Below are 60,948 nucleotides of genomic sequence, written 5' to 3'. Positions count from 1 at the left end.
TTACAAAAACGCAATTGTTATACTGTTTGATGAGGTAAAAATACGATACTAACAATAACCAGCCGGAAACAGGGTCATGATTTGTTCCCTGTATTAAATAATGCATTCGTAGCTTATGTTGTCTATAAAATTATTTGTTTCCATTCAAATTGTTTTGACGTAAATCTGTTACAAGGGCTGCCCTTTGGTTCAGTATTGACAGAAGTATGATATATATCTGGCCACCCAGTAAATATAAACAACCATATACGGCATTGGTTATGCATTTCCTAACTTGTTCTTGGTTTAATATTTGATGATGTAGGGTTGAAATATAAAACAGGTACTGTAAAGGTGATGCAGATAAACATAAACTAGGATAACAAATTAAAGACCGAGGGCAGATCAGATTTTGTGAAAACTCGCTAAATGTTTTGGTATGAAACAAATATTGCCAGCCAAAGTCATGGATACGTGTGAGGGTTGACAGAAGAATTGCTTGCTCCCGATCAGGAAATCTTCATTCAAACATGTTATGTTAGGGGATAAAGTAATGCGCACAAGTTTTATATTCCACACAATATATTAACCGTCGTAAGCAGATCATAAAGCACTGTACGAAGTTTTTTTTCTTCCATTTTGATTGTTCGACCTCCTCAGATAGCCATAGTATTATCGTTTTAATGAAATATGAACATAAACGTTTCATATAACCCAATTCTACAACATCTTTCAATAAGACTTTAAGTAATCCATAACACAGTATTTGATTATGGAAGAGGGAACAAATAAGTTGCTTCTCTGCAACTGCAAATGATATACGCCATTCTATATTCTTGGTCGGAGATCCTTTATATCCTATAGGTACAAACTGAACACCGTCATTTACTAAAGATTTAACTAAATTGATAGGAGGCCATATTGTGCGTGATCTGCTTATCCATGGCTGAGCACATGAGATCCATTTATCGCATTTTAAACATGTAGCACAATCAAATAATCCACTTGGATCAGAATGACATGGCCCATTAATTATGAAATTGGGAACCGATCCATGTTCCCTAAACATTTTACTAGTCTCTACATTCTTTTCCCCTTGATTTGTCCATTAATTTCATTTTCGTATAGCCAGGTTTTGTGTCATCCGTCTTCAATATCAATGGAATTAATTTCCTTTTAGTATTTATATCAGCATCATGTTCATAAATATGATATAAAGTACCGGTATTTGATATTAAACAAATGTCATAATCACTTCTCCTGAGGCCTAAACCTTCCGCAGTGCTGCCACCAATACGAATGATAAATCTTTTATCCAAGTTTACTACACGATCCATTGCATTACAAATTTATCTCTTTGTCTTCACAACTTTCTTTTCAACAATGACCCTACAGCAATACTGATAGAACTGAATAGAAAGTTCGTTGCCTGCTTGAGAACCTTTACGTGAAACCATGCTAAAAAGAATAAAGAGATATTTGTTAAAATTTTCATGACCACATGATGCATTTTAAAATGCTGTATGTGATATCTTCTTTTTCTTTTGTACGGACCAATATTTTTACGGCTTTTTTTTAATATAATCACCTATAGTTCATTAGAAATAAAAATAAATAAGAATAACGTGGGTGATGCATGGCGTTCGCACTTTTGTTTTAATAGTGTATCAATTTAAAAATCGTTCCAAATCCATAACGATAAAACATCTTCTAGAAAGTGTAACTTTTCCCGTTTTATTAAAACAAATTGCCTTTTGCAGAATAATAGAAAGAGATAATTAACTATCTCAATGTAAATTATATATAGTCGTCTCATTTCTATAGGTAATAACTGTCTCCGAATTGTTTATGTTTTCTTTTTTGTGTCAAGCAGAATTCATAATGAACCTTTTTAACGACAAACAGTAAAGGGTTTTTTTTCTTCACTTTCATATAATATATTGATTGTGTTAATAATTGTTAACATAAAAGAGTGTTGGAAAAGAAAGATTAGTGGACATTAATCAAAGATGTTTTTCATCTCAAAGTCACATCGGGGCTTTCGATGTTGGGTATAAACTCTCATATCCCTGCAAGTGCAAGACGGCTCCTAGCACTGGCTTTGTCAGAACTTCTTTACCACGCAATATTTGTTTATTAAAAAACAACACTGCAGGATGATTTTAATAATTGAACAATTATATCAGTCAAAAAAGAAATCTAAATAATAGAATTGAAGATAACCGAAAGTCCCACATAAAAATACAGAAGCTATGCACCAATTTTAGACAACAATGATCAAGCTATACGTTATATAGAGTTACTTATCTATATGAATAACACAAATGATTACTTAAGTATGCGCAATGATTTTGTTTTGACAGGAAAAGTCAGATCTATAGTCATAAATAAACAAAACAAATCCAACAAAGCATGATATTAAAACAGAAAACCAAATAAAATATTTGCAACATGCTTATGTACAAAGAGAAGTAACTGTATATAAATAATGCAACAGCGCTGTAAAAAATGTTCCCTTCGATTCCTTTTCAACAAGTCATCTGAACACTTGGTGATTTGGAGCTTGAAATTTAGCGAAAACACATATTCGATATTATTGCAGACTCGAAGTATATCTATTGATTATTTGGTAATTTTTATTCTATTACTATCACCAAACGTTCCAAATGCCTAATCTAAATTATCCTTTTTTTACTTCGAAGCTTATTTCATAAAATATCTATGATTAACTTACTTTACCATACAAGTTTCACTCCTGGATTATAACTAGTGAATATGACCTTAATTCAAATGAGACAAAGGGTTAGAGTTAATATGATACGAAGTCAATATTGTCATATCAATCGAATATTCGAATATAGGTCGTATGTAATGAAACGCAACATTAAACAACAATCCTATACCTTATGCAAGTGGCACCGATTTGACTAAAATTCTCATATTTGAATTATAACAATGTAAAACATTTATCCAAATTATAAAAAGTCAAAAATAAACAATATACCTGGAATTAGCTCGATAATATATAGCTTCGTTTTGCGTGTATTTTAGTGTAGACGCCATCTAGTTAACCGTCGAGTAAACCTCCGATAACCATATAAGCGATATAAACATTAATAGATATAAAAAGATATCAGACTCGTGCATTTGGATTTTTCTAGAGTCTGTTTGTCTCATATTATATTAAATTTATATGTAAATCGTCGTTTTTACCTGTATAAGAATGATATTTTGTGGATCTAATCAATTCAATCAAATGATTTATCTTTAAATTGTTCACTTTCAATGTAGACATTCTTTTCCTTTGAATAAGTGAACACACACAATGCATGCGGAATCCATCTGTAGCTAAAGGGTTAAATTGAAGTTCACATGTTGTTGGGTACTTTTTCTTTTCTTGCCTTATTCACGTTGTTCAGTCTGTAGTTTTTCATGTTGTGTATTAAATACTGTCGTTTGTCTTTATGTCGTTTTTTGTTATTTACCTGGTGTTGTCAGTTTGTTTTCAACTTACGAAATTTGGAATTTTGGCATCAGCTAGCAAAACAAAACAAAAAAACAAAAAAAAGCAAGTCTAACTTACAGCATTCATTACACATGTTACATCTCCCAAAGATTTTTTTATTTTATATTATACTTCTACAAACAACTATGAGGAACATAAACGCAAATATAAACATAGACACAACAACAAACATGCATATACACCAAAATATAACAATATTAAATCGCAATCAAATTAAAAACCTATCACCTCTCGTCGCTCTCATTTTCTGGTATGTTTATTTATTGATATAAACTTTAAAAAAAAAAACAACCTAGAAAACAAGAAAAAAAATTCATACATTGATTGTGACAAGCTACACGAAATATTGTGAGTTCGAAAGGTCAAACAAAAGTTATACTGTTAGACAGCAGTTTATACAAAAGTGAAAAAAACAGTGTTTGTGATTCAATATATTGTCTGCTATATTTTAACATAATTTCGGCTTTTCGAAAAAGAATTTTTGCGTTGTTTGTTTGCAAACAGTTTGGAAATTCTGTATGGTTTGCTAATACGACTGCTTTGAGTTCACAATAAGCTAGTGTTCGTCTACTAAGATCACCACGTTGATGTAAACAGAGAAAATACAGGAAATTAAGGAAGACAGGAGTTGGAAAAATTATTGCCGGATATTCATCGATCCAAGGTTTTAGCTCTGTAAGTAAAAAGCGCGATCTCTTCTGCAATATTGTAGGCCAAATGGTGCATTCCCGACACGCCGTGAGAAATCTATACCTTTTATTGCAATTCGTGTGATTCTGAAATATACTTTCCGAAATGATTTTGGGGAAAGATGGTACATGAATTTTATCAACTGTGCACTTGAGTAAACAAATTTTGATAACATTCATACAATTGTCGTACTGTTTGATGAAGTAAAAGTACGACGCAAGCAATGACCACCCAGACACAGCGTCGTGGTTGGTTCCCTGTAGTAAATAATGCATGCGTAGCTTATGTTGTCTATAAACCGATTTGTTGTTTTCTTCTAAATAGTCTTTAAGTAAATGGGTTTCCTGGGCCCTTCTTTGATTCATAATTGACAGAAGAACGATAAATATTTGCCTACCAGGTAGATGTAAAGTACCATTTACAGCATTGGTTATACATTTTATAACTTGTTCTGGGTTGAATTTATAGTAATGTAAAACTGAAATGTATGTCATGTATTGTAAAGGTGACACCGATAAACATGTTTTCGGATAAATCATTGAAGACCGAGAGCAGACCAGGTTATTTGAAAACTCACCAAATGTTTCCTTTTGAAAAAAATATTCCCAGCCAATGTTATAAATGTTTGTGAGGGTTGAAAATAACGTTTTCTTGTCACAATCACGAAATCTTCCTTCAAACATGTTATTGTCGGGGATAAAGTAATGCACACATGCTTCGTATTTAACACAATATATTAATCGTTGTAAACAGGCCATAAAGCACCGTATGAAGTTTTCTTTTTCCCATTTTGATTGTTCGACTTCTTCTGATAGCCAGAGTATAATAGTTTTCAGGAAATATGAACACAAACGGTCCATATAACCCAACTCCTTTACATCTTTTAAAAGGATTTTAAGTAATCCATAACACAGTATTTGATTATGCAAAAGAGAAAAGATAAGATGTTTTTCTGCAACCGCAAACGATAATCGCCATTCTATGTTACTCGTCGCAGACCCTTTACATCCAACTGGTGCAAGCTGAATACCATAATTTACTATTGAATTAACCAAATTGACAGGTGGCCATGATGTGCGTGATCTACGTATCCATGGTTGAGCACATGCTATCCATTTGTCGCACTTAAGACATATAGCACTATCAAATAATCCACCGGGATCCGACCGGCATGGCCCATGAGTAATATAATTGGGAGTCAAATAATGTTCCAGAAACTTTTTACTGGAGAAAAATTCCTCCTCTCCTATACTTATTAGATAGTGTCGACATTCTTTTGATCTGGATTGGTCCATTAATTTTATTCTTGTATAGCCAGTTTTAATTCCATCCGTCATCATTGTTAATGGTATTAATTTACTTTTAGTATTTATATCGGATTCATTTTCATAAACATGAAATAATGTATTTATTATCAGCATCGTGTCATAATCACTGCCCTTGAGACCTAAACCTTCTGCGGTGCTGCCACTAATACTTGTGATAAATCGTTTATCCAAATTCATTACGTGTTGTATTGCACTACAAATTTGTCTCTTGGTTCTCACTACTTTCCTATCACCGATGACTCTACAGCAATACTGATAGAACCAGAGTGAAAGTTCATTGCCTGCTTGAGAACCTTTACGTGAAACCATGCTAAAAAGAATAAAGAGACCTTTGTTAAAATTTTAATGACCCCATGGTGCATTTTAAAATGCTGTATGTGATTTCTTCTTTTTCTTTTGTACTGACCATTATTTGTTCACCTTTTTTTTTAAATTCACTTATAGTTCATTAGGAATCTAAAAAAAATCAATATAATGTGTGTAATACATGGCGTTTAAATTTTTTATGTTATTAAGGTATCAATTTAAATACAGAAAATAGATGCAATCAGATTTCATTCAAAATCCATAACTATAACATGTATAACAAATCTTCTAGAAAGTGTAACTATTCCCGTAATGTACATTAGATATAGACATTAGTCGTTTTAATAACTTCAAAGTTGATACCACTATGATATGACTACTTACGAGAATTGTGACAGCTCAACGAAAGTTTTAATATTTGAAATCAGAAGCTATGTACCAATTTTAGACAACCATGATCTATATCAACAATGATTAAGCTATATATTACTTATTTTTCACAAGTCACCTGAACAATTGGCGTTTTGGAGCTTGAAAATTTGCAAAACACTTACTTAAGCTTATTCTATATTATTGCCGACTCGATGTAGACATCTTGATTATTTTTTGTTCGATTACTATCACAAGTTATCACATATTTGTAACGTTCGGAGGACGTGTTTTTCAACAGACTGTCGGCATCCCAATGGGAACAAACTGTGCTCCTCTACTTGCCGACTTGTTTCTTTATTATTATGAGGCTGACTTCATACAGGAACTTCTGAGGAAGAAAGATAAGAAGTTAGCAATATCCTTTAACTCTACTTTCCGCTATATAGATGACGTTCTTTCACTAAACAATTCAAAATTTGGTGACTATGTGGAACGCATCTATCTCATCGAATTGGAGATAAAGGATACTACAGTTATGCCGGCTTCATATCTTGACTTACATCTAGAAATTGACAATGAGGGTCGGTTGAAAACAAAACTTTACGACAAAAGAGATGATTTCAGCTTTCCAATTGTGAACTTTCCATTTCTAAGTAGCAACATTCCAGCAGCACCTGCACACGGGGTATATATCTCCCAATTGATACGATATTCCCGTGCTTGCATTTCCTGTCATGATTTTCTTGATAGAGGGTTACTACTCACAAGGAAGCTATTAAAACAAGAGTTCCAAATGGTGAAGTTGAAATCATCCCTTCGTAAATTTTACGGACGCCATCACGAGTTGGTTGACCGTTATGATATAACCGTTTCACAAATGATATCGGATGTGTTCCTTGCGTCGTAACTACAACCCTCTTCCCTTTCGTGAATGTGACCTGCCGAATTGGACTATTTACCGGATTTGTAATCACATAGGCAACACGACGGGTGCCACATGTGGAGCGGGATCTGCTTACCCTTCCGGGGCACCTGAGATCACCCCTAGTTTTTGGTGGGGTTCGTGTTGTTTATTCTTTAGTTTTCTATGTTGTGTCGTGTGTGCTATTGTTTTTCTGTTTGTCTTTTTCATTTTTAGCCATGGCGTTGTCAGTTTGTTTTAGATTTATGAGTTTGACTGTCCCTTTGGTATCTTTCGTCCCTCTTTTATGTTCATAATCAAAACAGTGAATGTTTGTTTTTGTTTTTAATTGTTAAGGTTATTTCATTAGATATATATTTATGATTACTTACTTTACCACATGATGAATTTCACTCCTGGTTTATAATAAGTGAATATGACTGTAATTTAAAGAAACAAAGGATTGGACTTGATATGATACGAAGTCAATATTGTCATTTTAATCGAATGAACTAGTCGTATGTAATGAAACGCAACGTTGAACAACAATCAGATACCTTATTAAAGGGGCACTAGCTGTCAAATTTATGTATACCGATTTGACTAAAATTCTCATATTTGAATTATAACAATGTAAAATATTTATCCAAATTATAAAAAGTCAAAAATAAACAATATACCGGGAATGAGCTCGATACTGTGTAGCTTCGTTTCGTGTGTGGTTTAGTGTAGACGCCATCTAATGAACTTTTGATGTGACCTCCGATTACCATGTAAGCGATATAAACATTAATAGAAATGAATAGATATCAGACTCGTGCATTTTGGATGTTTCTATATAGGTCTGTTTGTTTCATGTCATAGATAAAAAGTATATGTTAATCATCGTTTTTACTAGTATAAGAATGATTTTTTTGTGTTGTGGATCGAATCAATTCTATCAAATGATTTGCCTTTGTTTCACTTCCAATGTTGACATTATTTTCCTTTGAATAAATGAACACGCACAATGCACGCGGAATCCATCTGTAGCTAAGGGATTAAATTGAAGTTCACATGTTGTTGTTTTGTTTTGTTTTTTCTTGCTTTATTCACGTTGTTCAGTCTGTAGTTTTTTATGTTGTGTTTTGTATACTGTCTATTGTCTTTTGGTAGTTTTTCGTTATTTACCTGGTGTTGTTGGTTTGTTTTCTACTAATGAGTCATCAAGAATAAACACTACGCAAAAAACATAGTCATCATACATTATTGTAATTATTCATTTCGATTCAAACACAGTCATGTTTATAAAAATAACTCCATTTTGAGGACCAAGCTCAACACTCTGGAAAAAAGTGTATGTATGGAAAGACCTTCAGATTTTTTTTAAAGTATGTGTCCAGCAAAAACAATGAAAACTATTATACTTATTTCTGAAATATATACATTTGTAAATTATAAAATGACTGAATAATACCCAACGATGAATTTTAATGGGCGATGGATCATATAATTATTATACAGTTCACTACAAAATATAATATATATAACAAGTCTAAAAGGGTACAACATCAACAACAACAAAAAACAACGAACAAACGTTAAATTTAAATTATGATATACCCAAATTATACGTATTTCAATGTAGAATGATCCGTAAATTTGGAAAAGAAGAGAAAACCAATCACAGAAATTTGGAATTTTGGCAACAGCAAATAACCAGGTGCTCCGCAGGGCGCAGCTTTATACGACCGCAGAGGTCGAACCCTGAACAGTTGGGGCAAGTATGGACAAAACATTCAAGCGTGATACATCTCTGAATTTGGATTGTGATTAAATTTTTGACATTACATGGTTTTTTTTTTACACAAAACAAATGTCAAGATTTTACAAATCAATTAAAGATTTCTTCTTCAAACTTTTTAAATCTAAAATTAAATAGTTGACACAGCATAGGTTTCTGACACAGAATGAATGTGGTCTAATGAACTTAAAAGGTTTGTTTTGCCTTTGAGCAATTCACTATGCTGTTGAATATTAATCCTCTCAAAAAAATGTTTGAAGAAATTTTCTTTTTATTTATGAAATCTGAAATGAGAAAAATTTAACCCCCCCCCCCTTTTTTTCACATCCCCGTTTCCCTTTTTCCAAAACTGATATCAATTCAAATTTCTAATGGAGTTTGCAACAATAACTACTCTTTTAAATACATCATAAAATATTAAAATGTAAATTAAAGTGCTTGTTATCACTGAATGGTAAAGATTGGTTGGTAGTAAAGGTGAATATACATTGTTTATTGTATAAAACAATAAATAAACTTCATCAGCAACATTTTATATTGGCAAATTTCCAATGAAGTTATTTACATAAAGTTATTGGCAAATAAAAATAGAAAATGACATCATAGTCATGTCTGGCAAATTTCCAACATATATTATCAACTACTATTCTATACAAAGAAAAATAACTCCAATTGAAAATTAATTGCTATTGCACAATATTGTGCAATTAGATATTTCTTGCTATTGTGCAATACTGTGCAATTGAAAATGTCTTGCTATTGCACAATACTTGATATGGAATCCTGATTTGGACCAACTTGAAAACTGGGCCCATAATCAAAAATCAAAGTACATATTTAGATAAAGCATATCAAATAAGCCAAAGAATTTAATTTTTGTTAAAATCAAACTTAGTTTAATTTTGGACCCTTTGGACCTTAATGTAGACCAATTTGAAAACTGGACCAAAAATTAAGAATCTACATACACAGTTAGATTTGGCATATCAAAGAACCCATTTATTCAATTTTTGATGAAATCAAACAAAGTTTAATTTTGGAACCCCATTTGGACCAACTTGAAAACTAGGCCAATAATTAAAAATCTAAGTACATTTTTAAATTCAGCATATCAAAGAACCCCAAGGATTCAATTTTTGTTCAAATCAAACTAAGTTTAATTTTGGACCCTTTGGACTTTAATGTAGACCAATTTGAAAACGGGACCAAAAATTAAGAATCTACATACATAGTTCGATTCGGCATATCAAAGAACCCCAATTATTCAATTTTTGATGAAATCACACAAAGTTCAATTTTGGACCCTTTGGGCCCCTTATTCCTAAACTGTTAGGATCAAAACTCCCAAAATCAATCCCAACCTTCCTTTTGTGGTCATAAACATTGTGTTAAAATTTTATTGATTTCTATTTACTTATACTAAAGTTATTGTTCGAAAACCAAGAATAATGCTTATTTGGGCCCTTTTTTGGCCCTTAATTCCTAAACTGTTGGGATCAAAACTCCCAAAATCAATCCCAACCTTCCTTTTGTGGTCATAAACCTTGTGTCAAAATTTCATAGATTTCTATTCACTTAAACTAAAGTTATAGTGCGAAAACCAAGAAAATGCTTATTTGGGCCCTTTTTGGCCCCTTATTCCTAAAATGTTGGGACCAAAATTCCCAAAATCAATCCCAACCTTCCTTTTGTGGTCATAAACCTTGTGTTAAAATTTCATTGATTTCTATTCACTTTTACTAGAGTTAGAGTGCGAAAACTAAAAGTATTCGGACGACGACGACGACGACGACGACGACGCCGACGACGACGACGACTACGCCAACGTGATAGCAATATACGACCAAAAAATTAAAATTTTTGCGGTCGTATAAAAACATACAAAAAACAAAAAACAAGTCTTACTTATAACAGCATTCGTTACATCTCACAAGGAATTTTTTCTTTATTTTATATATATTATACTTGTACAAACAACTATATGAGGAACATAAACTCGATTATAAACATAGATAAAACAACAAACATACATACATATAAACTAACATATAACAATATCAAATCACAATCTAATTAAAAAACTATCTCTTGTCGCTCCCCTTTTCTGGTATGTCGCATGGCTAGATGTATAAGGGAGAAGTTTAAGATCTAATAAAACAAGATTAACTCCACCTCATTTTAACGTCTGAAGAAAGTCCGTACCATCTAACCTTTTTTAGTCTTGTGTGGTATTTTTCTTTTATGGTTAATTCAATTGATTCAGCGTTCATTTTGTTTTACTATAGCAAAACATTATTGTTTTTTTTTGTGGCTAGCTAAAGACGGGATTTTCTCGCTGCATCAAAGGCCTATAGTTGGCTTTGGGCTGTTTTCTACTCTTTGGTCGGGTTGTCCCTTCTTTGACACATTCCCAAATATCCAGTCTCTTATTCTATTGATACATGTAGAAGAAACGTTGCATTTTCAACTTTGCCAGTGACATCTTTGGTATATTAAATTATTGATCTTGCCTAATTGAATTTTAAATGTGGAATATTTTAAATCTGGATAAAAATATCTGGAATTAACTAACATTACAATTTTGAAGTCAATATACATGCATTTATTGAATTTAAAATTTGACGTTTTCATGGTTATTGATTAAAGATCATCGTACGTTTCATGCAGTTGTATTTTCCGCCTCTTTTACCCAAAATTATTTAAGAAATAATTGATGCAAGCTATACTTTATTGTAGTTTTAACATGGGTAGGCATTATATATTCTTGATTATTTTTACCCGAGCGATAGTGAGGGCTAAAATAACACGAGTATAATGCCTACCCATGTTAAACTGACTACAATAAAGTATAGCTGGCATCAATTATTTCTTAAATAATTTTGGGTAAAAGAGGCGAAAAATACAACTGCATGAAACTAATTATTTCGAATCTGATTAGGACAATTAAGGTAATTTCTATGTTCGATTTGTATAAGTGTAGAGCGTTTGTGTAGGCTCTTCCATCAACCTCCCTAGTTTTTAAAGAAGCAAACGACTGGCACTGTGATTTTTCAGGGGGAGTTTTGAACAGCCAGCATAAACGGTTGTCGTATCTAGGTCAAATATGTGAATTTCGAAATGCAACACATTACTGTAACAGTCATAATAAATGAATAAGTAACAACATGTTCATCGTTTAAGAGTTTGGAAGAATTTTAAGTTAATGAAATATATTAAATACATGCCAATTAGATAAAATTCATTATTCTGCAGTAGCAAATATACGCATGTGCAAGCAAATTTTATTGGATTTAGAGCTTGGGTTATTCACAAAGCGAAAGAAGCACGTCATATTAGAATCTGATATACTTTTTTTGTTTCACAACGATAGTACGATATAATCAAGGATTTTTATAGTTAGAACTAACTATACAAATCCTTGCTATAACTTTCTTGTCTCTATTTTTCCTCTTCTTGCCGTGCATTTCTCTTTTTGTCGGTAATTGAGACCGACCGATAAAAATGCATTGGTCCGAATTTTACTTGGTCCGAGTTGTCCCAATTCTAGAAAAACGTAAACAAACAATAATTTCTCCCTTGCTCAATGTTGTTTCACGGTCGAGTGAACTTGGTGGCGCGAAAACAAAATGGAAGCTCCGTTGAAGCCCGGATTTTGATAACTTCTCAGCAAAAATGGTACTAAAAACTAAAAATCGACAATAGATAACTGGCATTACCAAGGATATAAACTACCAATACTTTTTCTTTATTTTCAACTTTCATGTCTGCTAGAATAAACAGATAATACAATTTGAAGACAGTTGAAGCAAACGGTTAAAAAAAGGGGGGGTTGGGTTATTATCATTTATATAGTCATTAAAGTTGTGCTAATATTACCATATAACGTAACACTACGAGCAATGACATAATAAAATCTATAATGACTCGGGGTTATGACATTTCCTGATCCTAAGGTAAAAATTAACACAACTGATTTTATTTTTCACATATTTATTAATTTTCAAATATTCAAGTTACAAAAAAAATTATTTAAACAAACTTCGTCCCCATTCACAGGTAATGCCTGCATCATATTATAAATTGCAATAACTTGTTTCCAAATCCACTATAGGCATTACCTGTGAATGGGGATGAAGTTTGTTTAATTAATTGTTTTTGTAACTTGAATATTTGAAACGGAAATACCATAACGTTTCCGATTTTGGTTCTGTTGTTAGGGATTTTACTTGTGACGTTATTTAAGTTATGATGTCATATTCAATGTATACAAAGAAACGCAATGGATCAGGTAACGTTTATTCATACCAAAGACAAAGAATGATTAAAAATAAAATATTGGTATTGTGTTCCTTGAGTTCCTATATTTTACTAGTCTCATCAAAGTCTCACGACAACAAGACTGGAAGAAGGAAGTAGAGTTATGTGTTCTGCACAGATCCTGAAATTAAAAAACGCAACAAAAAAAAATTGAACGATTTTGAGTTCATTAGTACAATGAAAAATTAGGAAAATTTTCCAGATTTTTTTTTTTTTTTTTTTTTTTTTATTGAATTTTCTACTGTAATAAGGGACTTCGTCCCCATATTAATCCATTTCTACCTTAGGGGTGTGAGTGCTGCCTCATATTTAAATTCTACAAGGGTGGTTTTTCCTAGCAGGTCCTTATGTTATTTTTTGACTATTAGCAGACCATAGAGTTACGCAAAATAAAAAAATAAAAATAAGGACCATAAGAGTTATGGTTCCGCAGCTAGTTTTTTACATGTAAGAAATATGGCTCTCTCTTGCATGTAACACGGGTGAGCAATTTATCGTCCCCTTCCAACTATCATCATTTCTCAAGACCATACTCGCAAATGGTGTCAATGGAGAGCCGAAAATTCAATTCATGAAAATTTCTCCCTGTATCAGGGATTTTTACAAATGTACCAGGAACCTTTGTGTTATTAGTCCGATGCGCTAACAACTTCACGATGGCTCTCACAGTCAAAATGATATGGCTAAACCTTTTACAAATAACATGTTACGTGGTCATATATATCAAAGTCAATAGAAAACTCAGCTTCCTAAAACAAAACCTGAATAACAGATTTCTTCTGTACAGGAAAATGCATTAAAGACTTGTAAGACCAAACAGAATACACTAGTATTATATAGTTAAAGTCATATGAAACTTCAAATTAAAAAAGAAATATGCATATTTTTTTGACGATCATAGAAATTTATGAGAAAAAAGGGATAAAATAGTGCACAGAACACTAAGTTTATGATATATGTATGCATTGGTTCAATAATTGAATTAACATTATTTTTCGATGGTCACTTGTTTCATATAACTATAGCACATGATCATGCTTTTTATTCAGACAAATTACAAAACATTTATCTTTTATAAATATCTAACGAAACATGCACACATGTTTTACGCAAAATTGATGTATGTTCTTTTCAGGATATTAGAAACTTCTTTGGAGCTCCAAAAGTAACAAAGAACAGCAAAGAAGTACAAAAAGATGAAACTTCTTCCAAACCTGTTAAAAATGACAAAGGGAGTGCATCCAAGTCACGCAGCAAATTAGAAAAACAAAATTCCAAGGATAGAGAAAAAAAAGTAACACCAAACAAACAGGAAAGCAAAAGCAAGAAAACACCTCAGGCATCCAAAAATGAAAGTAAGAAAATTGAATCTAATAAAAAGACAATTATTCAAATAGATGAAGATGAAGATGAAAACGGGAACTTTTCAACGAAGACAAAATCGAGAGACAAACGTCAGTCCAGAGATCTGTTTATTGACAGTGATGATGATAAAACTCCAAAGAAAGCTTCAAAAAGGAAGAAAAAACAAGTACGTAGAAATATAAAAATGTTATTTTAAGATAAAAAAAAAAAAGAGCAATGTGAATGATGTGAGAAGATAACTATGAAATATCACAAACAGAATTGAAGGACCAAACAATGACAATTGTAAATAGAAAATGGCTTGAAAAGACTAAAATTATTCTATTCTGCCTATGCCTGCCGCACAAGATAAATATTTATTGCATATAAAGAGTAATCATAATCCTAAAATCAACCCCTCAAAAAATACAAATTTATTCCCTTTTTCAGATTTCTTCTTTTATATATGTTTGTCTAATTCATTATAGTTTTTTGATGTTGAAAGTTTCCATTGCCATGATTGCCATGCACTTTATTTCAGATAAGCAGTGATGATGAAGAATCTGAAGAAGTTATCAAACCATCAAGTAAAAAGTCAATGTCGAAGAGGAAGTCACACAGGGTCTTAGATTCAGGTGTGTATACATTATATAAACAGGATAAAAATTAGAAAATAGGAAAATGATACAAAAACATGAAAGAAATAGTTAATCATGCTGTAATTCTCGTTATGTGTAAAAAAAATATAAGCAAATGTCAAATTATTCACTGTCCAAAATTTGTTAAGACAATTTGTACTTCTACTGTCTGTAAATATTGATAGTTCAATTGGTATTTCATTGGTTGAAAATATTCAATATTTAATGTGCGTATTGTTATGCGTTTACTTTTCTACATTGGTTAGAGGTATAGGGGGAGGGTTGAGATCTCAAAAACATGTTTAACCCTGCCGCAATTTTGCGCCTGTCCCAAGTCAGGAGCCTCCGGCCTTTGTTAGTCTTGTATTTTTTTAATTTTAGTTTCTTGTGTACAATTTAGAAATTAGTATGGCGTTCATTATCACTGGACTAGTATATATTTGTTTAGGGGCCAGCTGAAGGACGCCTTCGTGTGCGGGAATTTCTCGCTACATTGAAGACCTGTTGGTGACCCTCTGCTGTTGTTTTTTATTTGGTCGGGTTGTTGTCTCTTTGACACATTCCCCATTTCCATTCTCAATTTTAATATGACATTGAGCAAAAGATTTATTGTTTTCTGAAGCATGAATCATGAAGCATGAAACCAAGTTACTATAGGCATCTAAAACAGATTTTCGTATTATTTTTATTAAGATATCTTCATATCTTCCTAAGGCAACATATAATATTACATACTTATTTTAAAGATAACTTGATGTAACAACGACTGCTTTTATCTGAAACCTAGCTATATGTCAATAATGAATAAAAAACATCCAAAAATATTTATCAGACAGCTAGGTTTAAATATAATTGAATAAATGATTTCTTGACAGATGATGAAGAAGATCCAATTCCACAATCAGACAAGAAATCTAGAAAGAAAGGAGGTAAAAAGGCTGGTCCTATTTACCTTGATGAATCAGGTTGGTACATTCTGCCATGATTTTATTGATGTACATGTACTTTGACACTGATATGAAAATTGGTTGTACATTGATGATAAATGAACAATATCTTACTACTTAACACGTATAACTCACTTCTTTTAAAACTGGAAAGCATGTCATGTCAATCTTTAATCCTCTTACAGTGCTCCAATGCTCAACTTTGTGTATTTTAAAATAACACTTTGCACTACTTTGCACTTTTCTGTGGGGCACCATTTGTGTCTCCAAGAGACAATAATATCTCAAAGAAAGTCCTACATTGACTTTGTTATAAAAAAGTTATAGTGGAATGTAGTGGAATCACTTTGTCTAGTTTACAATACCTCTATTGTATCTGCACACCCTTACATACAATGTAATAAGTAAATCTTATTTTCTTTTCTGGGATAAGCAAAAATAAGGATGTTTTCTGGTTAATGTCTCACTGATTGCTGGCCACTGTCCATGAAACTACTTTGTAAAAACCAGATAAAGACAAAGAAGTTTACATCTATCTTAAATTTTAACCTATGTAAGACCTACAACTATCTTTTTTTACATAGAAAAAATATGCAGTGACTTGTAGACTGAAGATATAAAACAATCCTTGATATATATATTATTCTACGTTCATTTTATCATTGTAAATGTAGAGGAAATGAGTCCTTTGCTCCAAAAAAGTAAAATCCACTTTAAAGTTAAGAAATCATGCTAACATTCTTATTTATTTTCAAGATGAAGAAAAAAGAAAGAAGTCTACATTAAATGCCTACTTTAAAACACCTAGTCCACAAAAGTCTAAACCAAAAGAAGAGGTGAAGAAACAAGACAGTAATGTAAAAAGAACCCCTGTCAGTGTGTCAGATTTCTTTGGTGGTGGATCAGTAAAAAGAACAGAAAGACCAACTGTTGTCAGTAAAAGAAAATTGGTAGGAATATAATTGTTTTGGGGTTCGACATTGCATCAAATGCACCAAAATATTTATTGTACAAGCATAAGGTCATGTCACACAATTTATTGATGATATGTTAATTAGATATTTTTAAGTTACATTATGTTGTGTATTTGAAAGACCATATTTGTATAGAAAACTTTTTTTTAATTAAGAATTACACAAGTAGCAATTAACTTAAGGGGGTGTTCCATGTAAACTTACATGGTACCCAGGAAAAGCACTTTAAAAATGGGGTAACAACCTATAGAGGCAATTAAAATTTCACTTACATTTCCACAATATAAAAAAATAGATTACCCACCCATAGTTGTGATTTGGAAGTACCTTTGCTGGATCCCATGTATGTTTTTAGGGAACATCCCTGAAAATAGGTTCAACTATAAACGTACAAATCATGAACAAAAGGAGGTAACTCATATTCATATTTGTAATTTGCCAAACTCAATACAGTTCAGAGTTGCAAAATGAAAGCAATCTTTACCCTTCAGTGCTAAAAAAGAATTTGATTGTTTCATATGAATGACATTTGGGATTTTCTGGGATGTAAGCTTTTTATACGACCGCAAAATTTAGTTTTCGCACTCTAACTTTAGTAAAAGTGAATGGAAATCTATGAAATTTTAACACAAGGTTTATGACCACAAAAGGAAGGTTGGTATTGATTTTGGGAGTTTTGGTCCCAACATTTTAGGAATTAGGGGCCAAAAAGGGCCCAAATAAGCATTTTCTTGGTTTTCGCACTATAACTTTAGTTTAAGTTAATAGAAATCTATGAAATTTTGACACAAGGTTTATGACCACAAAAGAACGGTTGGGATTGATTTTGGGAGTTTTGGTTTCAACAGTTTAGGAATTAGGGGCCAAAAAAGGGCCCAAATAAGCATTATTCTTGGTTTTCGCACAATAACTTTAGTTTAAGTAAATAGAAATCAATGAAATTTAAACGCAATGTTAATGACTACAAAAGGAAGGTTGATATTCATTTTGGGAGTTTAGGTCCCAACAGTTTAGGAATTAGGGGCCAAAAAGGGACCCAAATAAGCATTTTTCTTGGTTTTCGCACCATAACGTTAGTATAAGTAAATAGAAATCTATGAAATTTAAACACAAGGTTTATGACCATAAAAGGAAGGTTGGTATTGATTTTCAGAGTTTTGGTCCCAACAGAATAAGGGGCCCAAAGGGTCCAAAATTAAACTTTGTTTGATTTCATCAAAATTGAATAATTGGGGTTCTTTGATATGCCGAATCTAACTGTCATGACTGTGTATGTAGATTCTTAACTTTTGGTCCCGTTTTCAAATTGGTCTACATTAAGGTCCAAAGGGTCCAAAATTAAACTTAGTTTGATTTTGACAAAAAATGAATCAGTTAAGTTCTTTGATATGCTGAATCTAAAAATGTACTTAGATTCTTGATTATTGGCCCAGTTTTCAAGTTGGTCCAAATCGGGGTCCAAAATTAAACTTTGTTTGATTTCATCAAAAATTGAATAAATGGGGTTCTTTGATATACCAAATCTAACTGTGTATGTAGATTCTTCATTTTTGGTCCTGTTTTCAAATTGGTCTACACTAAAGTCCAAAGGGTCCAAAATTAAACTTAGTCTGATTTTAACAAAAATTGAAATCTTGGGGTTCTTTGATATGCTGAATCCAAAAATGTACTTAGATTTTTTATTATGGGCCCAGTTTTCAAGTTGGTCCAAATCAGGATCTAAAATTATTATATTAAGTATTGTGCAATAGCAAGTCTTTTCAATTGCACAGTATTGTGCAATGGCAAGAAATATCTAATTGCACAATATTGTGAAATAGCAAATTTTTTTTTAATTAGAGTTATCTTTCTTTGTCCAGAATAGTAAGCAAGAAATATCTAATTGCAAAATATTGTGCAATAGCAAGATTTTTTTTTAATTGGAGTTATCTTTCTTTGTCCAGAATCAACTTAAATCTTTGTTATATACAATATACAATGTATATTCACTTTTTACTACCAACTGATAAATTAAAATAATCTTTACCATTCAGTGATAACAAGCAGTTTTTTTACATCTTAATATTTTATGATGTATTTAAATGAGTAGTTATTGTTGCAAACTCCATTAGAAATTTTAATTGAGATTAGTTTTGGAATAAGGGAAAGGGGGATGTGATTAAAAAAATTGGGTTCAATTTTTCTCATTTGAAATTTCATAAATAAAAAAGAAAATTTCTTCAAACATTTTTTTGAGAGGATTAATATTCAACTGTTCAACATAGTGAATTGCTCTAAGAGAAAACAAAAATTTTAAGTTCATAAGAACACATTCATTCTGTGTCAGAAACCTATGCTGTGTCAACTATTTAATTACAATCCAAATTTAGAGCTGAATCCAGCTTGAATGTTGTGTCCATACTTGCCCCAACCGTTCAGGGTTCAACCTCTGCGGTCGTATAAAGCTACGCTCTGCGGAGCATCTGGTTGGTCCTGTTTTCAAATTGGTCTACACTAAAGTCCAAAGGGTCCAAAATTAAACTTAGTCTGATTTTAACAAAAATTGAAATCTTGGGGTTCTTTGATATGCTGAATCCAAAAATGTACTTAGATTTTTTATTATGGGCCCAGTTTTCAAGTTGGTCCAAATCAGGATCTAAAATTATTATATTAAGTATTGTTGCAATAGCAAGTCTTTTCAATTGCACAGTATTGCGCAATGGCAAGAAATATCTAATTGCACAATATTGTGAAATAGCAAATTTTTTTTTAATTAGAGTTATCTTTCTTTGTCCAGAATAGTAAGCAAGAAATATCTAATTGCTAAGTATTGTGCAATAGCAAGATTTTTTTTTTAATTGGAGTTATCTTTCTTTGTCCAGAATCAACTTAAATCTTTGTTATATACAATATACAATGTATATTCACTTTTTACTACCAACTGATAAATTAAAATAATCTTTACCATTCAGTGATAACAAGCAGTTTTTTTACATCTTATTTCCTTATCTTATCTAAAATATTTTTAGATAATGTATGTTGGACATTTGCCAGACATGACTATGATGTCATTTTCTATTTTTATTTGCCAATAACTTTATGTAAATAACTTCATTGGAAATTTGCCAATATAAATTGTTGCTGATGAAGTTTTTTTTATTGGTTTATACAATAAACAATGTATATTCACTTTTACTACCAACCAATCTTTACCATTCAGTGATAACAAGCACTTTATTTTACATTTTAATATTTTATGATGTATTTAAAAGAGTAGTTATTGTTGCAAACTCCATTAGAAATTTGAATTGATATCAGTTTTGGAAAAAGGGAAACGGGGATGTGAAAAAAGGGGGGGGGGGTTAAATTTTTCTCATTTCAGATTTCATCAATAAAAAGAAAATTTCTTCAAACATTTTTTTGAGAGGATTAATATTCAACAGCATAGTGAATTGCTAAAAGGCAAAAACAAACTTTTAAGTTCATTAGACCACATTCATTCTGTGTCAGAAACCTATGCTGTGTCAACTATTTAATTTTAGATTTAAAAAGTTTGAAGAAGAAATCTTTAATTGTAAAATTTGTAAAATCTTGACATTTGTTTTGTGTAAAAAAAAAACATGTAATGTCAAAAATTTGATTACAATCCAAATTCAGAGCTGTATCACGCTAGAATGTTTTGTCCATACTTGCCCCAACTGTTCAGGGTTCGACCTCTGCGGTCGTATAAAGCTGCGCCCTGCAGAGCACCTGGTTATTAATCTTCCTATATATTAAAAGTTCTAGTATTTTAGTCTGGATCTTATTTTTTGGCCAATGAATGACATCTGGAAAAATGATTTAAACACATGTACTTGACATTTTATAACGCTGTCTGCAAAAGAAACAAATAAAGTTAAAAATTATGGAATGCCCTTTTACCCAAGATGTATTACAAAAGTATGTTGGCAGATTTAAGTTTTATATAGATGCAGGGATAGAATTTAGTTTAAAATGTTGTTTAGACCACAGGTCTAGAGTAAATTTGTTTAGTCTAGCCCTGATAAAAATAACCTGACCCAAACCTGCTAGGGGCGTTTGGGGGCATGCCCTCCTTGAACATTTTTCATAACTACATTAAATTCAATTTCCTGCTTTCTGAGACCATTCTGAATGCAAAATGAGGTCTCATAATAGCCAATTTATGGACTCTCAAAAAAGAAAGAAATGGAAAATAATTAAGATAATTACATTTTATTCATTTTTAGCTCACCTGGCCTAAAAGGCCATGTGAGCTTTTCTCATCACTTGGTGTCCGTCGACGTCGTCGTCGTCTGTCGTCGTTAACAATTTTTCAAACATCTTCTCCTCTGAAACTACTGAATGTATTTGAATGAAACTTAATATGATTGTTCCTTAGTATATCCTGCACAAAATGTGCGCTTCGATTTTTGATCTGTCAAAAAACATGGCCGCCGTTACTTAAAATTGAACATAGGGGTCAAATGCAGTTTTTGGCTTATATCTCAAAAAGGAAAGCATTTAGAGCAAATCTGACATGGGGTAAAAATGTTCATTAGGTCAAGATCTATCAGCCCTGAAATTTTCAGATGAATCAAACAAACCATTGTTGGGTTGCTGCCACTTAATTGTTAATTTTAAGGAAATTTTGCAGTTTTTGGTCATTATCTTGAATATTATTATAGATAAAGATAAACTGTAAACAGCAAAAAAGATCAGCAAAGTAAGATCTACAAATAAGTTAATATGACCAAAATTGTCAATTGACCCCTTAAGGGGTTATTGTCCTTTAATGACAATTTTTCACAATTTGTTCATCATATTTGCTAACTTTAAAAAATCTTCTCCTCTGAAACTACTGAATGGATTTGGTTAAAACTTAGCATGGTTGTTCCTTAGATTATCCTGCACAAAGTGTGTGCTTTGATTTTTGATCCGTCAAAAAACATGGCCGCCGTTACTTAAAATAGAACATAGGGGTCAAATGCAGTTTTTGGCTTATATCTCAAAAACGAAAGCATTAAGAGCAAATCTGACATGAAGTAAAAATGTTCATTAGGTCAATATCTATCAGCCCTGAAATTTTCAGATGAATCAAACATCCAATTGTTGGGTTGCTGCCACTTAATTGGTAATTTTAAGGAAATTTTGCAGTTTTTGGTCATTATCTTGAATATTATTATAGATAAAGATAAACTGTAAACAGCAAAAAAGATCAGCAAAGTAAGATCTACAAATAAGTTAATATGACCAAAATTGTCAATTGACCCCTTAAGGGGTTATTGTCCTTTAATGACAATTTTTCACAATTTGTTCATCATATTTGCTAACTTTAAAAAATCTTCTCCTCTGAAACTACTGAATGGATTTGGTTAAAACTTAGCATGGTTGTTCCTTAGATTATCCTGCACAAAGTGTGTGCTTTGATTTTTGATCTTTTAAAAAACATGGCCGCCATTACTTAAAATAGAACATAGGGGTCAAATGCAGTTTTTGGCTTATATCTCAAAAACGAAAGCATTAAGAGCAAATCTGACATGAAGTATAAATGTTCATTAGGTCAATATCTATCTGCCCTGAAATTTTCAGATGAATCAAACATCCAATTGTTGGGTTGCTGCCACTTAATTGGTAATTTTAAGGAAATTTTGCAGTTTTTGGTCATTATCTTGAATATTATTATAGATAAAGATAAACTGTAAACAGCAAATATGATCAGCAAAGTAAGATCTACAAATAAGTCAATTTGACCAAAATTGTCAATTGACCTCTTTAGGAGTTATTGCCCTTTAAAGACTTTTTTCACAATTTGTTCATCATGTTGACTTACTTTGAAAAATCTTCTCTTATGAAACTGCTGTATCAATTTCAGCCAAACTTAGGCTAAATGAGTTTCAGAGTTTCAGAGTATCTAGTATAAATTTTATATTTCATTTCCTTTTATGTCAAGAAACATAGCTCCTATGGCTAAAATAGAACATAGGAGAAAATGATTTTTTTTTGCTTTTGAAGAAAATAGGACGATTCAAAGAACATTTAAATAAATTGAAAAGCCAAAATAATCATTGATGAGAGATTAAACCAAAAAAATTCAGGTGAGCGATTCAGGCTCTTGAGAGCCTCTTGTTTTTATTTATCCTCTGGGTTGAGTTCAATGCCTGTTTTTTCTGATGAAATATCCTGATCATTTTGGATTTCCTCCTCCATGTTATTTTATTGGACAAAAGTCTTGATCTCTAAACATTTTTTGTCTGTTTCATTATGCTGAAACCTCATTCTGAACTTTCAGACAGTATTGATACAAATGAAATTGACCTCAGCTTGTATCATCACTGCCTGCAAGTTCAGCTATTGCAGAACAAGTTTTCAGTATAATGAAATTCCCTCTCCTGTCTATTTTTCTTTTGCCCTCTGGTTTTTTAGCTCCTGTTAAGGCCAAAAAAAATATATGTCTGTTTCCTGTTTCCCGACCGACCCTGACTCAAAGCCCCCGACCCTAGATCTTTTTATTCATTTCCGGAAAAAATTCGTTTCCGGTCCGGAAAAATTCGTTTCCGATCCAGATCCGTAATTTACTATACACAAACAATCGAAATGGCTGCTCCCTGCACAAATGTGCTACAATTAAGGTTTAAAAAATGTCGGCACTGGAGGATTATTCAATTAAAGCTTCTTTAAAGAGATTAAATGATTTTGGGGTACAGGACCCTAACCAAACATGACATTTAACCATCTGCAAATCTGACATGGAGTGCAAAAATAATAAAAAAAAAAAAAAAAAAAAAAAAAAAAAAAATCCTGACCTACCGACCCTGATTTTTTTGCCTTGGAAGCAGGAAACAGACATATCTTTTTTTTTGGCCTAAACACTTCCACATTGTTTACTTTAAATAATTTAGTGAGTTGTAACCTTGAACTTGATCATAGTCAAATACGCTCTTTAATATTTAAAAGAACAATCTTATTTAAAGCATCGATAGGACCACCATTTTTTTAATCAAACACCACATGGCACTGAATTTCTGGAAATTGAAAATCGTAAATTTTCTAGACACATATGATGAAACAACTTATCCTAGACTGACCGCAATTCTTCTAGCCTTGGGCTATCGGTCCTGCATTAATTTAGAACCCTGAGATGGTTTTGGATCATTTAGACAGACTGCTTGATATTTAACATCAACAACATATAGTAATGGCTGACAATTTGAATGTTTTAATACTTTATGTACAGGAGGAAGATGAAGAAGAGAAAGACAAGTTTGATGATATGGAAATGCATGATGATGATGACTTCTTGAAAACTTTAGAAGATTTAGATGAAGCAAGACCACCTAAAAAGGTACATTTTCTGTTTAAGATGATTGATAACGTAGTTGTATTTTGATCATGGATGTCAACATTTTAGTTTCTGGACAAAATCTTTTGAGCAATTTTATAATTAGAAATATCTTTACCAACCTTGAAGACCTTTTTATTTTGTGGCCAAAGGTCAGAGTCACAACAGCTATTGATAGACTGACTTTTGGTTTTTTAGGATATGTCTGTTGAACTATATATCCAGGCTGAAGACAAATTTACAAAATACTCTTCTCTACCGTACTACTTTAACCTATGTTGATCGTGTGTTTTTGTACAGATAGCAGAGCAATCTTTCTTGTTAAGGGGGCTCGCGGGTCTAAATCAATTTTTTTTATTTAATATAGGATTTCGCTATATTTTTCTATAAATGAACTTTATCTTATACTAAATATGAAAATGAAATAAAAAAATGGGGTCACCGTTCATTTACGCTCACAATCTGCCGTCGAAAGAAGCATACATTTTTGTTAATGTCCTTTTTTTCTGTTGAACTAATAGGAGAAAAAGCGGTAATATCGAAATAAAAAAGAACTAAATTACAGAAATCGCCTAAATTTTACAATTATTTAGTTTATGTACAGCTTATTCGAAAACAACAATAAAAAATATAGGTCACCGATGAGTTAAAAAAGATGTTTCAATTTTAATACCAAAAAATGGCATTTTTGCACCAAAGGGAGATAATTTGGAGCTTTTTCGATGATATATACATTTTAAAAGTCACCTGGGGCCAACACGAATTGATTTTTTTGAATGACTTTTGTTCCATATGATAAAGTAACAACTACTAAAGGTAATTAATAAATTTTGTAATGAAAAATAAATGTTTAATTTTTAGTGGAAGAAGACGTCAAGTCTTCTGAAGACTTAAGGGGCTGACCTTTGGCATTGAGCCTCCGTATGCCGCATTCGTTTCGTGTATTACAATTTCATAACAACTTAAGATTCCTGACACCGATTTTTACACATGATTAGGCATCTGAATCATTTAATTTGTAAATTAGGATTGAAAAACAATCACTATCGTAAATATGACCCTATTATTTATGTAAATTATCAGATTTCATCTCATCCACATGAACGTTATTTGTTTACTTGTCACAGGATGTTTTAACTGTAGATATTTGTATTACGCATGCGTGAATTTGGTATCGGGACAACTCGCCCTGTTTACAAGTTCGCCCTTGAAGTTACGAATTTGCAATCCTGCAGACAAAAAGATTTTGGTTTTTTTTTGTAAATAAAAAGGACATATTTCTTATTAAATTGTTGTCTTAATTCATTGTTTTCCTTTGTCATGTGAATTAGATGCCCTTCTACTCCAAATGGTTTGAATCTATTTATAAAATTATTCAAGACTCAGTTGACAAGAGCAATACGTTGCTGTTTGGAGAATGTGATTAAAATCTAAGCTCATAGAAAAAGAAATATAATTGAAACTCAATGTACCTCCTTCTGAAGAATGTATTGCAATATAAATATAAATTCCTTTTGACAAGAGAAATCTGACTTTTGTCAGAAATATTTTTTTCACATGTGCAAAGGTAATCACGTGTATCGGCCATATTGGTTTGTTTACAACTATGTGAAGAACCATGACCTAAACATAAATAGTCTCTGAAAGCGTAAACTTCAAGCAATACTATTTTATCAATCATGAATATTTTCATAAATTTAAATTTGATTATTTAAAGAAATAAAATTATAACAATTACGATTTTTGATAAGAAATTCTACACAGACATGCTTTAATCTATTTATAGCCAAATTAGTTTACCTGTGTGAAAATGTAAATAATTTGTTTACTTAACAAGTAAAGACAAACTATGGATGGAAGATAATAATTTACATAAATACATTTAATTGATTTTAATAAATATAGGATTTAAAAACTGCAAGTGGAAACAAATTTATTCATTAGCTACATAATCAGCTGATAATTTTATTTCACAAACATCGTGGTGATGTTATTGATAAAAATCACTCCATCAATCCTCCAGCCCTTTCACATATTAAGCAATAGATCTACTTATTATTGTAGAATATTTAATGAATATACATTCATCGTCTTATTGAATATATCGGGTAAATCAGATATTCTTAGCTGACAATCTGGGTATCCCATTGCCGGAGTCTACTGTACTACCAAAAACATGATAAAGATAGTAAATAGAATTTTTTCACTAATTTATTGACAATTTATTGACATAATACTGGTTGTAACATATTTTTTTTTTGTATTTAGGTTGGGACCCCCCACCCCCACCCCAATTATGAGTGGTGTCCCTTAAATGAGGGACTGTCCCTAAAACAAGGGGTCATTTTACTGTTGAAAAAAAATAAAGTACATTTTGAAGATTTTTATTAAACTCAAAAGTGGGAAAATTCATATTTGGAACAACTTTTCTAAATGAGGGGTCAAATTATTAAAAAAGATATAAGTTTAGAAACAACAAAAAATTCTTTTGACATGTTTTGACTATTCAGTACTTAATAGATGCATAGTTCTTGGGGAAAAGTTTCATCAAATAATATGAATATAAATGACTTTTTTGGTGCTCATTTTTTACAGTGGGTTATACTGATCTTCCAGTTAGGTTAATCTCATTTGGAGTGTTGTTCCCAACCTGTTAAAGGTCCATCTTTGTGCATAATTTAAAATTGGAAATTTCAACAAGCATCTAATATTCTTACTCTGGAAAATAAACCCTGGTCTGCTAGCTTCATGTATATTTTTTTCTACCGAATTAAAACTAGAATCATGCAAACAGACTTAAGAAAAAGGCATGCAAATACATATGTATGACACTTTTTCTAGACAATCCAGATCGTGCAAAATACATCGCTTAAAATTGTAACCTTTAAAAAAAAATTTGTGCAGGAAAAACCCATATGGGAATTGGGAACTTTCAAAAGTTGGCGGGTATGTAACGAGCCTTACTTTTTTAAGCTCCATTTGTGGGCAATATGTTTTCTAGTCTGTCCGTCCGTCCTGCTTCTGGTTATAAAGTTTATGGTCGAGGTAGTTTTTGATGAAGTTGAAATCCAATCAACTTGAAACTTAGTACACATGTGTTCCTTATGATATGATCTTCTTAATTTTACTGCCAAATTAAAGATTTTACCTAATTTTCATAGTCAACTGAACATAGAAAATGATTGTACGGATGGGAAATCCATGTACTTATGACCTTTTCTTGTTTGAAGAAAAAAAATACATTATAACGATAATGGAACAAAGCAGCCTGGGTTAGTGGGTCTGCTTTTATGGTAATTCAAGTTACCTTTTATTCACCTTCTTCCACTTCAGAGCTATCAGCTCTTTGATTTTCTGAAAATCTTATACCCGCGAGCCTCCTTAATCTAATTTCTGAGATAATTAAAATCTCCTTAATTCTAACAAGATGAATATTGAAACATTTATTTAGTTTTTATCTTTTTCTATTAGAAAAGTGCAGGAAAACCTGGTGTGTTCTATTTTTATTAGTGTCAGTACTTTTCATTGTTATGTCACTTTTTACAGGCAAGAGTTGATTCACCAGAAAAAGAAAAATCAACATCAAAACCAGCAGGTAAGATATTAAAATGTATTCATTTATTATGCCCCACCTACAATAGTAGAGGGGCATTATGTTTTCTGGTCTGTACGTCCATCTGAGGGTCCCGCTTCAGGTTAAAGTTTTTGGTCAAGGTAGTTTTGATGAAGTTAAAGTCCCTATATATGATATGATCTTTCTAATTTTAATGCCAAATTAGAGTTTTGACCCCCAACTTTACAGTTCACTGAACATAGAAAATGATAGTGCGATTGGGGCATTTGTGTACTATGTACACATTCTTGTTTTTTATAAAATCATATTTCAGTTAGTGTTGATTCATTATTATTCGTCAGGTACCAATTTTGTGAACCACGAAATTAAATTTTCAACGAATGACAAATTTTGTATAGGCTTGTATGCAGACCTTAAATGTCCATGATCATGCAAGTTTTAATTCATACACGAAAATTGGTACCAACGACAATCAATGAATCCACAGTATTGTATACTATTGAAGAGTAGAGTGGGGGGCACATATTCGCCAGGAACACAATTTCGCCGTTTTATGATTTTGAGGTGTAAACACTTCAAAGGGTGGCTGAAATGGAAGAAATATGCCGATAAATTATAATTTTATGACAAATATGATTATTTTTTAAACTTAGACAAAATTGCGGCACATACTGCAAAGGACAGAAAAACGGACAACGATTTTCAGTCAATTTCCTGAATGAAAAACACGATTTTCAAAGAAGTTTTTCTTAGTAATTTTTGGACTAATTGGCCTAAATTTCTGTTTTTTACATCTTTGAATTGTCTGCTGTTCATCTAAAATGAAATTTATTTGATAAATATTATATAAAGCTTCAGTTATTTGGTTTTAAATAGATGTGTAAAAACGGCGAATATGTGTCCCCTGTTGACAAAACATCAGGAAATTTCAAACACTTAACTTTACAGGTGATTATTTTCAAACAAACATGTTTTCAAGCTTAAGAATGTTTTGCTTTTGAAGATATCTTCATATAGAAATATCAGTATACTTCAAAAACATATAGACCTGAACATAAACTGCAGAAAACATGGAAAGATATGGCGAAAATGAGCACCCCCTCTACAAGACAACAAATTCTTATAAGAAAAGTATTTGGATGAACACTTCACTTGTGTGATTTAAACAAACATTGTGTGACATCCTGTGGTCAAGTAGGGAAACATATCTTCTAATGGAGAACTGTAGACATAAGATTCATGAATATAGTTTACCGAGAAGACTGTACAGGGCTTTAATTCAGAAAAAAAACACAATTCTTAACACTAATTCAGAAAAAAACCCAGAATGATTTATACTATATCAGAAAAAAAACCAGAATAGTTTAAACTTTACACTATTTCAGAGAAAAACAGAAAAAAGTTATTCTTATTCAGAAAAAAACAACAATAATGTATACTCGTAGAAAAAAAATGGAATAATTTACACATGAGACTTAATCATGTTAGTTTAAGATAACAACATTTTACTGTTTTATAATAAAATTAAATTCAGTATTTGAATGACAATTACACACTTACATATACTTTTTCAGGCACAATAGCCAGCAAACTTGCAGCAAAAGCTAAATTCCTTGTGGAAGAAACGCCAGAGAAATCCAAGTCAAAAGACATATCCGGTCAAGAGACAGAAAAGAAGGTTATATTTTAATCAAATTATTATCTCTTCAACCAATTAGTTAATCTTTAAACTTCAACATTGAATTTTTCAGTATAATTTAAAAAAAAAAAAAAAAAGGATAATAGATATAAGAAAATCCAGTGCAGGTCCCTGTTCTTTTTCTTGCATTATATTGTGGATTCAGTATTTTTTATTGTCTGGAAACTTTTTTTAGGTTTACCCTCATATGGAAAGCTCAAATTCTAACATTTGAAAGCCAAGGATGAATATAAATACCTTAAAACATGAGGAGCAATATGATTCAGAGTTACTTAAAAGTAGTCACTCAGCTACGATCAATGTTGTTTGAGAGTGTTTAAATTACTCATTATGTTATAAGTTTAAGTTTTTCTGTATAAATTGTAACTAGTGATAGTAAGTGATTTACAATATTTAGGTACAGATTTACTTCCTGGTCTCTTTTGATTAAACTTAGTAAAACTCTATTGTGAAACACCCACATTTACCAGCCTTTAGTATGAAAAAGTCACCACCATGAGAAACGTTTTGACTAAATATCCTAGTGTATAGTTTCATAATAGTAGGTTCCATATTTGTAATCTAATCTGAAGTTTTTTTTGTATGTTTGATTTTAGTCACCAAAGAAAGAATCTCCTGTAAAGAGGTTTTCTCCTGCTAAACCAGAGAAAATCTCACCAAAGAAACCATCATCGAGTGCTAGTGAAAAAGCCAGTACACCAAAACCAGATAAGGCAGCACATCCTAAAGTCAGTCCTAGAAAAACAACTGTAAGTAGATTAAAAATATATGTCATGAATAGAAATGACAGTTACACCTGCAATTCCTGGATTGTGTGTAGTTATTGCATAGAATTTCAATTTGCTTATGTAAATTATGGATTTTATTATTAGCTTTTTTCAATTCAGATATACAAATATTGCATGAGGATTTTGATAGAAGGTTATAATCATATTTATGAAATTTCCGAATTGAAGCATGATCATTTAAAAAAAACCAGGTAATCATTATCAATGGTAATGAATTGCAAGTATTTATTTCTAGCTATACTGAAATCAAAAGTCAAATTAACTTAAATAGAACCAAGAAGATTAAAGATATATGTCAAAGAGACAGCAAACCAATAGTACAAAAAATAAAAGACATCTTGACATAAAAAGTCTTCAACAGAAAATATGATAAAACAGAGAAAATAAGATGACAAAAAATGAAACAGGAAGCAGTATTTTGTGTCTATGCTCAAAACTGAATACCTCAAAAAAAAATTTTTTTTAATTGTATTGTTTCAGTCACCAGAAACTCCTGGTACACTGGAAAGAAAGGGATCGATGTACAAATCGTATCTAACCAGGGAAGGACCACAAGCTCTTGGGTCTAAAGAAATACCAGAGGTAACTGCTTGTATAAACTACAAGAAGAGTACTACATGCCATTGTATCAAAAGACATTTCAGGTCTTTAGTCCATATGGTTCTTCAGTGCATTCATAGGGTTAAAAAAGTGTTTCTAGTGTGAGAAAACAGTTAGTTAAACCCTAGTAGAGTAATTACATAGATTATACAAAAGTTATTAGAAAAAAAGAAATGAAAATTTTAAGACATTTGTAACAGGGAGATGAAAATGCTTTAGATTATAATTATCTCCTATTTACTATAATATTAAGCTGTACAAAAATGTTTTGTAGCTCAATAAAAATACATTATACTCATTATGTAAAAAAAAATGCATTATCAATTATTTATTGGACTATTATAAAAAATGCATGAAACATATGTCGGACAAGTTAAAAAATGCATTATACACATGCTGTAAGATTGAAAACATTCATTAAATACATGTCTTAAGGTGGTACCCAACACTTTCACTAAAATTAATTTGGCTCGTTTAATTTTCATAAAATTTTGAAACTATTTACTTTGACCCTTTAACAAAAATATAAAAAATTCAAAAAATTTGAACCAACCGTTTAATCAGAAAAATTACACTGGTTATATATAGCAGTTTGACAAACACTTATTTTGATAATTGAGATGCTTAATATTCCCTGAACAACACAACGTCATTAGAACATTCTGCTGATTTTACAGAGTTATCTCCCTGTAGTGCTAGGTACCACCTTAAGTAAGAAACTCATATACCAACTAATTAAAAATGTAGTTCATATCCAAATCAATACAAATGTATTATACACACATTTAACAAGTCAGATACTCATGAAAGTATAAAAGCACATATTTACTTCCAGTACACCTTGTTAACAAAAAAATTGGGCATTGATGAAATCACTTTATCAGAATGTGCATATTTTTTATTCTCAGTCAACAGGATGTATTCATTGATTTACTTAAATGTTTAAGGGTGGAGAAAACTGTCTAGAAGGGTTGACATTTGTGATCACAGGAATTTTAGAGTCATTGGAGCGTGACGATGCTAAACAGCTAGTGGAGAAATATGGTGGTAAAGTGACGACCTCTGTTAGTAAGAAAACGTCCTATATGGTTGTTGGCAGAGATGCAGGGGAAAGTAAACTGGCAAAGGTAAAAAAAAAATTAGTAATATGACGGTCACAGTAATCATCTATTAACCTACTAACCATATCTTTTATCATTTATCAGTATCTTTTGTATGACTATGCTATACCAAAGTGATTGATTAAATGCTGTTTCAGAAAAATAATGTTTGAGGTCTTTGAAATGCTTGATATGAAAAAATAACCAAAATTAGACCCAAGTCACTGTTCTAAGGGAGATAACCTAAGTTAGATTTGATGAAGTACATGTTTTGTACCACAATTTTTGTTGATGCACTTTAGATACATTTCTTTCTCTACCTTTTCTATCTCTCTATTTTTCACATGTAACATTTCCTAAATTACTGTAAATTCAGAAATTATTGCGTGCATTTATTATTACGATTTTGTCATTTTACACTTGAATGCGATTTTAATCTTTACGATTTTGAGAAAATTCATGCTTAATTCAGTTAAAATATTACAAAATGCGAGTTTTAATTATTGCGTTTACAACTTAGTCGCATTATTCGCAATAATAAAAACCTGGCAATAATTTCTGAATTTACAGTATGTTATATTTTATTGATTGGGTTTTCTTCCATGTTTTTAATCATTTATTACATTGACTCTTCATTGGTTTAATAAAACAAAATATTGTATTTTAAAGGTATAAGGATCACACTACAACCTTCAACAATGAGCAAAATCCATATCTATTGCAAGCTATAATAGGATCATAATGACACATGTAAAACAATTCAAACAAAAAATTAACAGACAGATTTCTGTTCAGAACAAAATACAGATTTGATATACAGCAACAAATGACAACTAATGTATTAAAAGCTCCCGACTTTAGACAGGCACATACAGAATATGGTGAGGTTAAACATGTCAGCATGATAATATTTGGTATACTGCTACTAACCTATTGCCATTTCATATCTTCTTTTATTATGCCCCACCTACGATAGTAGAGGGGCATTATGTTTTCTGGTCTGTGGCTCCATTTGTCTGTGCGTTCGTCTGTGCGTCTGTCCGTTCAGGTTAAAGTTTTTGGTCAAGGTAGTTTTTGATGAAGCTGAAGTCCAATCAACTTGAAACTTAGTAGACTTGTTGCTTATGATATGATCTTTCTAATTTAGATACCAAATTAAATTATTACCCAATTTCACGGTCCATGGAACATGGAAAAGGATAGTGTGAGTGGGGCATCCGTGTACTTTGGACACATTCTTGTTTGGTTTGAAATAATTTATAAAAATACTATTAAACAAAAGGAATTTATACTTGTCTTATTTTATATATCGATATTTTACAGGCTAGAAGTTGTGGAACCAAACAGATAAGTGAAGATGAACTTTTAGATCTAATAAGAACAAGACCTGGTAAGAAATCAAAGTATGAACTTCAGGCAGAGGAATCATTTAAAAAGGTCAGTGAAATTGGTAGTTTGATTCACTTTTCATATGTGCTATAGATATGAAAATGGAAACATTTAATTTCTAAATCAATTTATTTTGGATGGCTATATTTATATTTTTTATGAAAATAATTTTTTTTTTAAAGATAACATTTTGTTTCGATATTTATAACAAAGTAATAGAAAATGGTAGAATATGGGTTATTCATCAGTGACACAAAATCAGTACATGCACAGCAAAAATCGCACAAAAAGCAAAGGAACAATGATTTTATTGCTGTTCTACATCTCTAAATCAATGAGTCCTTCAACACAGACCATAATAATTTCACCTCTCTGCAAGTTTAAGATGGCCTCCAGCATGAAGAGAGGAATTCTTTGCAAAAATAATTTAAATAGACTTTTTAAAATGTAACTCCTTCAAACTTGGCCTGGTAATAAAAGGACATACTGGAAAGTAGTACGTATTTAAGGCAAAATAGTTCCTTCACATGGGTGTAGATTTAACACTATGCAGAATATATTTTAGTGAATAAGATATCAGATGAAAGGTGAAGCAGGGATCTCCATGGCCTGTTTAATGATGGCGCCCCCCCTTTTTTTATATTATAATCCAATACAGTTCTAGATATCCAGATTAAGATCGCTAATCACTTGTACCTGAGCTTGTACAGGTAGATCAACAAACCAGACAGGAGAACAATTTCTGAAAACAGACGATTCATTTGTCAAATTTTTCAACTAAGTTTACGCAAATGTTAAGATAATTTAGATTAAATAAATAAATTGATAATCCAGTTACAAAGATAGCAGTTTAACAAGTCAAACACTTGCTTTTATTTTGACTTGCGCAATCAGCATCACCCTTTTTTAAGAAGTACAAAATAAGACGTAAAACAGTAATTATTATTTCATCGCAAATAACTCGAATACTGCTGTATTGAATCGATAATATATAGAATTACTTTAAAAGTTTTAAAAAGTAAAAACGTAATATTTCCTGTAAAGAAATATCGTATCGTGAATCCGAATTCATTTCGCAGTTTACAATCAAATTGATACATCCACGTTTCCGGTTTCAATTCAGACTCTAAAGATGCATGTTGCATAGCATCAATTTGCTTGATAAAGTCATTAAACACCTTTTCATTTGTCATCGTTTACTTATATCTTTTAAACCTTTTACATAACCTGTAAGAATCAATTTGGTGTTGCTGCAAATCAGCCATACCGGCAATGGGTTCTTGACTTCTGAATTTGACATTTCCATGAAAAATAAGCTCCACAAGATTTTTAACTCCCATAACAATTACCCCAAATAGGAAGAAAACTACATGGGGACCTTCATGACAGCTTTTGGTCAATTTAAACTAAGGGGGGACCATGAAGGCTTGGCCTTTGAATGGTTACAAACAGCATTTATTGAAAATATTCTATTTAAAATTCAAATTCAAATAAATATAATTTAAATAAGCAATGAATTAGCATGTTCACCAATCCTTATGTGGAGGGATGAAATACTTTCCATCGCGCTACACTGTACGGTGTAGACACGGTTTGTAATGGTGAAAGTTCCTCCATCGTTTAATTTTCATCCATGGAGATCCCTGTGAAGCACTGGTGATTTTTGTAGAATACATATTGACTGATAATTTTGAATTATACAAAAATGTATGAATGAAATCTAGAAAGGTGCTGTTTATTTACTAATTAAGTTTACATCATATATTTTATTTATGACAGGAACAAGCAGAAAGCCTGAAGAAAAAGGATAGTATTAAAACTAAAACCTCAGAACATTTATCTAAATTTGAAAGGACACCTTCACCGAAAAAACACACAAGCATTAAAATGGAAAATAGTCAAAGTGAAAGTACAATAACTGTTGCTAAAAGTGAAAGTAAAGTGACTGTTGCACAAAGTGAAAGTAAGGATAAAGGAAGTGCCAAACCAGAAGAATCGTTATTATGGGTAGACAAATATAAACCATCAGCAATGAAACAAATTATTGGACAGACAGGAGACAAAAGTAATGCTAAGAAATTGTTGAATTGGTTGAATAACTGGCATAAAAACCGAGCAGCTGGTGTGAAACCTTCAGGTAATTGGTAATGACACAATAACATGATTTATTAAATACTTGATTGAGTTTTTAGGGGGCATTTTAAGTTTCAAACTTGAGAAAAGAGTAAAATCCTTTACCAAAGGACAAAAGTCAAAATATAATTAAAAAAACCACCAACGAAAATCCCTTAATCTTTACTTGCACTCTAGTTTGAAATATTTTATAATCACATTAACTTGGGTGGAAATATAAACCAATATATATGGAAGTCAGGGATCTCCATGGCCTGTTTAACGATGGCGCCCCGCCATCGTTCAAATGTCTTGCGCCATCGTAAAATGACTCGCCCCATCGTTAAATTGTCTTGCATCATCGTTAAATTGTCTTCCGCCATCGTTCAAAACTTCATCTTTTTTTGTAGCCTGATGCCATTTTTTTAATCAATTATAATCAAATGCATGTAATTGCATAACCCTTAGGCTTTTTATGTTATAATCCAACACAGTTTTAACGCCTGAGGGATATCCGGATTAAGATCGCTAATCACTTGTACCTGAGATTGTACAGGTAGATCAACAAACCAGACAGGAGAATACTATCTGAGGATAGACGATCCATTTGTCGAATTAATCAACTAAGTTTCAGCAAATGATTATGATTATTTAGATTAAATAGATAAATTAATAATCCAGTTAGAAAGAAAACAGTTTAACAAGTCGAACACGTGCTTTATTTTGACTTACGCAATCAGCATCCCCCTTTGTTAAAAAGTACAAAATAAGACGCAAAACAGTAAATATTATTTCATCGCAAATAACTCGAGTACTGCTGTAAAGATAATTTAGAATTACTTTAAAAGTTTAAAAGTAAAAACTTATAAATATTTCCTGTAAAGAAATATCGTATCGTAATTCCAAATTCATTTCGTATATTACAATCAAATTGATACATCCGCGTTTCCGGTTTCTATTCAGACTCGAAAGATGCATGTTGCACAGCATCAATTTGTCAGATAAAGTCATTTAAAACCTTTTCATTTGCTTTACAAATCTCTTTAACCTTTTACATAACCCGTACGAATCGTTTTGTTGTTGCTGCAAATCAGCCATACCGGTAATGGGTTCTGAATTTGACAGTGTCCATGAAAAATAAGCTCTACATCATATGATTTTTAAACCCCCATAACAATTACCAAAAATACAAGAAATCTACATGGGGACCTTCATGACAGCTTTTGATCATTCTCGACTAAGGGGGAACCATGAAGACTTGGCATTTGAATGGTTAAAAACGGCAATAAATGAACATATTGATACTTCTAATTCTATAATTCTATAATGAAAATTCAAATAAATGTAATTTAAATAAACAATGAATTAGCATGTTCACCATTCCTTGTATGGAGGGATAAAATACTTCCGATCGCGCTACACTGTACAGCGTAGACATGGTTTGTAATGGTGAAAGTTCCTCCATGGTTCAATTTTCATCCATGGAGATCCCTGGAAGTGTTCCTGAATAAGAAGGAAATTCATGCAAAGACAGGCTGTTAAATGGAAAAACAAACTTAAAAAAACCTAATATATTTAGTTTTTAGTTTAGACTATTGTTCCTTTTCATTTAAATTCATTTTAGAACTGTTTGAATGTGGAATCGGTATCAAAGTTGAAGAGAATTAAAAATCAAAGATTCTCAAAAGTTTAAGCTATTTATGCCTGCAAGTAGAACAAATTGTGTCCAATGAAAACAGATTGCTGAGTAAGAAAAAAAATCATTGAAACTTTAAACCAGGACATATTTGAAGTCAAAAATTGACCACAATGTGTCCTATCAGTAATGATTTTTATGTATTTTCATGACAAAATATGATTTGTAAATTGATGATGTATTTTAGGTAAATTCTTTGGTAAAGATGAGACGGGAGCTGGATTGAGGGCAGCACTGTTGTCTGGACCTCCTGGAATTGGTAAATCTACAACAGCCACTTTAGTTTGTAAGGTAAGGTTACAATACTGTACTTGTAGTTGCTATATCTCTTATGTCTATTCAGTGTTCTCCCCAGGATTTTTGGATAGCGCTGTGGTAAGCGCGTGATTTTCGACAATTCTTAGTAACTTTGTTGCGGCGTGGGGTTGGTTTGTAATTGATTTGTTATGTGTTTTTCTTATATAATGCTATTGATGTTTTCTCCTGTAATGATGTCCTCATCATGCTGATGGAAGTTACCCCTTTGTTTGCTAATGTTAATGTCTGGATATAGACATGATAGAAGAAAAGTCTTTTTGTCTCCATTGTAAATACATATAATCCTCATATCATCTGTCTATAAAACCCAAGGAGAAGTCTTTTCCATGGTGGGTCTATACCAGGCTGTCTAGATGTGAAGATTTCTTATCACTTAGTGATGTTGCAGAACATGTAGGACCAACAATAAAGTCATTGTCAGCTTCTGTGAGAAAGTTTTCAATGACAAGATTGGTATTTTTTACATTTACTTTTATTAACATTTCTAGCAAAGTACAACTTTTCAATAAAAATGAGTATAGTATTTCAAAGGAAGAAATGAAATTGCCCTTTTAATAATATTCAAATCTTATCAAAGACTTGCTTAAAAAAAAGGCTAAAATATTCCAATTATGAATATGAAAGAAATCCTTTAAAAATATTTTAAAGAGATTTTTTTATTTCAAAGGTGAATTACCAATCAAATACATTATGTATGCCAATTGAAACAACTACCACCTTTAAAGGTTTTGTTTGATAATTTTATAAACATTTGAATACATGCCACCAGATAAGTTTGTCAAGATTTGACAATACTTCTTTTAGGTCTTTCCCTCCCAAATTATCTCCCTTACTGGCTGACATAACTTCCTGTTTACACCTGTGTCTTTTTTTAGCATTAAATACTATTCCTTATCCAAGCCATCCTCTGTTTACATTAAATTTAAAAGCAATATTTAATTAAGATATATTGATGATTGGTTGACAAATATCGATATTTTATATATATTTACACAAAATTTTCGTTTTGTTTTATTCCCTTATCCATTTGAAAAAGAGCCATGTATGGTCAAGTAATCGTAAAATACGGGCTTATAATGAATCCCTTGATAACAGGGGTGCTTCTTTCAAGCAATACAGGTTCGACAGTTCGGTTGTAAACGCAAAAAAAGTAATGATATAATCGTAGATGGTTCAAAAAATGGTCGAGACAACGTTGTCAGAGAAGGGGGTAAAACTTCCCTTATATAATTTAGAAATGAACTTTTCAGCACCCGAGACATGTATTATATGTCTCTGTTAGCACTGTCCATTCCTTTCATACGTTTCGGCATCTTTATAAAGCGAAAAAATGTAGCAGTGTTCTGTTAACCTTACGACGTTTAACTTGGCTTCACCCAAGCTGGACATCGAGAAAGTGAATTTCTCAAGTCTAGTATCAGCTTGGGGTTTGTTTTTCTAATCATATCCTCTTAATTGTTTTCAAAGGGTAAAATTCATTACTGTAGAATTGCTGATTTAAACAGGTATTAGTTCGATTGGGTGATAATTAATACTTCAAAGACTAGCTCATTGAAGCCAATTTGATCGTTGTTAAAATCTGTTTGTTCAAAGTTCGTTAAACAAGTTTGTGAATGTCGTTGGGAAATGCGGTCAATTTATTTCTTCTCATTTCATTCATATATGCCTCTATATATTCATTAAATAGATGTCAATGTTGAAATCTTTGTTTATTTTGATCTCTCAACGACGCCATTTTGTAAAATTTATTAGACTGGTCCCGCGGAGTTACTTTAATACAACGGAAATAATTCTTTCAAAAATCGTTAACCAGTCAATCACGTGATCCGAAAAGAAAAATAAGCGGGAAATTTTAAAAAATACGAAAAAAATATAGCGACGCGGTTGAACGGGATAGCGACGCGGTCAGTGCAATAGGACAGCGGGAAATTGAAATAGCGCTGAAAATCGCGGCGCTAAAACGGCCTGGGGAGAACACTGCTATTACTGATCATAAAAAAGATATTACAGTTATGTTCAAAAATGGTAAAAAAAGGAATAAAGGCAATAACTGAGAAAGAGAAAGAATGTGAAAATACAAAAAGACATTCAAACTAAAAGTCTAATAGAACATGTGGAAGACAAAGCAATGCAGAAAAAAAACAACACAAAAGATGACACAACATTCCAAATATAAAACTAAACATTTAAAGTTCTACCATATGTTGAACAGATTTATACTGGAAAAAGCATTTCTGTTTTGCATTTATGTCTGCCATGCTATAATTTCAAATGAGAATACATTTTTTTTTGCAATAAATCAAAAACACTTTGATGAAATCTTGTTAAATTTAGATATGTAATTCCCTGTGACTAAATGAAAGACAAGTTCAATTATCATTATTGAGTTGTATACCTTTAAGTAGTAAAAACTTATACTTTGATTTTGACCTTTCCAATAATTAATTTCTGAATCCTACAGAAATTCATTTATTTCATGCAGGGAAATCTGGTTTGCTGTCAATCTGACAGCCTTTTAAATTTATTTGAAAATTTATTTTTCTATAGGAAGCTGGTTTTTCCTTTGTTGAACTTAATGCATCAGACACTAGATCCAAAAAGAATTTACAGTCAGTTGTGGCAGAGTCATTAAGCAATACTACAATGGTAGATTTTACAGGTATAGATATATCTATAGATAACATACTGTTTATTGCTAAATATTCAGTATTTGTACATTAAGTCATGCATCTGAGTTTATCAAAACTTACTCTATAGCTTTACTTCTTATTTGCTCGTCCTCATTAGTTTGTAAACTTTTTGAAGATCATCTCCCTGCAAACAAATAATCTATTTTGAATTAAAATATTGAACATAAAGGTGAACCATTTACCCACTCATTGTGAAATTTTTTAGGTCAGTTTAAGAGAGCCTCTATTGGTAAGCCAATGATATTTGGTATTCTTTTTGGTAAACAACAATGTTCTTCTGTATAAGCCATGGCTTCCAAAACAGTCATATATTTTAGCAGGAATTAATCATGAAAAAACTTTAATGAGGTTACGGTCACATGACAAAATTATGTGCATCAGCTGATAGACTAAACACTGTCAGCAAATCAAAGAAATGTTACATCCAAAATTAAATTGATGCAACGTGAACAGAAAGTGAAACCGTTGAACTAACAAAATTAAACCAAATACATGTCTCATATCTATTTACAACAATTTATTACAAGCATTTCATAAAATTCATTTACTTATGGTTTTGTACTTTTTATCAAACTCTAATGTTTTTGTATTACTTTTATTAGGAGGTCAAGGGTCAAAGACACATGGTCACAAACATTGTTTGGTAATGGATGAAGTTGATGGTATGGCAGGCAATGAAGATAGAGGAGGAATACAGGTATAAAAGTAATGTTAAGTGGTCTATATAAGAATAAGGAGATGTGATATGAGTACCAAAGAGACTTTAATTCACCAGAGAAGGAAGATGTAAATTACTAACTGAAAGGGCTTCGATAACCTTTAAAACAGTTGGACTAAATGTGAAACTATAAAAAAAAAGAAGAAAAAAAAAAGATTTATGTGGAGGGGAAAACTGGTTTTTATATATAAGACAAACACTAACAAATGACAACCACTGAATTACAGGTGACCTGACCTGTGTCCCACTGGAGTTGGCAATAAACACTCAATCAATTTGCCAAAAAGTATGTAACTGATCAACATCAATCTGCAAGACTTGATAAAAAAAAAGGATAATTTAGAATCTCCGTAGTATTAAGAGTCTTGTATTTTTTAAAAGTTTAAGATTTAATTATCTTTTACAGGAAATGGTAGCATTGATAAAGAACACGAAGATTCCCATTATATGTATGTGTAATGATAGAAACCACCCAAAGATGAGAACATTGTCTAATCATTGCTTTGATCTACGTTTCCAACGACCCAGAGTAGAACAAATCAAGGTAAATATTTACCTTATATTCAGTTGAAAGAACAGAAAACTTTACTTTGATTGCTCATTGTTTTTGTACAAAAGAGAGTCAGATATTGTTCATCTGGTTTAATTATCTGACCTTGACCTCTTTTCATGGTTCAGTTGTTAACTTTAAGGTTTCATTGTTGTGTCCATTTCACAGATATATGAAGCAATAGGTAAACTGTATTTGATGTATATATATAGAATGATTGAAAAATGTAATTTTCAGTCTGCCATTGACGTACAATGTAATTTTCAAGGATCATTGATAATGTTAAGATAATGTGATACCTGTAGTTAGACCTTTATCTGAAAGACTTTTGGTATGAAATTCTATCATGATCATTAAAACAAGTGAGATATTTCAGCTTATGCACACTTAATGTTTCTGTTCTAACTTTATAGACAAACATGATTCCTACATATATAGACTTTGAAGAAGATCTTTAAATTATATGATTTGTTTCTAATGAAATTAGACTTATTAGTATGTTATTTTTAATAGGCAGCCATGATGTCTCTAGCCTTTAAAGAAGGTCTCAAAGTTCCACCACCTGCTTTGAATGAGATTATACTGGCATCAAATCAAGATATCAGACAGGTATGTATGGGCGCTTTCAATTGCCCCAATTTTTTAAAAAATCTGAGCTTTCATTTGCGCCACAAGGTTATGTTTCATTTGCGCCAAAATATAAAAACTTCATTTGCGCCATTTCACAGGTAATGTATAATGGAAAAGTTGTATATTCATTGCTTTATCGTGAATAAGATTTGTTTCTACAGTATTTCTCTGGGATAGATGTTTATACTCGTTTCTAATACAAAACTGAGGTTTAGAATTATAAAGTGTTCACATGATTGAGGTTTGTAGATTGACATTGTCAGTTCAAAGACAAGCAGAGGAAATAAGTCCGTTTTTTTTTAATGACCACACATACAGTTTATAGCTTATCATATGCATCATATTAAAAATTGTTTAGTTGTACCAAGCCAGAATAGCAACTGATATGAATAGAATTATGACTTGACTATAGTGTACATGGTGTATAATGCTTTGAACTGTCTCGTAATTTTACTCCTTTTTAAATGTGTTCAAACTAAAAGAGCTGTGAACTGTTTTATGATGACTGATTTCTGAGGAATATGTTTTATTATGAAAACAAAAAGTGTCTTTCTCATTGAAAGTGTTTTTTTAAAAAAAAACATTTCATCTATACTATTAACCTGTATTATTGGCGCAAATGAAATATGGTTTGCGGCACAAATGAAAGATTTTTTTGGCACAAATGAAATGCCAATTGATGAAAAAGCAAAGCACCGGTTTGTATTGTATTAAAAGGCTAATGCAAAAAGAAAAATGTACTGAGTACCCGGGTAGGGAGGCCAATTTGGAAGAAAAACTGCAATCATAGAATTATGATTGATTGTTCCTTAATCATGTGGTACATCTATCAAAACACCTAAAGTATTTTTATTTAAGTGCCTCTTAATCTGCACTGTGTAGTCAATTATTGAAGATAAAGAGTTTTGGAGCTTTTGTGAGAGTATTGAATGATAAAAATATATATGTTCACATATTTTTTTGTTTACAGGTCATCCATAATTTATCCATGTGGTCAGCCTCTAACAAGACAATGACCTATGAACAAACAAAGAAAGATGCTGAAATGGCAAAGAAGGATATGCATTTGGTAAATTTTATCTCACATATTTTATCAACAGTTTGAAAATATCTTAACTACCTTGAGTTAAAAGTAGATATTTCTGATGTCTTCAACAGTAGTAGAAATGTTATTAGACGGCAGGAAAACAAATAATAACTGCATCATTAAAATTATCCAATGGTATTGTTTTAATGATAAGAAAATGTGGTATGATCGCAGTGAGACAATTTTCCACCAGAAATTAAATAATGTAGAAGTTTGGCACTTTAGGTCACACAAAATTTTGAAAAGATGTTATATTTTGTGAGGAATTTGATTATCTGATTTTAAGCAAATGGGCTCAGAAAAACATTTAAAAACTTATTTGGTAAAAGTTTTACAGAATACATCAAATAGCAACATTTGAGCATTTTTTTCTCTTTTTGAAGGTTTCCAAGCTGTGAGGTACCTTTTGTTATCTGGATTTGGATACTTAGTTTTCAGGATTTCCCCAGCATATCTGAATTCTGTCAGTAGTAAAAGACACCAACAATGGTTGTGTAGAAAAATAAATGATATTGCTATTTCATTTATCGTATGGGTTGATGCACTCAAATTAATTAAATATGAGTTGACATTTTCCTTAGATATTTGTTAGAATTATAAGTAAAATGATTTTTTAAATTTTATGGATGATAAGGTTCTATAAAAATCTCACCCTAGCCCCTTTTGTGTGTTTAATTATTGGACAGCATTTGCGTTAGCTGATTCATTGTAATGCATGTTAATGTTCCAAGCTATTATAAAATATCAATTTTCTAATAATAGTTTTCTGTTCCTGTAATTATAGGGTCCATTTGAGGTTTGTCGGAAGGTATTTGCCGGAGGAGCTGAAACAAGTGGGATGACATTAAATGACAAATCAGACTTATTCTTCCATGATTACAGTTTTGGGCCACTTTTTGTACAAGAAAATTATATTCATGTTGTGCCATATTCTGCAAAGTAAGTTTTTATACTGCAGCCATCTTTGAGGGGGTATTAAGTGCCAAAATTAGTTTCTGTTCTCTAAATATAGTTTGCATCAACCAATTCTAATGAAACTTGTACACAATGCTTATTACTTTTAAACTCAGATCAAGTTTGAATTTGGGTGGTATCACTTTCACAGCTCTCTTGAAATGACCCTTTATAACTTTATATGGAAGCAGTCTGTGTCCCATAAACACATTCTCAATTTTTTCAAAGTTTAATAGAATTGAGAGTTCTATTAAATTCTAATTTCATGGAATATTAAAAACTATGGCTAAAAGAATAATTTGGTCAAACAGAGGAAATGTCTAATTCTCTCAAGAAAATTGTCTTTATTGGTGCCTTACAAACCATCAATATTTGGACACTATTTTCTAGCACATTTACAATACAAGTTCTTGAAATAAAGGTGTATTTTGCTATCCAAATTCCTCTTGCAGTAAAATAATAACATATTTTAAACAAAACAAAAAAAAATGAATTACTTTCCTTATTTGAAATACCAGTTGTTAAAGGAATAATATTCCTTCTGATATTTGTAGCCTTCAAGGTTTGCAAAAAATAAATTTCTGGATGTAATTTAACTATAAAAGATAAATACTGTCACAAAAACAAACTTTATCTTTATTTCCTTTTCAGAGGAAATGTAGGTAAACATTTATCCCAGTTGTCAAGAGCAGCAGATAGTTTATGTGATGGAGATTTAGTAGATAAATGTGTCCGAACTGGACAACAATGGGGATTATTACCAACTCAGGTTTGTATGAATACCAATGTACCTGTTAGATATTACTATTGATTGATTATTGTTTGTAAAATGTCCAGTAGCAAGTATTTGGAGCATATTCAGGACTACAACAAATTAATAATAAATCTGATAGAATGGTTCTAAACTAAGGTTGTTCTGGGATAGAGGACTTAAAAGGTTATCGATTCCTAGAAAAAAGATATTTGGATATGTTAAATAGGATAAAAAAAAGTTCAGAACATATATCACATAGGTTTTCAACATAGTCACAAATGTATTTATAGATTGGTGAATTTCTGAAATAGAAGGATTATTTCAAAACATAATGATAATAGAAATATACTTAGAAACAAAATATGGAATCATTTAAACTAATTCTATGTGAATATAGAAACAAAATATAATTTGGTTGAGACTCTTTATTGTTAGAATAATATAAATGATTTTTATTCTATTGCACCAGATGCAATTAAACAATTAATGTCTGTTCAGTGATGCTTAAGGCCAATATATTTGAAAACCAAACTTGGATCAGCAAATCAAATCAAATTACAGCTAAAGTAAAGCCAAATCTGACAAATCATGAGGGAGATATATATATTCCTTAATTTAAAATAATTCCTAATTGTCTTTTTCTATAGGCTATATATGCCAGTGTGATACCTGGCGAGCACATGAGAGGAGGTATGTCACAGATGATACAGTTCCCTCAGTGGCTGGGTAAAAATTCCAGTACAGGAAAACATGATAGAATCTTACAGGAATTACAAACTCACATGAGATTAAAGTAAGTTACAATTCAAAACTTTATATGTTGTCTGAGGGATAAATTTCTGCAAAAATTTACCCAAGTTTTTTCCTTTCACAGAAGAATGTCGAACTGCAGCTTAAAATGCAATACTTATATCCCCCTCTGTCAAAGTAAAGATGTTATTATTGTATCGATTTGACCAACAGTTTGTATGTATGTTTGTTTATTTGACAGTTGACTTTTTCAAAATCTATGAGGGCTGTTTCATTAAAACATGCATGGCACCCGTCCAGCAAAGGCATTTTGAAGTTATCACCCATAGAAAGTAGTTCTGGAGACCAGCATTCATTTTAGATGTGTACACAATATGATACTCACCTATCCATATTAGTAAATTCACTAAATTGCCTTCATTTGGTCCCATGTTATTCTTGAACGAAACAGACCTGACTGGATTTTTTGAAAATTATAGATGGCTTCTGGCATTGTGCACTTCCTATTTTATTGTTTGATTTGATCAATCTTCAAGGTTTTCCAAAGCAAAAAATGAATTAAATCATGCAGTATCTGCAAACATGACAAATAGTTGTGGACATGTTATTCACAGCTCCTACACTACTGAATGTATTTCGATATAATAAATCTAAGAAGCTTTTACATCAAGCTATTCTGGATCTGGTAACTAGTATTGTTTATTGGATTGTGTGAATTTGTGAACTCTTTTGACAGTTTCTTGTTTTGAATTGTGATGAGGTTGTTCAGAGTACACTAAGGTTAGCTTTTTGCAGTGGTGACACCCGTGTTGATAACAAAGCAGACAGCTTTGATTCTAATATGGTAAAATGACAAGGCATTTCATACTCTGTATATGGATTGTGTATGCCCTGGGGTGTCAATCCTACATGTTTAAATTGTCCTCTAAGTCAATTTTTTTTACACGTTTCACATCAAACATTACCTTCTTCTTGTGAAACTACCATACCTTATTGTATAAAGGTATGGCATTTTGCATATTTTATTAGCTTGTTTCTTTTCACAAAATTGGAATGACCAATGAATTTTAAACACCATAAATACATTAAAAAGAATACTGCTACATTTGTCCATAGTATTACATTGTCAAAATATTTTTAAAGTGTACTACTCTTTTACAGCGTATCATGTGACAAAAGAGGATTGAACATGGATTATCTCCCTTTCATGAGGACCAGTTTGACCAATCCACTTATTGAAAATGATGCAGAGGGAGTCCCTGATGTCATCAAACTAATGGATGATTATGACATCATTAAAGAAGACTTTGATAATATCATGGAGGTGTCAAAATGGCCAAATAGTAAAGACCCAATGTCTAAACTGGCTCCTAAGGTTTGTATTAAGATCTGATACACTTTGTTTAGGTGCATATACAGCCTTAATGTTAACGAGTCAGCAACCTAAGAATCCAAGCTAAAAAAAGATAATGCACATAGAGGTCACCATATGGAGTTTAGCTGTATGGCAAGCTCCAAATTATTCAGTCATCTAAAAGTGCACCGAGATATAAAAAATGTTCTTTAACTTGTATGTTTTGTAATATAAATATAAACAAACCTAAACTATTCAAAGTGCATTGCAATTTACTCTTAACTTTGATTTTAAGTTTTTCATTTACCTAGAAATTCTATATTAACTAAAATAAATTCTTAAATGTTTGCCATTTTGTCTATTTATGATATTAGAATGTGATAAAATAACAATATAAAATTGAGAATGGAAATGGGGAATGTGTCAAAGAGACAACAACCCGACCATAGAAAAAACAACAGGGTCTTCAATGTAGCGAGAAATTCCCGCACCCGGAGGCGTCCTTCAGCTGGCTCCTAAACAAATATATACTAGTTTAGAGATAATGAACGCCATACTAATTTCCAAATTGTACACAAGAAACTAAAATTAAAATAATACAAGACTAGCAAAGGCCAGAGGCTCCTGACTTGGGACAGGCGCAAAAATGCGGCGGGGCTAAACATGTTTTTCGAGATCTCAACCCTCCCCTATACCTCTAGCCAATGTAGAAAAGTAAACGCATAACAATGCCCACATTTAAAATTCAGTTCAAGAGAAGTCCGAGTCTGATGTTAGAAGATGTAACCAAAGAAAATAAACAAAATGACAATAATACATAAATAACAACAGACTACTAGCAGTTAACTGACAGGCCAGTTCCAGACTTCAATTAAACTGCTTGAAAGATTATGATTTCATCATATGAATATCAGGCACAATCCTTTCCGTTAGGGGTTTAGTATCATACCATCATAACATATATGAGAAGAACATAACCCTTGTCATGCCAACAACTGGTTTTTGAATACATGTGTTTAGTCCCGGGGCAAAGACTCTATAAGTGAATCAATATTAACGCCAAAATATGCAATCTTTAATGACCTGACAACAGTATCGTAACTATATCCCTTCTTTTTAAATAAGTCTATTTAAAGGTTTTGTTAGTTTGTGAGGTGAATACTTACATTTTTGTGCTTTGTAAAGAATATTTCCATAAAAATTGGATGTGAAATACCTGAACGTAGTATTCTTTCTTTAATATCTGCAGACAAAAGCAGCTTTTACCAGAACATACAACAAAGAAGTTCATATGACACCATATGCTACGGGTGTTGTAATGAAGAAGAAGAGAGGTGGTGGTGCTCCAGCAACAGAGGATGATATATATGGGGAAGAAGACAGGGCACCATCATCCAGTGACGAGGAAGGAGAGAAAATTGATCTTGACACAATGATAAAAGTAAGATTATGTCTGAGTGTTTTAAAGGGACACTACCTTCCAATTTATTTTTATTGTCGTTTTTACCTTCATAAGAATGATTTTTTGGTGGATCGGTTCAAATCAGTCAATCAAATTATTTACCTTTGTTTCACTTTCAATGTTTACATTCTTTTCCTTTAAATAACTGTACATGGACAATGCATGCGTTATTCTATCTCTTTCTATGGGGTTAAATTGGAATTCACATGAATATGGATTTAATGAGGTCGAATTATTCACGTGCAAGTGAATAATTCATTATCAATGTTTATTAGGCCAAAAAAAAAAATAGGTGTGTTTCCTGTTGCATGCCCCAAAAAATTAGGGTCGGTAGGTAGGTATTTTTTTTTTTTTTTTTTTTTTTTTTTTTACTGGCCTGCTTCGGTTGTTTTTTGTGTATTTTTATAATCAGTTTGTTATTCTTTCAGGTATTTTCCACTCACAGTAAATTCATTGTTCTTTAATCCAAAGTCATGATACTGATTGAATATATCAATAAAGGTGGTAGAATTAGAAAATGGGGCTATTATACTTTTTTTCTCGTTCCTGTGTGGACACTCATCGATTGTTATTGATAACACACTTTGACTGATGGCCATAGCAGAAGCCATGCCGTTGTTTGACTTCAATCTGTATCACACAAATGCTTACTGTATTAAAATTTTATTTGAAATCAAACGTTTAAAAGATGCCATTCAAAGGCTATACTAAACAAAAACCGTTTCCGGAAAAAAACGAAAAAAATTCGGATTTTTTTTTTTTTTTTTTCCGGGAAAAAAAAGTTAGGGTCGGCGCCAAAAAATTAGGGTCGGTCGGGCGACCGGAAACACACCTATTTTTAGCTCACCTGTCCCGAAGTGACAAGTGAGCTTATGCCATCACTTGGCGTCCGTCGTCGTCCGTCGTCTGTCGTCTGTCGTCTGTCGTCGTAAACTATTTCAAGAATCTTCTCCTCTGAAACTACTGGGCCAAATACTTTCAAACTTTAACTGAATGTTCCTTAGGGTATTTAATTTATAAATTGTATCCGATGTTTTGATCTATCAACAAACATGGTCGCCATTGCTAAAAATAGAACATAGGGGTCAAATGCAGTTTTTGGCTTATAACTCAAAAACCAAAGCATTTAGGGCAAATCTGACATGAAATAATATTGTTAATCAGGTCAAGATCTATCTGCCCTGAAATTTTCAGATGAATCAGACAACCCGTTGTTGGGTTGCTGCCCCTGAATTGGTAATTTTAAGGAAATTTTGCTGTTTTTGGTTATTATCTTGAATATTATTATAGATAGAGATAAACTGTAAACAGGAATAATGTTCAACAAAGTAAGATTTACAAATAAGTCAACATGACGGAAATGGTCAGTTGACCCCTTTAGGAGTTATTGCCCTTTATAGTCAATTTTTAACCATTTTTCGTAAATCTTAGTAATCTTTTACAAAAATCTTCTCCTCTGAAACTACTGGGCCAAATACTTCCAAACTTTAACTGAATGTTCCTTAGGGTATCTAGTTTGTAAATTGTATCCTAAGTTGTGATCTATCAACAAACATGGTCGCCATTGCTAAAAATAGAACATAGGGGTCAAATGCAGTTTTTGGCTTATAACTCAAAAACCAAAGCATTTAGAGCAAATCTGACATGAAATAATATTGTTTATCAGGTCAAGATCTAACTGCCCTGAAATTTTCAGATGAATCAGACAACCTGTTGTTGGGTTACTGCCCCTGAATTGGTAATTTTAAAGAAATTTTGCTGTTTTTGGTTATTATCTTGAATATAATTATAGATAGAGATAAACTGTAAACAGGAATAATGTTCAGCAAAGTAAGATTTACAAATAAGTCAACATGACGGAAATGGTCAGTTGACCCCTTTAGGAGTTATTGCCCTTTATAGTCAATTTTTAACCATTTTTCGTAAATCTTAGTAATCTTTTACAAAAATCTTCTCCTCTGAAACTACTGGGCCAAATACTTCCAAACTTTAACTGAATGTTCCTTAGGGTATCTAGTTTGTAAATTGTATCCGAAGTTATGATCTATCAACAAACATGGTCGCCATTGCTAAAAATAGAACATAGGGGTCAAATGCAGTTTTTGGCTTATAACTCAAAAACCAAAGCATTTAGAGCAAATCTGACGTTGGGTTATATTGTTTATCAGGTCAAGATCTATCTGCCCTGAAATTTTCAGATGAATCAGACAACCTGTTGTTGGGTTGCTGCCCCTGAATTGATAATTTTAAGGAAATTTTGCTGTTTTTGTTTATTATCTTGAATATAATTATAGATAGAAATAAACTGTAAACAGCAATAATGTTCAGCAAAGTAAGATCTTCAATTAAGTCAATTTGACCAAAATTGTCAATTGACCCCTTAAGGAGTTATTGCCCTTTAAAGACTTTTTTCACAATTTGTTCATCATGTTGACTTACTTTAAAAAATCTTCTCCTTTGAAACTGCTGTATCAATTTCAGCCAAACTTAGGCTAAATGAGTTTCAGAGTATCTAGTATAAATTTTGTATTTTATTTCCTTGTATGTCAAGAAACATATGACTATGACTAAAATAGAACATAGGAGAAAATGATTATTTTTTTTGGCTTTTGAAGAAAATAGGACAATCCAAAAAACATTTAAATAAATTGAAAAGCCAAAATAATCATTGATGAGAGATTTAACCAAAAGAATTAAGGTGAGCGATTCAGGCTCTTGAGAGCCTCTTGTTTTTTTTGGCCTTAGCTTAATTTGACAAAATTGATCCATTTTAGCTGTTAAAAGCAACTTATTATTTCACTTTTTCACTTTCATAAATGATTGAACAAAAAAAATCATGCTTTAGATTTTTTATATATATCGTAGCTAGTGCCCCTTTAAAAACATGCATTGTTTAATAAATTGATAATAAGGAGCTTACATATACAAACATTATGAGTGACCAAACATTGAAAAGATGAAATAGCTCAGCGATATAGAGGGTTACATTTGTTTCGGAAACGAAATCAATGCAGATTTAAGTTCAGTATTCAGGAGTCCAAACTATCTTCTTTTCTGCAATGGTATGTGTACTATGTGAGGGAGCTATTTCTTATATCTAGGCCCCTGAAAGTGAAGATGTTTCAGCACTTCATTTGCCTTGTCGTCCCTGTCACAATTTGTCTACATAAGTTGTAAATCCAAGTTCATTCATGAATACTAGTTTTCTGTAAAAGAAGAAATAAATGTTGATTAATTTCTATGTTGGAATAACAGGTATTTTAAATTGTAGATTAAGAAGATTCTATGTAGGAATAACATGTATTTTAAATTGTAGATCAAGAAGAAAGAAAATAAAGATGCAGCTAAAAAGAAAACTGCTGAAAAGAAAACAAAGGCTGCAAGTGCAAAGACAGCAAATTCAAAGGGCAAAGGTCGTGGAAAGGGAAAAAGCTAGCATTTGAATTCATTTTAGAACTTTGACAATGAATTTGAACAGTTGCACAGATATTAGTGATCTTTTTTTGAAATGCATGTTTATGAATGAAACAGTGTGAAAGAATCATTTGTAGTTTGGAGTATACTAGAATGTTTGATAAATTGACAAAAAGGGTATTGCATGTGTCTATAATTGGATTTTCATAAGGACTTTTCCATTACATTGAACCTTGGAGGGTTTCAAAGTTCTACCAATGCGCTTTCTTTTAGTAGTTCAACATACATCAACCTGAAATTAGGGTCTGGATGGGATTCACTGAATATATAAAAAGTGAAGAATAAAGGCCCAAAATATTAAGAATAGAGAAAAATCGGCCAAAACAGGGAGAAAAGAGAATAACAGAGTTCTAAAATATAAACAATATGGAATAATGTGCCAAAAAAACCCAAGAAAACACAATTGAAGGCCGTCTAATCCCTTTCATTGCATTTAAACAGTCATAAAATTCTGCACGTTTAGCAGCAGATTTTTATCCTGTCCACCCAACCTGTCTTGTCTTGTATTGTTTAATATATTCCAAATGGATTTACAAATTTTTAACATTAGTAAACTACTTTTGCCTCTCATTTTCATGGAAGAGGCTCTTGTTTTCATAGACCGTCTTCTCTAGGTGACAAAACAAGAATTATAAAATATTTGAATAAAATGGGGGAGGGGGAACTTATTAGGTAAAGATTGCATGGAATGCAATCAAAACCTTATGGAACTGACTTGATATCTAAATCTCCCAAGAATTATCACTACCTTTATTGCTACACAAAATATAGTGCATTGATCATAACATTTTAAACATCCTATCCATGAACATTTCCAGTAATTTATTGATGTAATATATGCTCAGATATTCAAGGCACAAAATGATGATGCACTTGTCAAGAAAATTACATAACTTTTGCAAGGTGCAGGAATCTAATATCTGTTCTAAAAATATAAATGAAGTCATTGGAGTTTTCTTCCTTTATCTAGAATTGCTATTCAACTACAACCAATGCAATATTTAATTTTAGTTTCCACTGATAAATTGAAGCAATCTTTACCCTCAGTGTTTACAAGCACTTTGATTTTTTTTAAATGGGAGCAGATGTTTTGATTTATTTTTCTTTTATAAATGTTATAATGGTTATTTCGAAATATGGGTAAATGGATGGCTTGATTTGCGACATTAAATTTCTAGAAAACCAATTGTTACACATGTCGTAATTATGTATAGACTTGCTTCTACCGGTAAATGAAGTGGATTTCTGTAGAAGGTTTGAATGAGAACATGAATTTGCATATAAAGCTCAAAAATATCTTATTAGAAAGTGCTTTTGAATCCAATATGTATTAGTAAATCTCTTGGTTGATGATGCCTAAAACTTTTTGTTAACATTCTAAAGAAAAGATGAATAAGAAAATCATGAAAACTGCATGTTTATGAATATGTAATAAATTGATATCAATGAATGAGTAATTGTGGATGAAAAAAATAATATTTGAGATGTAAAATATTTTGTGGTTTATATGCCATGAAATCATGTTAGTGCTTCTGTGTTTAAAAAAATTGTTTGTTATATCATGTGTAAGTGCTTAATAAATGTGAACAAAAGTTTCATGCAAGACCGTCGATTGCATTCATTTGATTTTAGTAGCTTTGCTTGTCGACAAACAAAGTTGATATTGCAGCATTAAGAATAGCAGGAGGGAATCCGAGAGAATATAATACAACTTATTTAAAAATTATATAACTTTAGTTTTTTTCATTGTCCAAGTTCACACATCCAGGATCAAAACAGTAATAGGTAATGAAAATTGGAGCAATTGAACTTGCAGTTATAGTCCAGGGAATCTGAGGTGAAAAATGGCTCAACCTCAAAGTAATTGCAACAGAAATAATTTATATCAATTTTGTTTCATTGGATACCTGTTAGTGACATATTAAAAATCGGCGTTTCACAGACCTTGGGAAATTTGTGTTTTTGGGGGTAAAATGGGGATTTTTATGTAAAAATCGCTAAAAACTGGAAAAATTGATTTTTTTTTAAATTTTTTACTCAAAGTCCGTATTTTTTTCAGGAAACGTTTCAATCATATGTATCATCGTGATTAAATCTTTAAAATGCATAGTCTTCAGATTTTTTTAAAAAAAAAAAACGCTGATTTTGAATAGAAAATCGCTGAAAACTGGAAAAATTAATTTTTTTTTTAAATTTTACTCGAAGTCCCTATTCTTTCCCCCCGGAAACGTTGCAATCATATGTATTACCGTGATGAAATCTTAAAAATGCATAGCCGTAAGTTTATTTTTTTAGAAAAAACGCTGATTTTTTAATAGAAAATCGCTGAAAACTGGAAAAATTTATAAACCTAAAAAAAAATTAAAAAAATTCATCTCGTATATTAACTTGAAGAATTTTAATCCCTCAAAGAAAGAATAGACTACAACAGAAAAATCGTATTCATTATTTTGACACATTAATGTAGTTTAAATAAAAAAAAACACAGTTACAGAAGAGGGAGACCAAAAACAATATTTCTGAATTCACATTGTCATAAAAGTTAATCTTATTAAAACAAAATTTCGTTCAAAGTTTTTGCTTAAATGTTATAGAGCCACATCACCAACCAATCATGTATATGTAAGAATTAAATGTCACTATCGTCTTCGTCTTCATGAATCTCAAGTACTTTACAGTTTTGAACAGTTCAATCCCTTACATTCGCTACATGCTGAGCTACAGTCAAGACCGTTTTTTCTACAAGTGCATCTGCGTGTATCGCAACCAGATTTGCATTTACATCTGATCACGTGCAATAACTTATCTGGAGCTGGAGGCAAAATTGTTCTAATTGGACAAAGTGATGTACCTTGTAGAACCCATCCCCAGTCTGATGGACTAAACATATGGACAGAGTCATTTGTCCATTCTTGGATCTGATAATATGCACGCTTGCAGTGCTGAGACGCTGCTTCTGAAATAGGTGGCAAGGACTGAACATGTACGCAAGACAAAGAATTGGTAAGAACTTTATGGTTAAATTTTCTGTATCGTAACTGGTCTAAGCTTTCTCCTGTCTCACCTCCGTATAATATAACAAGAGCTGACTGTCCTGATTGTATAACATCATCTAACGTTGCATCTTGTTTTAAAAATACTGAAGCTAACTCTCTGAAAATGGCATTCTCACGCAACCGCTTTAGTCCTTCCTTCTTTCCTATACCGTAAAGTCTAGATGTCGTGTCACACCCTGTGATAGCATGAATAAATGGTAACAAATAGACTTATTTCATTTCCAAGCAACTCTTTAGTTTTTTTAATATCCCATACCTTAGACTTTCGAATTTTATCGGATTGAAAAACCAATGGTTTAAAATTTTCCTCTGCATGGAAAAGCAGAAGTATGAGAACATCAGTGTCTTCACCAACGACAACAGTAGGGTAACAAGATGCATAGCGTACAGCAGTTGATGCAATAAGAACATCAGCATCAGCAGCAGCTTGAAGAGAAATAAATCCTTCATTATCCATTTTATTGAAAAGCATATTGATAAAGTTTTGCTTGTTTTCTCCATTAGCTAAGAAAATTTCCTTCTTTGATTTAAACGGTGTGCTATCTTTGAATGAGATGTGTGTACCAGTCATCCCTTTCGATCTCCGTTCATGTACATGATCTTTTGTCGTTGGTCCGGAACCATACCCATCAAAGACGATTATTGGAATGGGATATCTGTTATTAATATGGTCGATGTATGACTGACATATTTCTGCAAATGTTGCACCTTTTTTCCATGGGATTCGCTGTATCAGGGAACCACCGTCGATTACGTGGTGAACATCGGTACCAAGGTCATCTGAAAATACACAACTTCCCGTGTTCCATATTTCATCTGCCAATGTTGATTTCTGTGCCTGTCGCATCAACCCAGACGGTTCAAACAGAGCAGCTGGTACAGCGCTTAGCTCGTACTTGAAGACTTCAGATACATCTGGAAACATGGTATTAGCAGTAGTAACTAGTCGTTGAAACAACAATTGTGGATCGACAGATATTTCTTCATTATCTACTTTGATGTTTAATTTTGAAGATAGAGTTGTAACTTGGTTTTTCCTTTTGAATACAAACTCGTCGATACATTTACCTTCAATTGACGATATTATATTAGTGTGAGTTCGTGGTCTAGTGGTTAAGACCGATGGCTACAGTGCTGAAGGTCCCGAGTTCGATGCTCACTCGGGGTGCTAAAAATCTCAGTACAATAGAAGGGTAATTTTCACCCTCTCACACACATCTCTGGTACCCAGACCGGAGTTTAAACTAGAATGGGTACGTTGGGGGCCTCGGTTGGTCAAAGTGTCCCTACTTTGACCTGGAGATCAATCTTCTGATATCTCTCTGGTTTGTCTGTTTCCACCGAGTGGCCCGGTGGTTCTCTCCGAGTACTTCGGCTTCCTCCACCACAATAACAGACTTCCCGGTGTCCTAGCACTCCCTTTGTGTTGAATTGGGTGGGGATTGGTTGTCCTTGTAAAAATAATTGTCGTATAAATATACGTTAGTGACACATCTCCATTAATCCCGTTTGGGAGTGTACATGGATGCCACTGTACCCTCGCAGCTTTCGAGGGGTTCTTCGGATATCGGAGGCATTTACCAGTACATACATACCTATGACCAGTGCATTGTCAGAATTTACGTTGCTGTCGCCAGTTGCTCCTGTTTCGATGTTCCGCAGTTTTTTATCGATAGAAAATGGACTTCTTTCTCCAAGAAAGTCAAGAAATGTTGTTGTGTCTTTGGTATCTCGTTCCTTCCTTGGAATGCACATTTCTTTGTGCTGTTCGCTGGTTTCAAATTTTACACCAGTTACTTGTTGCAGGGCCTCATTCATCTGAATACACTGTGGCATAGACAAAATCCACAATGATCTCTGCGCATCTGTCATCCCTCGACCTCTTGTGAGACCTCCAGTTGTTTTAATGCATCTCATCAGAACCTGCTCTATGACTAGATCCGATGATAAACCTGACCAGAACCGATCACTTCTTCTCATCACATGGAAGCCTGACATGAGAGCTTCGTTAATGACAGGATTTGTTCTTGATAACCCATGCATTTGCTGCAGGTATACATACGCTGATTTGAGATATAAGTTATGTCCTGCAGCAGCAAAGTATGGTAACATCTCTTTAATGGTTTGAAGATGAAGGGTCCAGTTTCCAGTTCTTTCAGCTTTGATGAAATTCCGCAGCAAGTCCACCATATCCATATATAAAAACCATAGTCGAGCTGTCCGGTATTCAATATGTGATTTTCTAAAAGTTGATATACTGTCGCGTATTTTTCTCAATACCTCATTCTGATCGAGGGTGTCTACTGGAACACGTCGTTCGAGAATTTCATCAAAAATATAACTCAATTTATTTAAATCCTGGATAAAAGTGTTTTCACTGTGAATTTCAGTCTTCAAGAAATGAAAGATGTTCTCCATTTTCAGTGTCATTATCTTTCAAGACAGTGGAAGATACATGAAACTGTTCGCATAACAATAATGAGGTTAAAACATTATAAATCAAAAAATGACCGCGTACTGCTCTTGCAACTGCCTTTCCGGTAAACATATGCGTAACAGCGTTAGGTGCGTAGACAGTTTCCATGAGCTCTGCAAGTCCAAATCCGCTCATAAACCTCAGATTCCCTGGACTATTAACAATTATTTGGATATTGAGAAATACTTAGTCCAAAGTACATATTTGTTTAGGTTGCAGTAGTTTTTCTATCATTTCTATAGATGTTTGGAATAAATGTTTGTGAGGCAACAACCCATTAAGACTTTAAGAGATACCCAGAAGTGACAATTAACAATAGCCCTGGCAATTTTAAAAGCCCCATGTTGCACCTTATGTATCAAATCAAAAATTTAGGATTAACACCATTGAGACAGCAACCCAAAAGTAAGAGACATCTGATTATATTTTAATCATATTAACAGAATCTAAATAGTGAAAAGAAAAATCCTTCACAGCCTCTGACAAACTAACCCTTTCAAATCGCCTGAAATTACTCCCACCTTACCCTTCACATTGTAACTGGTGGTATACAGTTGAATGAGACAATGAAGTCAAGTTTTGAGGCAGGTTACAATGATTCAAAGTGTATTTAAAAAAAACTATGTTTAAAGAAAATTTGCAAATTTTGGATCTTGACTTATTCATGGTTTCCATTCCCCTATCTTAGAAATGAATAATTAATACATGATTATGAAGTACAGACATTTCTTTCTTATTGCAACCAAAGTACTGTTCTTTGAGTTGGGTTTGTCAAGTCTGATCTGGTTAGTGTTGAATAATCCAGACTTGGTGTAGATTTTTTACTGAGGATTGAAGATTACATTCATATGTCGTTTTGTCACTGTCCCTTTGATATATCACCACATACATCTCTTTTCAATCATATGTATCAGTTTGAAAGGTCCGTCAAAAGATAATAAATGACAAATGGGCTAAATATGAGGTCAACATTTGAAAAAAATGGAGTTCGTTTGTCTTAGGCAAATGGGTTCCGATTGTTCTTTCCAGTCAAAATATACACAACACACAACAATATAGTTTTTCTCACAAAATAATTTTTTGTTTGTCGAATGGAGTGGACACATTCTGGAATATAAACCATGGAATTGGTATAAGTCCGAGATTTAATTGGTATTCCGATTTTGTTTAATAATCATTTCTAATGCTCAATCATGTATGCATTGCTGGAAAAATGTTGGAAGACGAACTTTAACTTATAAATGTAATAAAGAAGAAAAGAATTAAGTGAGAGTTCATAGTTATACAAGCCCATTATCACCCTTTTAATGAAATGAATTTAAGGACAGTTGCATTTTGAAAGCTTGATGAAAACTCCAAACTCGATTATGAGTTGTTAAAATTGTACAATTTTAGTATTTAATGAGTAACTTTCATAAACGATATTAAAGTTGTAGTTATAATAAAACAATTCGTACACGAGAAATTATTATTTTGTGTTATTCAAATAGTTCATTGTTCATAGTAATATGGTTGAAAACTGTTAGAAAGATGTTGCAAAGAAATTCCCCTAAACATTAAACCAAGGTTCCGGGATATCGTTTTACGCATCGCGTGACATCTGCATGCAAGTGATATCAACTACAACAAAATGGCATCGAATATATATAAACTAACTCTTAAGGCGTTGGTTTTTGTACACAGTCTAATCAGTGTAATACTAGAAATCAGCAAACTTTTAAGGTAAGTAATTAGTTCTTCATTAATTCATTTATTTACTTTATCTATATAAAATACATATCATTCATGTTAAATATATATTTTACGAAGAGAAAATGTGGACGTCCATGATAAAACAAATCATTAAATAAATGGAACATGTAACTGGAAAGCGGGCACTTTTATTGCCGTTCTTTAACCGTCATATAAAGGTCTTTAATGATGAGCAGTTTTACTGGCAAACGACATTATTTTACATCTCAGACTTTTCAAACTCTTGGCTGACGTTTCTGGCTAAAATACAAAAGAGAAGCGGTATCATCCCGAAGTCCCGAAAAAAAAATTCTTTCCCGCTTCCAGTAAAATTAATCATAAGTCCCGATATGTGGAAATCCCAAATTTCCGCGAATATAAGATCCAATCCCGAATTCCAGCAAAAATACAGACCCAAATCCCGACTTCCTGAAAAAGGTATGGATTTGCTAGGTAAGAAACACATTTCTGACATTTCTGACACACCCGGAATACTAGAAGTCTTAGGCTGAAAACTACGAAGATTTATACAAATATTCGGGCCATAATATGATAACCAAACTGTTGTCCAGAAAACGTTATTTGAATGCACTTAATTTACTCTTAAAGGGTTGGTTGGTTACGAACTGTTGCTACACAAACAAGTTGGCAAACTTCGAATAACTTCAAATGCTTCAACAAAACTCATTGAATATGATTTTTTGATTTTTATAATAACTTTATTGCAAAAAGTAAAACTCTGCAATGCAAACATAATAGGGGTTAAAACGCACACCACCTACTCTTGGACCCCATTGCTTTCTTCGATAAAATTTTACTTTTAAAAAATTTATGGGGGCAGGGTCAACACATCGTTCACATCAGACAGTACTTGTTATCAGAACTTTAGACACAACTGACCAGGTACTTCATATCTGATAAACAAGCAATATATGCCCTCACTTTTAGAATTCATTCATACATTTTGGTACTGTTCAAAATTCATAAAAAAATTATACCTAAATTACCAAAATATATTCTACATAGTTTGATATTTACACCTATGGAGCTATTTTGTTTTTAATATGTAGTACACAGGTAAAATGGCTACGGACGTTTTACGGACATTTTGAAATACGTCCGTAAAACATCGGCAAAACATCCGGAAGTTTTACTGAAAAAATAATACCACGTCATTAAAACATATCTTACGTATTACGTACGTTCTAAAACATCCGTTTTACGGACGTTTTCTTAAGCGTCCGTATTACGGCTGTAAAAGCACATTTTTTATTAATAAAACCTTGTAAAATATTTGCCTTTTAAATTTCTTTCACTTTCACTTCAAGAAAAATTGTTTAAAAGAAAATATCACGATTTGATTTATAATATAGCTTTATGATTTTGACATTCGCTCCTGAATTCGTGTTGTTTATTCTTTAGTTGTCTTTGTTGTGTCATGTGTACTATTGTTTGTCTGTTTGTCTTTTTCATTTTTAGTCATGGTGTGGTCAGTTTATTTTCAATTTATGAGTTTGACTGTCCCTCTGGTATCTTTCGTCCCTATGAATGTCAGCAAAAAGG

The 60,948-nt window shown here is 32.1% G+C and overlaps 3 protein-coding genes across 3 annotated transcripts in view; 2 read left to right on the top strand and 1 right to left on the bottom strand.

The window, feature by feature from the left end:
- Positions 1 to 3,867: 3,867 nt before the first annotated feature.
- LOC139497640 (uncharacterized) lies at positions 3,868 to 5,832 on the bottom strand. Its single transcript, XM_071285869.1, has one exon. The coding sequence runs from the start codon at positions 5,830 to 5,832 to the stop codon at positions 3,868 to 3,870; it is 1,965 nt and encodes a 654-aa protein (XP_071141970.1).
- A 6,639-nt stretch (positions 5,833 to 12,471) lies between these two features.
- Positions 12,472 to 52,457, top strand: LOC139498534 (replication factor C subunit 1-like). The gene is made up of 25 exons (XM_071286959.1): positions 12,472 to 12,560; positions 14,338 to 14,733; positions 15,088 to 15,181; positions 16,060 to 16,149; positions 16,888 to 17,081; positions 24,319 to 24,426; positions 27,970 to 28,018; positions 29,572 to 29,675; positions 30,293 to 30,445; positions 30,965 to 31,066; positions 32,032 to 32,211; positions 33,508 to 33,621; positions 35,353 to 35,710; positions 37,569 to 37,672; positions 40,247 to 40,358; positions 40,992 to 41,086; positions 41,514 to 41,651; positions 42,171 to 42,266; positions 43,258 to 43,356; positions 44,159 to 44,313; positions 44,980 to 45,097; positions 45,730 to 45,875; positions 46,994 to 47,207; positions 48,436 to 48,627; positions 51,965 to 52,457. Exons 1-25 carry the CDS (start codon positions 12,558 to 12,560, stop codon positions 52,082 to 52,084), a joined length of 3,534 nt encoding a protein of 1,177 aa, XP_071143060.1. The 5' UTR covers positions 12,472 to 12,557; the 3' UTR covers positions 52,085 to 52,457.
- Positions 52,458 to 59,323: 6,866 nt separating this feature from the next.
- Positions 59,324 to 60,948, top strand: part of LOC139497639 (perlucin-like protein) — a 13,663-nt gene continuing 12,038 nt past the window's right edge. Inside the window, exon 1 of the mRNA XM_071285868.1 lies at positions 59,324 to 59,376. The gene's annotated coding sequence lies outside the window, so the exon portion shown is untranslated. The remainder of the gene's footprint in view (positions 59,377 to 60,948) is intronic.

Source organism: Mytilus edulis, chromosome 12 (assembly GCF_963676685.1).
Source record: "Mytilus edulis chromosome 12, xbMytEdul2.2, whole genome shotgun sequence".
NCBI lineage: Eukaryota > Metazoa > Mollusca > Bivalvia > Mytilida > Mytilidae > Mytilus > Mytilus edulis.
The sequence above is the reverse complement of the archived record's forward strand: the minus strand, read 5'-3'. Positions and strand labels throughout refer to the sequence as shown.

What these genes read in the sequence shown, in the direction of transcription:
- LOC139497640 (XM_071285869.1), bottom strand. Translation starts at nt 5,832, where the DNA reads ATGGTTTCACGTAAAGGTTCTCAAGCAGGCAATGAACTTTCACTCTGG.
- LOC139498534 (XM_071286959.1), top strand. An exon ending in ATCAACATCAAAACCAGCAG is followed by an intron (nt 28,019 to 29,571) that starts GTAAGATATTAA and finishes ATACTTTTTCAG; the next exon opens with GCACAATAGCCAGCAAACTT. An exon ending in TGTCTAAACTGGCTCCTAAG is followed by an intron (nt 47,208 to 48,435) that starts GTTTGTATTAAG and finishes TAATATCTGCAG; the next exon opens with ACAAAAGCAGCTTTTACCAG.